Below are 71,288 nucleotides of genomic sequence, written 5' to 3' on the forward strand. Positions count from 1 at the left end.
ACAAAATTTTTCTGCAAGAACTAAATTTTTTTTTCAGAATATTTGATGCCATTGTAGATAATATCATGCAACTTTTATACTATCATCCATCCTCCCCCTTGAGTTCTTGGATACATATCTAGTCCTCTAATCATTCTAAATTAATGCTATTTCGGGCATTCGTGACGTCAAAATGGTGTTGTCACATGTTCTCGTCATTATCTAATGTTTTATCGTATTGACATACATGACGCCCACTTTGGCTCCTGGCAATTTGCAGATCAGAAAAATACTAACAGAGTAATGCTGTCCTGCATTGAAAATTATCAGATAAGAAACAACAGAATTGTTCTTCACAGTTTATTTTTTGTCTCCGAAGTTTGAAAATAAGGGGATGTGATTCACATCTCAAAGGAAAAAGCCCTGACTTCCTTCTCTTTTGCGGGGGAGCCCACAAATGTCCTTACTCACCGGGAAGCTGGGATGTGTGTAGCAATACCTCCAGCTGCCACCACTTGCAGACAAGGCTGGCAGAAGCTCTTAGATGTTGCCACTCTGAGAAGCAGACAATAAAGGCCAGAATAACAAAGCAAGAGTGACAAGGATAATAAACCAAGATCAAGAGGGTTTGGGTCCACCTTGAGCTGTTTACACAGGTTGAAAGAGAGGCATTTCTTTGGAACCCTGCTTCCTCTTCCAGTAACTGACAAGAAAGAGAGCACTTCCAAAATATTTGGCACTCCTGGGCTTAGGTAAGTAAGTTGCAGTGTTTAACTTTTCTCCGGGTCACTGTGGGCTTATAGTATAGGTGCAGGATTGGAAAAAGAACAGGAGACAAAGGGATGACAAAGAGTGAAAAAGGGTCTAGTGTATAAACAACCACACTTAGTCAAACCTGTCTCCAAAGTGTGCAGGAGATGAGAAAGCAAACAATGAACCAAGATTACGAGGGAAATGATGAAACGAGTCTATTTTAAGAAAAGACTAACCATTCCTCCATATGTAGAATGAACATAGTTAGGAACAAAATCTCACCATGAAAAAATACCAATAAAACAGAAGTTCAGATCTCCTTACCAGATCCCTGCTTTCCTGGGTTTTAACCGGGATTTTCCTTTTTCCTCGGTCTTTACATAGGGATTCAGCATGGACCCACATGGCAATAGGAAATACACCAGTTCATAGACCCTGATTCATAGAGAAGAATGTTTAATACACATAAATGCTCCTCACCCAAAGAAAAGAGAAATGGCATTGATGTCAGAGCCACAGGTGCTGATGGGTTTTGATTTACTTGAGCAGATTGGATGAAAAGGAAAGAAAGGAGGACTGGGTACCGGATATTAGTGCCTATCACAGTGAAAACAACCTCCTCATGGACATAGGTGCTGATGTAAGACATTTAGAGGACCAGGAAGTTTTCATATAGTTAATGGTTTGGGATATTGCTGTTGGAGACAGCTGGCTTAAGCATGTGCCCTCTATGGGCAGTGGCTCCAGCAAGTACTATATCTCTCTGTCTCTCTCTGTCTCTGTCTCTCTCTGTCTCTGTCTCACACACACACACACACACACACACACACACACACGTACACACCAAACTTTAACACCAAACACCCCTGATAAGATGTGGTGGCCTTGGAACAATGATGGATTACAGGCAGCTACAAAGCAATTATAGCCCATTAATATCGACACATCGTATTTGGAAATGACAATAAAGAGTAAGAAAATCAGCTGAGTCATGCAACCAATACAAGAGATGATGTTCTTTGATACAAAGCTTATCAACATTTTGGCGGTGAAAACAAATCTGTGAAGAGGTTGAAGAGGAAATACAGCATGGGGGTGTGAAGATGAGAATTTAGGCTGATTAGGGTGGTTAGGGCCAGGCCCCCCACCATGGTGACAGCTTGTTAACCCAGCAAAGGGAAACTCGGGCCCTGAGAAGTAACTTCCACCAGGCATTCCCATCTGGGGAGATACAGGCAAAGAAAACGCAGCTCCCTTTCCCCCTATAACAGACGGGATGATTGTCTTGAGTTCCCACCCCAGTGACAGGTGGATGAATTAGGGTGCTAGGACTGTCATAACAAACACTGCAGACTGGGGGGTTGAACAACGGAAATTTATTTTCTCACAGTTTTGGAGGCTAGAAATCAAAAATCACGGTGACGGCAGGATTGGTTCTTTCTGAGGGCCATGAGAGATGGATGTTGGCTTTCCCTGGCTTGTAGATGGCTGTCTTCTCCCTGTGTCTTCATGTCGCCTTACCTCTGTATGTGTCTGTGTCCAAATTTCCTCTTTGTACAAGAACACCCGTCACACTGGATTGGGGCCCACCCCAGTGACCTCATTTTAACTCCATTACCTCTTTAAAGACCCTTTGCCCAAATAACATTACATTCTGAGGCACTGGGTGTTGGGACTTCAACATACAAATTTGAGGGGGGCACACAATTCACTTATAACAGTGGAGAGAAAACCCAAAAGTTGTCCAGCCTTTTCTCTGTTTCCGATTCCCTCCCCCGCATTTGCCTTCAGGATAAATGGCTTCTGAACGTTTCAGGAGTTGGGGCCTTATACTTTTATAGCAACGAAGAGAGATGGGACCTTGGCTTTGACTTCTCTTCCTACGTCCACTCCTCTGCCATTTTCCCCCCATTTATTTATGAAGAAACCAGGCCATTTATCCTGTATAAGTTCTCAGATTCTGAATCTAGCTAATTGTCCGTGCTGTCATTTAACATGTTCCTACGTACTCTATTTCCTTAAAAGTGGTAGTTAAATCCAGAGGCTTGATCACACTCAGGCTTGATTTTTTGGTAAGAATTCATAGGTGGTGGTACATACTTCCTTTTATACCACATCAGCAAGACATCACGCCTAGTTCTGTCTCTTTTTGTGATGTTATATTGGTCAGTGCATCCAGGTCTCAGGAGACTGTTGTATTTACCAGCAGTCTTTGACAATCACTGCCTAGAACAGTTCTATAGAAATATAATGTCGGGCGCCTGGGTGGCTCCATCGGTTAGGCATCCGACTTCAGCTCAGGTCATGATCTCACAGTCTGTGACTTCGAGCCCCGTGACAGGCTCTGTGCTGACAGCTCAGAGCCCGGAGCCTGCTTCGGATTCTGTGCCTCCCTTTCCCTCTGCTCATGCTCTGTCTCTGTCTCAAAAATAAATAAAAACATTAAAAAAAAAAGAAATATAATGCAAGCTACAGGTATAATTTAAAATATTCAAGGAGGGGCACCTGGGTGACTCAGTCAGTTAAGTGTCCAACTATGGCTCAGGTTTATGATTTCATGGTTCATGAGTTTGAGCCCCGCATCAGACTCTGCACTGACAGTACGAAGCCTGGTTGGGATTCTCTCTCTCTCCCTCTCTCGCTGCCTCTCCCCCACTCCATCTCAAAATAAATAAAACTTAAAAAAGTAACAAAATATTCAAGGAACCACATTAGAAAAGTAATCAGAACTTAATGAAATTAATTTTTGTAATACATTTTATTTAACTCGTTACATCCAAAATATTACCATTTCAATATGTAACCAATATAAAAAATTGATGAGATATTTTACAACCTTCTTTTTTTGTACTCAAGTCTTTGCAATCCAGTGTGTATTTTATGCCTCAACGCAATTCAGACAAATCATATTTCAAGTGCTCAATAGCCACTTGTGGTGTAACGACAAATACTGTTTAAGATTTCTTTGTAATTTTCTTTGTCTTTAGCAGATGTCCCTCTGAAGGGTGTATAGTGAGACAATGATTAATTCTAGGAAAAACAAAAAGTTATGCAGGAAAGAAAATGTAATCATAGAATGCTGTGTTACTACAAACAATACTTTCAAGGCCGTAAAAATGGAAGCACTGAATATTGTTTTATCCAGAAAATTGCAACAGGAGGATGAGCGAAGAAAACTAAATCCCCATCTTTCACAGAGCAAATCAATAATGTCTAAAATGGAAGTAACCAGTGTTTTTTTTAACAGTTTGAATTTGTTTCTGCCAGGAAACAGTTTTCTTTCTCTCCAGTCGAGTTTACATTTCCATAGTATAAATTTTTCATGGTGAATTGTGCACTTTATTCTTTTGAAGTTTTTATATAAATTCCAGTTAGTTAACATACAGGGCAATATTAGTTTCAGGTGTAGAATTTAGTGATGCAACACTTCCATACACACCTGGTGCTCATCTCAGCAAGTGCCCTCCTTAATCCCCATCGCCTATTTTACCCCCTCCCCAACCTCCCCTCTGGTGACTGTCAGTTTGTTTTCTATAGTTAAGAGTCTGTACCTTGGTTTCTCTCTCTCTCTCTCTCTCTCTTTTTTCCCCTCTGTTTATTTGTTTTGTTTCTTAAATTCCACGTATGAGTGAAATCATATGCTATTTGTCTTTCTTTGACTTATTTCACTTAGCATAATACTCTTTAGCTCCATCCATGTCATTGCAAAAGGCAATATTTCATTCTTTTTTATGGCTGAGTAATATTCCACATCTTTCTTATCCATTCACCAATTGCTGGACACTTGGGCTGTTTCCATAGTTTGGCTACTGTAGATAATGCTGCTATAAACATCAGGGTGCATGTATCCCTTTGAGTTAGTGTTTTTTTTAAATTTGTAATGTTTATTTATTATTATTGAGAGACAGAGCATGAGCATGGGAGGGGGAGACACAGAATCCAAAGCAGGCTCCAGGCTCTGAGCTGTCAGCACAGAGCCCCATGCGGGGCTCAAACTCACAAATCTCGAGATCATGACCTGAGCCGAAGTTGAACGCTTAACTGACTGAGCCACCCAGGTGCCCCTGAATTAGTGTTTTTGTATTCTTTAGGTAAATACCTAGCAGTGTGATTGCTGGATTATAGGGTAGTTCTATTTTTAACTTTTTGAGGAGCCTCCCTACTGTTTCCCAGAATGGTTGCACCAGGGTGCATTCACACCAACAGTGCAAGAGGGTTCCTTTCCACACAAGATATGAATTTCACACTTACTTCTCTCCTCCCCTCCCTGCACCCCACCCCTTCTGAGTCCAGCTTCTCTGTGGGGAGGAACTAGGGGGAAATTGAAAAGTGTTTTTTTTACTTAAGTGAGGTTGTGATTTAAATGCTCTTTAAATCCCTCTTCCCTAAAAACCCCAGCTTGGACCATGTCTTATGTTAGAGGCAGGCCCTCCATTGAGGGATCCTTCACCACACACGTGAGAGTTTTCTGCCCAGGGAGAGGAGGCCGAGGGCAGGGATGGTGATCAGCAAGGCTTCCTGAGGAGGGGATTTTGAAGTGAGCCTTGAAGGAGGAGGAGACAGTTAGCAGGTGAGCCATGCAGGGGCAAGGATACTGCAGACAGAGGGGCAGCACGGATGAAGACAAGATGCCTGGCCTGGGCTCTGCAGTGAAAGGAGGGCCTGTGGTTACTCCTCAGAGAAGCCACGCAGTTGCTCTGACTTTTCTGGCAGCCGAAAGCCTAGGGCCATTTCCTAATCTATTTAATAATAGGCAAATACTCTGGCATCTGCTCAGTTCGTGGTCTTGGAACAAATGGACCCAATTAAAAGGTCATCATAGGGGAATTGAGGGGAAGAGGAAAAAGCCATTGATCAAATTAACGCCCAGCTGCCTGGGGCTGGTTTGTGACTTGCTGCAACAGAATCCTTCCCATCCTGCCCTCTCCTCCCCCAGACACCGCCCTAGCCCCAGGGACCTTCCTGCCACCTCTACCCCCATCCTCTGCTCTACTCAGTGACCTGTGGGTGTGTGCCACCTGGCTAGACCTCCTCTGGATTGCAGTTTCACTGCCTGTCAAACCTGGCAGGAAAAAACTATCAGGAATCCTATTGGCTCTTCCTTCAAAATACACCTGGCATTGGTCCATTTCTCGCCACCTCCATTGCTACCACCAGATCCCAATCCCTATGCTCTCTCTCCTGGCTTCCTGCATTAGCTCCTTCCTGTTCTCGCTGTTCCTATCCTTGCCCCCACTACGGTTTATTCACAACACAGCAGCCAGATCCCTCTAAAATATGTCAGATGGTGTCTCTGTTGTGGCTTCCCACCTTATTCCATGTCCTACCAGATTCCCCCCATCTCTGGCCCCAACTCCTCCTGTCTCCACCCCAGCCACGGACTCCTTACACGGGCAGTGGGACCATGTGTTTACGGTCCCCTCTATCTGGAAACCTCTCCCCCCAGAGAGTCCCTTAGCTAACTCCCACCCCTCCTTCAAGCTTGCTCAAATGCCCTCTCTTGGGCCCCTCTTGAGTCTTCACCTGACCACTCTATTTAAAATCACACCCCTCCCACCCCTTCCCCCTCTACCAGCCTGCCCTCTCAATCCCTCTTCCTGCTCTGCTGTTTTCCCCACAGCACCCATCACCTTCTAACACACCATGGAATTTACATTTCATTATGTCTGTTACTTTTTGTCTCTCATCACCCCCTAGATGTAAAACAAGGGAAGGGTCTTTGCTTTTTATTCACTGATGATTTCCAAGTACGTACAACAACAGTACCTGGAATATAGTAGGTTCTTGGTAAATATTTGTTGAATAAATGGATGAATGAATCAATAATAATGTTCTTGCCTCAAAGAACCATTGTGAAACTTACATGAAATAATTAATTTGACTTGTTTTGCAAAGGAAAGGAATTACCTATAATGAGTACCCACTAGTACTAGATATTTTGCAAAACAGTTTACACAATTTATCTCACTTATACCTCACTGTGGACCTCAGTCATTCATTTATTTTATTCATTATTTCAGGTAAATGTTGTGTACCTACTATGTGCCAGGTACTATTCTCAGCATGGGAGATAAATTAGTGACCAAAATAGACAAAGACCTCTGTCTTTTCCTACTAGGATGAAAGCTCCCAGAGGACCAGCTGAGCTGGGTTATACCTCCCAGGGGGATGGAGTCTAGTCTTAGAGGTTACCATGCGAGGAGGCAAGGATTTCTAGGGGCATCCAGAGGTCAGAGTCTCTGGTGGAGTGGAGGCATTGGAATGGGGCAGGGCAGGGGGCTGGGGGCACCAGCTTGGAGAAGGGCCAACTCAGAGTCTTGGTCATACCCTTCCAATGGCTGCCCTGGGCGGAGGGCAAATATGCTGTGTGCCCCCTAGGCCAAGCTGGGAGACAGGGCTCCTGTGAGGAGGACTCTCCCAAAGGGGAAGGGGATGCCTAGGAAAGAGTGAACTCCCCGTCCCTGGAGGTGGGAGAGAGAGTGCAAATGATGTCAGGGTGTTAGGGAGGTGCAGAGGGGACTCTTGGAGGGGCAGGTGCAGATCTTTTCAGAGGCTCCGCCCTTAGAGGGGGGAGAAGATTCTGGCTTCCCTTCACAAGAGCTCCCAGACTGGAAGGAGGGGCTGGTCCTCAGGGCCTGGAGTCCAGCCCCAGATCTGCATGCCCCTTAAGAGAGCCTCTAGCCCCTCTCCCAAACACTCAGTTGTATCCTCAGACCCAGAGCTTGGGGGTCTTCCTGACAGCCAGTGAAGGTGGGGAACCCCACCTGGGGCCTTGAAGGTAAGCAGGAGGTCAAAGGGACACTCAAGGTCAGAGGACATCATGGCACTACCCTCAGGTGCCCCCCCCACACCTCCTGGTAGAACCAGAGCGGGCCAAGTCAGCATCCCTGAAGATGGAGCAGCTGTGTCTGCCCCTCAGTCTTGCCTTTACAAAAGCCAACAGCTGGACACAGTGAGCTTCCTCAGAGGGAATAAAACACCCACGGTTCGGCACTTTGTCCTGGTGCCAGGGTGCACCATGATGGGTCAGCTAGGGGCTGCAGGGCTGTAGATGGGACAGTCCCTGAGAGCCTATGGGAGTGGATAGGCTGGAATGGAGAGCTGAAATGTCACCTGCTCTCACTCTTTCACCCAGGAACCTCTGATCAGTGCTGGTCAGCCTGCACCACCAGAAACACACCTGTAGCCAACAAGGATGGGCTTATTATTTGCTGCAGCAAAGGCTTCACACTGGGGGATCCCTGGGGTGTCTCCAAAGGGGGCAGTTAAAGAAGAGTGCTCATGGGATTGTGGGGGGCTGGCATTCAAAGGATAGTTCTGTGGCAGAGATTGAATTTGCAGAGCAGGGAGTTACTGGAACAGTCAGCAATCCTGTGCTGAGAATACAGGAGTCCTCGTGGAGTGTTACTATTAGATCAATTTGTCTGTGGTTTTCTCTTGGAACCTGTGAGTCTCAGTCCATAGGTGTTTATAAGTGTGAGCTTAGATAGGATGAGATAAACATCATGGATTGCACAAGCACTATGACCTGTTTTGCAAGTCAGGGTGTTTTGTAAACTGTGTTCCCTGTTTAAATTCTCAGTCCTACCCCCCACCTTGCACTCTCCAACATCCTGGCTGCCAGCAGGATCATTTTCTTCTCCTCACTCCACAGGTGAAGGTCCCGACCTCAGCCCGCATTCCTGCCTCTGCAGCCAGCTCTGGCCACCAGGGGGCAGCAGAGCAGCATCCACAAACTGGGGACCTACAGAATCCTAAGCACAGCGGCGGCGGGGAAGGGAGGTGAGCCAGCGCTCAAGAATGAAGGAATGAGTCTGTTGCTCTGTCCTGCCCCATTTGCTTCTCTCTGTTACCAGGAATTCTGGGAACAGGGAGCAAAAGGAGGAGGAAAATGGGGAGTATGGAGGGAGGAGAGCTGAGGAAAGAAAGAAGAATGGGGAATGAGGGAAGTGAAGGGGTTCAGAGAGCTGGCAGCTGGATCCTCTCCCCACTCCCCACCTCTTCCGGCCATCCCCAAGCCTGTATACGTCCATTAGTTTGACCTCCTGGTAGCCCCTCCTCCTCCACTCTGCTTCCTCCGGAGTGGCCACCAACCCAAAGCCCTTCTGTCTCCAGGTATCTTCTTGGTGTCTATGGGTACTGCCCTTCCCACCTCAGCCCTACCTCAAACACAGATGCGACAACTCAACACAGGCATAAACACACACACATACACATTAGCACAGGCCGTGTGGTGACCCATGCAATAGGCTTTGACTTTCCTCCCCCACATTTTGCAATTGCTTTGGTCACAAAGGCTGGTCCAACAGTTAATCCCACAATGAGGTGGGACTTTTCATGTGGCTGCTGATTTGGAATTTGGCTCTAGGACATAAATCTAAGGATACAGAGGGGTAAAATGCCTGACTTTCGAAAGAAACCTGAAAACAATTGGGGTCAGACACCTTCTCAGAGTTTATTAACCCAACCCTCTACCCACCCCCCCCACCCCCCCAATGCTGATTCTATAAGCTGAACACTGGGCTCCATGAACTTGAAAACATTTCTGCTGTTGTGAGTTCTCAACCAAGCCAGGTGAGGGGTGCCTTAGGAAAGTCACTCAAGGAAACTAGGGTGTATGAGTTACAGTCTCGGCAGGAAAGATGGGGCACACTCAGAGTGGGCGAACGAAGAGACTCTTTTACAAAGGTGTGTGGGCTGGTGTTTGGAGGGCTCCATGCACAGGGGCACTGATGGCCAGAGAAGCCAGGACGGCAAGAAAGAACTGTGGCAGTCCTGGGGAGGATATACTGGTCCCTTTCCTCCCCACCTTGCCCAAAACCTGGAGGAGAGAGGGACCCAAAGGAGGGGTGAGGAGGGTCCTCCCACCACTGGGGAAGAAGAGGAGTGAGCATTAATTTAAGTAGGGATTAGAGCCTTAAGCTGGAATGAACTTTGTTACTCAAAAGTGACTCAAAGTTTTGGAGTTTGCCAAAAATGCAGTTTATGGATGGGAAAGGGAAATTAGACATCATTGAGTAGGCAGTACTGATAGGAGGAAAATAAAATAGTTGTGTGTTTGTGCCTCACTGTTCAGTACTCTGGAAAAAGAAATATTATCAGTTCCATTTTACAGATGAAGAAATTGAATTTGTGGTCACAGAGCTGGTGAAGGCCGAGCTGGGCCAGAACCCTCCTCCGGCCTCAACTTCCCTGTGTCCCCCAATCTTCTTTCCTCAGAGCTGCAACTTGGTAACCCTGAGTTCAGGGCAAGCTAAAGCCACATTTGGTAAAAATAGGACTGAATAGGGAGCTCCAAGGTGCACCCCCTCTCACCCATGTCACCCAGGCCTCTTTCCAGCATGTCCACCTGTGACCTTCCAAGGTGAGCTCTCAGATGGGGCAGACCAGTGCTAATGAGGGCAGCAGAGGCAGCAGAAGCAGACAGAAAGCCTTGGCCTCACATCTAGTCTCCATGCTGACTGCCGTGTGACCTAGTGAAAGGCATAGCTCTCTCTTGGTCTCTCATCTCTATAAGCAGCCAAACAACCCCTGGGGTCCCTGCCGGGAGGGGAAACTGATTCCAACTGGTCATGTCTTCCAGGGGACTCAACATGCTGTTTCACAACAGCCTTCAGGAGTTAACAGCCCCAGGAAGCCATGTCAATGCAGGGAGGTGAGGAACAGGAGGCAGAGGCCCAGAAGGTAGGAGCAGGGAAGGTATTTTTGGGCAGACGGATCCCCTGGTCACTGCTAGACAATGGTCCGGGGCAGCCATTGTGCTGAGAGTGGAAAATCCTTTTCTGGTTCCATCTCCAAGATCTGAAAATAGTCCAGGGTAAGCCCTTGGGGACTGAGTTTGGGGCCCATGAGTGACTGGCCCAGCCTGGCCCATTGTTCCTGGCTGGGACAGGACTGAGTCTGGACACCTGGCTGAGCTGGAGCCAAGACAGAGGCAAGCTCAGGAAGCCTGTACTGGAGAAGAGTGGCTGGGTGGAGCCAAGCCCCACGGCAGATGGGGAAACTGAGGCCCAGAGAGGAGAAGGGATGTGTACCAAGTCACATGGCACATAGGGCAGAGGAGGATGAGAAGTTGGCTTCTGGAGCTCGTTTCCCCCCCTCTCCACATCCCACCAGCACACACCCCTTGGAAAGGCAAACACATCTGTCACCCTACTGCTTAGTTACTCCTGGTCAGACTCCACCGTCCACCTCACAGGAGGCAGGGACATCAGACATTGGACCAGCTCCACTCCAAGCCACTGCAGGGTGCCAAGGGAGGCGCTGTACCTCTCTAGTCATTTGATGCCAGGGGAGACTTGCTGCCCCAACTCTAGTCCTCAGAACAGAGAGCCCAGGGGCCTTGGGGGAATGCCTGGGGGAGCAGCTGTTCATTGTGCCTTTGCTGAGGATCTAGGTAGCTGATGCCCTTAGACAGAGAGAACTGGAACATGGGAGGTAAGGGCTTCAGAGAATGACCCAGAGAGGGCAGGCAGGTGCCTCCGGTCACACAGCAAAAGTTGCCTATTCATTGCCTGTTCTGGCCTAGCTCCCAGTCAGTCCTGCCACCTTGGGTCTCCAGGCTCTTGGTTGAACCAAGAAGCTGCAGCACCCCATGACAGTCACCACCAGTTAGGCAGAAACAGCTAAGCCTGGTGCCATGGGTGAGCTGGAGCTCTCTAGTCCATAGAGGCTGGCTCTAGAAGCTTTACAGCAAGGGCATCCTGCCCCGTCCCTCCCCCTCCCCCTTTTCCCTGCTGCCCTCTCCCAGCCTGGCAGAGGGATAAGGTTCTGTAAACACACACAGGCCCATGGGCCTGAAGGCCAACGAGCTCCAAGCAGGGCAGAGGGGGGTCCCACACCTTATCCCAGGATAGACCTGCTTTCCTCTTCCCACATCCTGGTGAAGCCTGGGCCATAGGAGGCCCACTGTTGCTCACTGGCTGGACATTCCTTTCCTTCAAATAATTTATCCTGGTATGGTTATATATTAAATTAGGTCAACTCCATGAGGGCAGGGTCCAGCCGGTTTGCCTCTGTATCACCTTGGCACAGTGCCTGGTGTGTAAATGCTCACCGTGTGCCAGGTACTGTTCTAAGTGTTCATGTGTATTGACCCAGTGCCCCACGTGGCAGGTAGTATCTCTTTTCAGAAATGAGAAAACTGAGGCCCTGCAAGATTAAGTACTTTGAGCAAAGCGCCACAGTTGGAGGAAGAGGAGACAACACTCAAACAGAGGTGGCATGGGCATTGAATCTGTGCTCTTAACCCCTTCCTTGCTATATTGTCTCTCTCCCTTGAATCACATGAAGGGTTACTTACAGACCCTCCCACTCTACACGGGTTACAAATGGTATGGGATACTGGAAAAGGAACGAATCTGGGCATCTGAGGGACCTGGACTCGATCTTGACTCATTTACTTGCTGCCTATATAACCCACAGCAAGGCCTCCCTTCTCGGAGCCTGTCCCCTTACCTGCTAAATGGGGATAAATAATGTCTATTTCACACACTTGTGGCAAGGAATAAATAATAGATATGAGAGGGTCTGGCACAGTGCCTGGGACATGGGTTAGTACAGGAGTTCCCATCCTCATGTGCTGGAACAGAGCAGCCCAAACCTGCCGTGACAAGAGTGGTGGCAGAGGGGTAGCTCTGGTGGCCTAACTTCTCCTGGGCCCTGAGACACCAGCCACCCAGGGCAGAGACCCGCTGTGTGCCAGGGCCCCTGCCCTAGATGCACTGAGCTCGTTGAGAATAGTTGCTGCAGGCAGGACAGCAGGCCTTTGCTCTTCCCCCCACCTATTGCTATTGCCCCCCACTCCTGTCCTATGTCCCTGGCCTCAGTGCCACAGCTCCATCCACCAGTTCCGTCCACCAGGGTGGGAAGGGCTGGGGGACTGTGGGTGATGGCAGGAATCCCACAAAGGCACCGACCTGTACTAAAGGGAACAGACCAGCAGGGACAGCCTGAGCCCCTGGCACACATCCAGGCGCCACACTGACCTGCTGAGTGACCTTGGGCAAGGCCCCGCCCCTCTCAACTCTACAGCTGGGCTGGATAATCCCTGGGGTCCCTGTCAGGTGGCTGTGCCCTTTCACAGTGGCCTTCAAGAGTCAACAGCCCCAGGAAGTGATGTCAGGGTGAGGAGGTGGGGTGGTTGGGAGGTGGCAGGGAGGCCCAGAGAGTAAGAGGAGATATTTTGAGAGTGGGCAGGTCCCCCCACGTCACTACTGGACAATGGTCTGGGGCTGGGAGTGGAAAATCCTGTTCTTACGTGGGCTGAAAATAGCACAAGGCGGGAGGGTCAGGAACCTCACCCACTAGGTGAAGGCCTAGCAGCAGGGCCAGACGTCCACGTTGAGGGGTCAGGCAATATGACTGGGGTCCAGGGGCAAGACCCTGGCCTGTCCCCGGTTCCCTTAGGGTCTCCGTTCCCCACCCCACCAGTGTCTGCCACTGGATCAGAAGGTGAACATGGCCCTCCTTTCCCCTAGGTCCTATGTCCTTGGAAATGTACAGGCAGCTGATTCAAGGAAGGCTTCCTGGTGCTATGCCGTAGTGTTGGTTCCATGTGCTGCAGGGCCCTGGGTTCTCAGGGTCTCCAGGAAAGCTGCTGGTAGGGTAGGTAGGCAGGACACAAAAGGAATGGGGACTAAGGGAACTTGGGCTGTGGTGGCCACTGCCCTACCCCCAACCACAAATGCACACTCAGGAGCCCCCAAATCGTGATGTATAACCTCCTGCCTCTGGTCTAAGCAGGGCTGAGAGAATCAGAGCCCAGCATTTACACCTCTGGGTGTAATCTTACCTGGGTAGGGGCTTCCTATAAACTAGAATGGGGTTCAGCTTCAGCAGCAGCTGGTAGGAAGGAGATAGGCTTGGGACTGCAGGAAAGGTTGGCTCAAGGTCAGTCTATAAGAAGTAGTCACAAAAAAGCTCATAGGGACTCTGGTTATATGAACAGAAATATAGAACCTAGAATGTGGGAGGTGAGCATTTCACATTACTTTGAACAGGACACCCACGTTGCACCATGCAAAGTAATTGGTTGGGTCATGACTTGTGATGGGTCCCTGTTGCATGAAGGAGCTGTGTGGAACTAGATTCTAAATAGAGCAACCCCTGGGAGTGCCTCGTTCTGACAGAGTGGAAAGGGTGAAGAGGTCACAGGAGACAGGAAGACATGGAGTGAAGGGAAGAATCTTCTCTCAGGCAGAGTGGGCCTATAGGGAAAGGGGGTCTCCCCGAGGGAGAGGGAGTAGGTCTTTATGTTTGAGATTAAGAATGAGACCTGTCAGGGGCTCCTGGGTGGCTCAGTCGGTTGAGTGTCTGACTTGGGCTCAGGCCATGATCTGGTGGTTCGTGAGTTCGAGCTCCACATTGGGCTCGTTGCTGTCAGCACGGAGCCTACTTTGGATCCTCTGTCCCTCTCTCTCTGCCCTTCCCCTGCTTGTGCTCTCTCAAAAATAAATAAAACATTAAAAAAAAATGAGACCTGTTAGCTTTGCCCCAAGGCTGAGCTGGTCCCTGTCCAGCTCAGCTCCACAAACCTCCACAGTGGTCCTGGCTGGACCTAGAATCTGTCACAGGTGAGAAAGATCTACCTCACCCTGAGCCAGTCTGAGCACCATTATGCCATATAGTGGGATTTTCCCAGGAGGCAGAGGATGGGACAGGAAGAGAAGGGAATCTCTCCCATACTCAGCCCCAGTGCAAAGGAGACCTCGGGTAAAGGTAAGGAAGGAGCCCTGACTTGTTAGCCTGGTGACCCACTCCCAGCCTCATTCCTGCCTTGAGACTGAGCACCGGCTGCCCAGCCTGCTTCCATTTCCTGCATACCCTGCTTTCCTGCCCCCATGTCTTTGCCCAGGATGTACCCTGCACCTGGATGTTCTTCTCCGATAAACTGCTTTTCTCAGAAGCTACGGTTCAGGAGTGTGTCCCAGGAAGCCTCTCTCACATGCTGGTCCACACCTCCAATCACTCAGCATTATCCAGTGGTGCGATGGAGCATGTTGGACCTGCTTGCAAGAGCCAATTGTTAAATTTTCAGGAATTTTGCAAGGAGGCTGACATCACATTACTGGTCTGAAATTGGCCAAGGCAAGAGTATCTGCACCATGGCAATTAGCAATGCTACAGATAAGGGGTTCCCCTCACCCCCTGGAAAGCCAGTTAGATGGTTTCACATTTACCAGCACATGACTGTTCATAGCCATTAATCCCTAAACTGGGGGATCCCAAGGACAGGACCCCATCTGACTCCTATCTGCACTCAACAGAGCCAGCCACCAAAGCCACTTGGCTCTAAAGTGAGGGATGACCTGGGGTCTGGAAAGAGGATCCCTGATGTGAGACTACCACTGAGGGAGCTAGTGGGAAGGCAGGTGGCAGAAGAGTAGAGGTTGGAGAAAGAACTCCGGTGTGGATGGTAAGAGCTTCTTAGACTGTATCCTCATCCTCAAACCACACAATAGGGCACAACACGGCAGGCAACAACACCTTCGGTAGAAGTTGCAGCCTCAAACTGGCTCCCAGGCCCAGGAAGCCTCCAGATGAGTTTATGACATCAGCTCCCAGATGTTACAGTCACCTCTAGGGATGGGGATGCTCCTCAGAGGTGTGTCCACTGTGGCATCTAGACCTGCCCTTGACCGCTCCGTGGGAAGCTCCGGCTCAGCTCTGGCTCCTTACCAGGGTCCTCTGATCACCCTGAAACTCCACCCCTCCCAGGTAGCTGAGGCCCAGACTATGTGACCTTGGTAAGTCACTTTCTTCTCTGTGTCTGTTTCTCCATTTGACTCGATCAGGCTGGACTCCAGCCTAGATACCTTGCTGGGCACAGACAGCTAATTATGTGGGAGTCAGGCCAGGGGCAGCATCGGCCACTTACCCTTGCCTTTCACGAAGCCTTATTCCCCAACTCACACATACAAATGGTGACTGGGGTTGTAGGGACTGTTAAGATCTCTGGACTACAGAGAACATTCTGCCAAATGACAGAGCGTTGAGGTCACGGCTCCCTTGACCATCAGGCATGAGTCACTAATGGGGCATATCTAGGGAGACTATCCCAATGGAAGAAATCCTAGTCCCCACAGCCTCCCCACTCCCCCCACCCCCAATATTAACTTGCACAGGCGCCAGGGGTTCAGGTCCTACAGCCGGATGTCCTTAGTGTTCTCACCACCAGCTGCCATGGACTCTGTCCGCCTAGAGTCCTCACTGCTGCTCGACACATCTTTTGTCCTCTTGATGTCAGTCCTGTCCAACCTGTGCAGGCCCCGTCTGCGGCGAGCTGGGGTAGTAGGAGTGGGGTCTGTGGGTGGCTTGGCATCTCGGGCAAAGCGCACAAGCCTCTGCCCAGCCAGGAAGTAGAGCACGGGGTCAAGGCAACTGTTGGCACTGGCCAGCGGCCGGGTGATCTTGTAAGCCATGTTGATGGCATTGAGGGTGTGGCAGCTGAGGTCCAGGGAGCGGAAGGAGTAGTAGAGGGTGCGGGTGACATGGAAAGGCAGGAAGCAGAGGGCGAAGACAGCCAGCACCACGGCAATGGTGCGCACCGACTTGCGCTTGGCCCGCGGCAGGCCTCCCGAGGTCCCGTAGGCTGGCTTCAACAGCCGCCGAGCCATAAGCACGTAACAGACCAAGATGATGGCAAAGGGCACTGCGAAGAGCAGGCCCAGCATGACAGAGCTGTAGGCCACGAACTGGCTGAAGAGCTCGGGTGCTGAGGTGTCGTGGCAGGTAATGCGGCCGCCACGCGCGCTGGTGGTGACGAAGTAGAGCACGGGTGACTGGCAAGCCAGCACCAGCACCCACACGGCAGCTGCCACCCGGCGGGCATAGCGGGCCCGGCCCCAGCGCAGCGAGCGCAGCGGGCGCAGGACCCCCAGGCATCGGTGCACGCTGATGCACGTGAGGAAGAGGATGCTGCAGTAAAGGTTGGTGTAGAAGAGGAAGCGCACCAGCTTGCAGAGCACTATGCTGAAGGGCCAGTGGTCCCCGCGGGCATAGTAATAGACCAGCAGCGGCAGGGAGGCTGCGTACAGCGCATCGGACACGGCCAGGTGGAACATGTACGTGGTGGACGCGTTCCAGGTCTTGAGGCGGCACAGGAAGATGTAGAGCGCCACGGCGTTGAGACACAGCCCGAGCACACACACCACACCGTAGGACACAGGCAGCAGCACGTACTTGAAGTCCTCATTGAAGCGGCACTTGTAGCCCAGCTCGTCCCCACCCCAGGTGTCATTGACGGTGCTGTTCCAGCGGCCCGGGCCTGTGGCCATTGCCCTGAAGGGAAGGGGTGGTGGGGAGAACAGCCACGAGGGTCACAACCAGGGCTCAGTGGGGAGGCCTGACACACCCACCTGACCGGGGCCATGAGGGACCCCAAGCACCCATAGATTCCCTTGGTTAAGGTCTGCCCCACCACAGTCAAGGCCTTTGTGGCCACCTGACCTGGCTTCCTCCCTGGACCCAGAGGGCCCAGAACCTCGGAACCCCGGAACTTCGAGGATGCATGAGGTCTAGGAGTATCGTGGCCACACACCTTTAAAACTTCACAACAGGGGTAGGCACACTACATCCTGAGGGCCAGATGCAGTCCACCAGTCTGTTTCTGTAAAAAAAAAAAAAAAAAAAAAAAAAAAAGCTTGATTGGAACACAATCATACCCGTCTTATTTATTTATAGAGTTGAATAGTTGCAACAAAGACCGTATATTCCCCAAAGCCTAAAATAGTTACCCCTGGCTTTGTTTTTTGTTTTTTGTGGGGTTTTTTTGTTTTTTTTTTTTATTTTTTTTTAATGTTTATTTCTGAGACAGAGAAAGACAGAACATGAGTGGGGGAGGGGAGAGAGAGAGAGGGAGACACAGAATCAGAAGCAGGCTCCAGGCTCTGAGCTGTCAGCACAGAGCCCGACGCGGGGCTTGAATTCATGGACCGTGAGATCATGACCTGAGCCGAAGTCGGTCGCTCAACCGACTGAGCCACCCAGGTGTCCCTGTTTTTTGTTTTTGTGTGATTGTTTGTTTAAGACTGGCAAACCTGCTCTAGAACCTCAGGAGCACAGAGTTCTAGATCGAGGATCCTGAGCTCTAGCATCTGAGGATCTGGGGGTCCTAGAGCAGTGTCATCTCAGATTCACAGAAAGGGGGCTATCGGGCTGGCTGGCTCCACCTCACACCCAGCGCTCACTGGCCGGTGGGCAGCCTCTACCTTGCTGGAAGTATTAGAAAGCTCTTTCCTTTAGCTCATCTTTCTGCCCTCTGAGAGGCTCTCTGGCCCCATGTCTGGTATTTTGGTATTTGAGGGAGTATTTCCAAGGGTCTCCCCCTTTAGTCATTCATTAACCTCCCAGCAAATAGTTTTTAGGTACTCCTATATTCTGGCACTTTCGGCACTTGTAAACAGCAGCCCTGCTCCCCGGCCCATGAGGTTACCAGATGGGACAGTGACCCTTCTGAAGATGCCAGGGAAGTCTGGGGCAGAGGTGAGAATGGGAGCAGAGAGGGACTTCTTTTGTGGGGAAAATTCAGCTTCCCTCATACCCACCCAGCTTCTCTTACACACCACCACTATCTTGATGGTCTCTTGCCTTATTCCTAGTGGGCATATGTACCCATGGGGCCTGACTGCCCACAGAGTAAGTACCTGGAGCACAGATTGTCCATCTTCGTCATCTCCTTGTCCCCACCAATGTGACCAGTAAGAGCTCTCTCTCAGCGGGGAGCAGGGGACAGAGAGCCCAGGCTGGAGGCAAAGATGTGGCCAAAGTTCCCAGCGTCAGGCTGGAAATCATAGCAGGTAGGCAGGTTTGGGACAAACATGAAGAATAACTTTCTAACAGTGGGAAGGGGCCGGGGAGCTGCTATTTTTTCAAACCTCACTACCATGGATGCTTTAAAGTGTTACTTCATTTCATCTTTACACCATGTTTCTGGGAACCAGGTTATCATGCCCAGTTTTCCAATAAAGAGGCTGAGATCATTCAAGTAATTTGGCTAAGGTCATATGGTTAGGGATGGCTACAACTCATCCGGGTGCATCCCACAGTGGAAGGGGCTGTAGGAAGGAGGTAGTGAACTCGTTCTGGGGGCATGCCAGCGTCTCTTCTAGCAGAGTCTGCAGAAAGGCTTGTGTCCTGTGTGTGGGTGTGTCTGGGAGGACAGAGGGGGCAGATGACATGCGAGTCCTCCCCATCCTAGGTATCTGGGGTGGTACAATTCCCTTCATCTTGGAACCGAGGTCCTGAGAGGCTGGGGCTTGGAGATTCTAGAGGGCCAGTGACATCCACTCCCTTAGACCATGAGCTTCCTGCCCAGCCTGGCTTCCCAGTAGTAGTTCAGGGCCCCTGAGGTTGACATTAGGGGGCTGAGAGACACATAGGTCTCTCAGTTTCCCTTCTCTCCCCAAACCCTATCCCCGCACCCCAGAATCTTCCCTGTCTCCTGGTGTCAGCAGAAGTGCAACCAAGAGCATGCACCTGCCTCTCACAGACACAGGTTCCTCCCCAAGGAACCAGGGCTGGTCCAGGGTGAGCAGGCAGGGAGGCTGTGTGGTGCCAAGTTGAGCAGGGGCAGCTCCCCCTGCCATGGGGAACTCTGGCAGGGCCAAGCTCCTAGGACCCCTCTTGCCCCGAGCCAGGACTGAGGACCTGACACTCAAGCGTCTCCTGCATCCCACCCCTTCTCCATGCAGCCTCGCGTTGCCTCCACCCTTGCTGCCAGAGCCACTGCATCCGCCTCCCAGCCTCTAGCCTCAGTTCCCCCAATCCAGGGGGCCTTCTTGAAGACAAAGTCATTCCCTTGTTCGAAACCCTCTGCGACTCCTGCCTATTCTCAGGAGAAAACCCCACTCCTCCTCAGTCTGGTATGGGATGGTTTCATAACCCGGCCTCTGTCAGCCTCACCAGCCCCATCCTCCGTGACCTGCAGTTTCCTGAATGCACCCACCACTCTCCCTCCCAGCCCTAGTTCATGGTGCTCCTTCAACCTGGAATCCATTCACACCCCTTGTCTCCACCTGTTGGAATTACAACTTTTTATACTTCAGTGCAACAAACTCCAGCGATTAAGAACCTGGCCTCTGGAGCCAGACCACCTTTGTTTCCTCATCTGTAAAATGAGGCGATTAATAGAACCTACATCATACAACTGCTGTGACGATTGAGTAATTTGTGTGAAATGTTTGGAGCAGTGCCTGGCACATAGTAGGCATGTTGTGGTGGTATAAGGCTCAGCCCAGATGTGGCCTTTTCCTGAAATCTGCAGAGAGCTCTCCACCAGTGGAGGAGCGACAGAAGGTCTTCACTGGAGGCTGTGCAGCAGGTGAGTGTGGTGGGCCAGGGGACTGGTACTAAAGGCTAAGCCAGGGCCAGGCCTGGGGACCTTGTGAGGGGAGAGATGTGGAGGGGTTAGGGAAGAAGGCCAGAGAGTCTGGCCCAGAGGGAGTTTGGGTTGAAGAGGGGCAGGGTGTCTGGCTCAGGGGTTGGGGGAGGAGCAGGTATGGGGAGAGGGGCACTCGTTGTCAGACATGGTAAATGTGGGGTGCCCTGAGGGGTGTCATGGGACGTGGGGAAGGGCAAAGCCCAGGACCACCAGATCCAGCACTTTGGGAGGTGGGCTGGGAGTTCCTGGCTCCCAGCAGCTACAGGAGGAGCATGGAGGCCTGAGTGAGACTGAGGAGCTGTGGAGAGGCCACATTCCCTCCCCCGTGGGGACACTGGGTTGGGGTGTCCAGCTCTGCCACAAAACCCCAGGTGACATCAGGCATTTCCTGCCCTTCTGAGGCTCAGACCTCTCGTGGACTGAATCCCCCAGCCTTAGAGAACTGGAGTCCTAAATCCCCATGAGATGCTCTGCCCACTGAAGACAGGAGAAGCACACACACCCAGTCCCCCTCCACACTGCTGCTCTGCTCCTGCCCCAGTGCCTAGGCCTGGCGGGTCTCTCCTCTGGGTCATGATGGCCCTCCCCCACCCTCCACCCCTCCAGCCATAGTCCACATCTCTACACAGAGTTTCTTTCTAATCATCAAGGGTGGAATCTCTGATGCTGGGGGGGGGGGGGGGGCGGGAGACTTCCCTAACTTTCTCCTGAAGCGAGGAAGCTGTCCTTTCCACCTGTTTTAAGACATCCTGGCCTCCACCCTCCCAGGCCAGCTGGGGACTCCATTGTCACGGCCCCCTTCCAGACTGACCCTGCCTGCCCTCTCCCTGGCAGGAGAGGCTGGCCCATCAACCTGTGAGTACATCTTTCCTGCACCCCCCTCCGGCCCCTGCTTATGAAGACAGCTGACTCCTTAACCCTCTCTCTCAGCCCTCTCCTCTACCTCTCCTTACCTCCCATACCCTTGGGGTCTCTCCCCAGGATCTCTCACCCTAGAGACCAGCTCCCATCTTTGTCCAGCACCACTTGCCAGCCCCTCTGTGCCCGGTTCTGGCTGGCTCTGCCCCTTTTAAGTGCCCTGCCAGCCTTCCCTGCCTTTGCTCATGCTATTCTTTCTGCCTGGACAGCCCTTCCAAAACCCATTCACACTGTACTCCATCATGGCCATCCCTCAAGGCTCTTCTCAAGGGTCACCTCATCTCTGAAGCTCTCGCACTCTACCACCCCAGACACTCCTCACACCCTGTTGGGAATTTGTGTTTCCACCTTCTAGAAACCCCAAAACATTCTAGGTGCTTCTAGAAGTCTTGGTCCATCTGATTCTTTTCTCTGTCCCTATCATCCAGCAAGAGGCCTGCTCCAAAGCAGGTATGACATGAGTGGAAGAATGAATGAATGAATGAATGAATGAATGAAACAATCAAGCACAAGAGGATATGGGAGTCCAGAGGAGGCTGAGCCTCATGGCAGTTGCTCTCCTTTCCCTTATTCCTCTGAGGGCCTCCCAGAGTTGTCCTGACACTTAAAGATTTCTCAGCTGCTGACCCCAGGTGGCCTCCTGGGGAGCACTCCTGGGGACCAGCACACCTGGGCCTGCTCCTGCCCTAGACAGGCCTCTGGACTTCCTCTCTTTCAAGAGCCCTGCCCTTCTCTGGACAGGCCAGGGAAATGCCAGGAGAGGGGAACTGGACCTAGGCATTCTGGAGGTGGGTCAGCTGTCTGAATCAAGCACATTCTTTTATCTTGCTCATCTCTGGCTCAGGTCACGGGTCAGTCTGAGTCAGGAGCTTCTGGTCCTGGTGCCCCCTACCCACAACACCTCACTTTGTAGGGGCCAAACCTGGGCTGAACAGCATCCATGCAGCAGCCCCCACCCTCACTCCTCAGGAGATACTGCCATAGAGGTTAAGCTATTTGTTCAAGATCACACTGCCAGGAGTTGGAAAAAATGGGTTTGACACCAGGACTCCCCGGCTCTGAAGCCTGAATTCATCAGAGCCTGGGATGAGTGAGCAGGGTGGGGATCCCCTGGATAGAACCCTGGTCCAGCATATACACATGCACAAGTGAGCCTCCCAGCCAGTGGACCCTGCCCTCCCATGTCCATACCTGACCAGCCCCTGCTCTCACAGTCAGGATGTTCAGAGCCTGTTTCTCATTCATGAATGCATAGGCCTGGACCAGGATGCAGGGAATTCTTCAGGAAACAGGAAAAACAGGTCCTCCGGCCTGGGGATAAACCCAGCTTCCAGCACTTCTCAGGGCGGGCAGTGCTGCGGGCTCTGTGGGAGGTGGAGACAGCATGGGCTCTTGGGTTCCAGGTCATAGGAAGTCAGCCAGGCAGAGCCCTCCCAGGCCTGCCTCCTATGCTTCAACCTTGGTCCAAAAGAGGCAAGCACTGGTGTGTTTGCCTGCCCCAGGAGGGGTGCCCTCTGCCCACCCACACGCCCTGGCTGTCTACCCTCGGCTCACATGTTCCAGGGATGGTTGTTCCCAGCTTCCTTCCCCAGGCACCCCCTTTCACAAGAGTGTGGCTCTGCTAGGAAAGGTCTCCCTCACATCCTGCAGAGCTGAGCTGAGCTGAGCCTCCAATGCCCCTCCCTCTGTCCTGGTCTATGCTTCAGTCCCTAGAGTAGGAAACAGTCAACACCCTCCTTACTCCGTATCCACTCAATAGTACTTCCGCCCATACGGTTTTTTGTTCAAGCTATGTCTCTACCTGGAACACACCCCCTCCCCTGTCCCATCTCTAATCATTCCTCCATAGATGCTGTAAACACACATGAACACACACAGGCATGGACATACACAAATATCCAGATACATGGAGACATACACAGTCACATTCAGATGTATACACAGCATGTGCGCGCGCACACACACACACACACACACACACTGTTCTAGACAGGGACTAGAACAGCCTTTAGAAATCACCTGCACTAAACTCCCATTTGACAGAGGAGAAAACAGAGTCCCTGTCACAAGGCCTCACCATAAGTCAGGGACAGAGCCAAGATTGGAATGCAGGCCTTCTGAATTCTGGCCCTGGCTTTTGTCTTGTCTGGCAGGCCCTCACACACACACCAGGCACAAGGTTTCACTGAGGGGATGGTTACATGGTGGAGGGACCCCTCTGTATGTGCAAGTCCAAGCATCCTCCAGAACCAGACTTACCAGAGGGGAAAAAGAACATTCCCTTCCTCTTTCCATCTGCTTCATTTCCCTGCACTGGGGTGGGGGTCGGGGGGGTCTGAGACAGTTGAAGCCAGGTCTCCAGGCTGGAAGCAATGTACAAGCATGGAGAGAAGTGGGAAGAGGAGAGGGGGAGGATGGCTGCAAAAATGGGAAGGAGGTGTGGCACTGGGGAATGCCCCTAGGCCACTATTTTCCCAGCACACCTTGCCCCAGGAGTCTCAGGTTCACGTGGGGCAGTGGGCTGGTAGCCATTTGCCAACCTGCTCCAGAGTCCAGTGACAAAAGAGGTTAACTTTTCACCCCACTCCACCCCGTCTTCTCCTTAGGATATGCCTTCACTCAAGAGACTAAGGAGGAGCACAGCACTTTCTCAAAGCCATTCTTCTATTTCTGAGATGGATCTCTACCACCCATCCTTCCACACTTTAAAATTCCCTTCTTAAAGGGAATTTAAAAATGCACACTTTAAAAATATCCTTGAGAATATATCTCTTTCCCACCCATGTGTAACCCAATGCTCATCAATGAACCTGTCAGTTGAACCAGTGCAGTGGCTCAGACATGCCACTCTTCCCCACCCCATAGCCTTAGTCTTGTGTTTCTCCTCCACACCATTGCACAGCCTGCTCACTTATCTCCTTGCCTCCACCCCTCCCCTCCTATCCATCTTCCATTCTGCAATCACAGGTTTTCCTACAACACAAATCTGGCTAGACACTGTTAAGCTCAAAACCCTTCCACGGCTCCCTATTGCCCTCAGGCTAACATCCAAGCTCTTGAGCCTGGCATTCAAGGCCCTGGCTGACCTGGCCCCTGACGCCCCTCTAGACAACTCTCCCTCTCTGCCTCCAGCCTCATCTTCCTGTCCCAAGCACAGCAAAAGCAGTCCCATGATCATATCTTCACTCAGGGACACCCTCCCTTATCTTCAACATATATATTATAACAAAAGTTGAGTGCCTGCTCTGTGTCAGGCTCCATATTAGTTGGCTTTATAGACCTCTTCTCATTTAAGCCTGAGAAGCTCAGAGAAGCTAAATAATCTCTCCAGGGTCCCAAAGCTAGCAACTTGCAGAGCAGTCTTGATCTGTCTGACTGCAGGAGCCGTGCCCCTGATCACTCTCCGCTACCCTCCTCAGCCTAGGTCCTCTGCTCCCGAAAGCTTCCTGACCAGCCCTCTTTGAGCCCCATGGCTCTGCCTGTCTGGTCAGTTCTCTGCCAGAGGGAACACCCTAGTGGCAGGGCTAGAATCTACTCTTCCTGGTATTTCCTCATTGTGAAGCAGACATGATGATTATTGTATTCATTTTACAATTAAAACAACAACAACAAACTAAGGCCAGAAACGGTAGCCCCAGATCTCACCCACGGTCACCAGTGAGTTAGGGGCAGACCACTTGCCCCCTCTGCCTGGCTTCGCCCCTACCCCAAGGGCTGGGTCTTTCTCCTTGTAGCCCCAGGCTGGTTAACTCAAAGCCATGAGGAGGGGGTGAGGCAGTTCCCAGGCTGACTGCAGAATTTCCAGGGTGGTTGGACAACATTCCAGCTTCTCCACTAGGGCAGCTCCAGAATGAATGTACTGCCCATTCACCTGCCTACCTGGCTGGCCCTGTCCAGCCTAGCAGGGGAGTATGACGCATCACCACTCTGGAAACCCTTGAAGCCTGCCTCTGCTGGGGGTGGGGTGCTGTGAGGGGAAACAGAGGACTTGGACCCAGAACGCCATCGAGGGACAGGGGAGGGCACTGGGCAGGTGGGAAATCCCAGTTCTGCCATTTCCATCTGTGGTACTTGGACAAGTCTCAGCTCTATAACCCAAATCTTAATTTCTTTACAATCTAAGAAGGGTATGCACTGCATAAGGTTGTTGAGATAGTTAAAGGAGATGATTTATTCATTTTATGAAATAACTTAAAAAGATATGATTTTAGCAGGTGGTGAAGATAGGGAGGATGGGAGTATTTCAGGAAGACAAGAGGGGCAGGAAAGCCACAGGAATTATGAGCAAAGTAGCAAGGTCACAGCCAGACTGACTATAGGTCAAGTTTCCCACCCTGAAGGCCATCCTCAGGAGGAAGGGCAGTACGAGGACTGCCCCCCACCCCCCGAAGGAACTAGACCCAACTATACTCCTTAGTTCATTCACCCTTTACAAAGGTTTGCCATAACTATGCCTGTCCCCATTCAGGGCACTTGGGGACTCCAAGTTGAGTTGTACCCTTCTGTGATCTCAAGGAGCTCACTGTCAAGGTGGTGGGTGTGGGGGAGGATAGGGGAAGACCCAGAAAAGGCAATGATAATTCAGGGTGATCAGGGCTGAAGGAAGCAGAGGCACCAGGGTTGGGTTGAAGCAGCCAAGAGGGTCCCTAACAGGAACTGGGGGTAGGGTGGTCAGGGAAGGCTTCCTGGAGGAGAGGACACCTGACCTTCATTTTGGAAGATGGACAAGAGTCAGGTGCGTGGAAACAGAAGAGGAGTAGAGTGAGCAAAAACCAGGGCAAACGATCACATAGTATGTCTCAGGAACTGACAGTCATCCCCGTGGCTTGAGGGGAGTAGAGAAGGCAAGGATGGATAGGAGGACAGGAAAGATCCTGGAAGTTATCTTTCACCCCCTCCCAAATGTCCTCCACAGGCTTGAAGGCCAACAGGCTCCCAGCCTTGCCTGATACGCTTTCTGCACCACCAGCACCGGGGCTGGTCTGAGGAAATAGCTGAGGGGGTAACCTCAGATAGTATCAGTAGGTGCTGTGGCAGTGGGAAGCCTCTGCAGCCTCCTCCAGAAGGCCCTTGGGTTCACCAGTCCTCTTGGAGACTCTCACCCTGTAGGGAGCCCCTAGAATCCTGGCTGTGGGGGCCACACACTAAGAGAACATCTGAATGCATGCACGAGTCTCAGATCAACCAGGCTGGCCTCCCACTTACAGACCAGGAAACTGAGACTCCTTAAGAGGAAGGGCCTTACTCAAGGTCTGATGTTCTAATTACATTCAGTGTAGGGTTGAGCACCTTCACCCCCACCCCAGAACAGGACTGCAAACTACCTGTCCCTCCTCTGACCCAGCAGGGTCCAGCCCAGCACAGTGCTATAGACACGCTGCTTAATGGAACCAGTTGAGAACCACAGTGCCCTGGAGTCCACCCTGACCTATCACATCCAAATGTCTCCAGCCAGACCAAGAAGAAAGAACCCTGGGTTCAGGCTCCAACTTCAAACCACCCATGTTGTGCAACCTTGGTCAAGTTAACTCCCCTCTCTGAGCCTCGAGTTCTTCACTGATCAGATGGGGAGAATCACCACACCAGACAGCTCCTGAGGAAGGAGTAAGACAAGGGGACAGGTAGTACTCCATGTGGCTAGCAAATCATGCTCTGTTCTGATGTGGGGGGCTGCATCTACCTGTCCTGGCTGAGAGACACAGAAACCCTTCTCAGGCAGAGGGGCAGAAGTCATGGGCAGAGTAAGCAGGGAAGGCTCTTGGAAGGGGCTATGGTCAGGTCAGGAGAGAAGTAGGAAGAGTCCAGCATGGAAGGAAAAAGGAAGAACGGAGAAGCCAAGGTAGAAAATAGGACAAAAGTGTAGAACAAGTAGGTCTATGATTCTGAGATTTTCTCACTCCGGGTGCTTCCAGAATTCTGAGTTCATTGGTTCTGACGGTCCAATTTAAGAGCCTCTGGTTCTGAGAGTAAATGACAAGTGTTTCTTCAATTCTGTCACTTGCTGCTTTTCATAGCCTTTGGTTGTGAGCTTCTCAGAACCACAGGAGTCTGCACTCTCAGAGTAACATAATCGAAGATCACTGTCCCAGGAGCCATAAAGTCTCAGCAAACACTTGCCAGTACCCCCATGTGCTCAACCTCAGAGGAACACTGCAAACCCAGACTCAGATCAGGCTTGGTCAGGAGCTCCAGTCTGGATGGGGAGAAAGACACAGACATGGAAGAAGTCCACTTGAGTGATTAAGCCATGACCAAGGGAAGCCCAGGAACCACAGAGCCCAGAGGAACCCCTAACCAGCCTGGGGAGATAGTCAGGGAAAGCTGCTCAGAGGAGAGGTCATTTGAGCTGGGACTTAATGAAAGATTAGGAATTTGTCAGGTGGACATCAAAGGTAGGAGGTCACTGAAGGCAGAAGAAAGAGCATGTGCAAAGACACAGTGGTGTGATAGTGTGCCCAGGAGGTCATGTGAGGCTGGAATGGAGGGGTGGGTGGCACAGAATGTGTATGGACCTGAGGCACTCACATGAAAAGGCTTGAATGCCAGGCTGAGGTGCTTGGCTTCTAACCTGAGGACAATGGGGTGCCATGGCAGGCCTTAAGCAGGGAAGGACATACTCAGAGTTGACCTTGACAAAGATGATGCCACAGAAAGTAGATAGGACAGGGGAGTCTAAAGGAAGGAAGACCAAGGAGGAGACTACACATAAAATGGTCCAGTGAGAGGCACTGATACCTTGGCCCTGGATTTTCTGTGAGTTGGGGAACATCCTTGCTGGCCCACAGCTCCACCACAGCAAGATTCCTCCTCCCACATCTGGGACCGAGGAAGCTGGGCACTCACCAGGAAGCCAGAGTAACACCAGGAGCCTCCCCTGAGGGGGTGGGAAAAGAGAGGGTCATGTGGGCCCCAAGAAGCTTGAAGGAGGCCTTCCTCCCATGTTTTAGGGCCCAAGCCCTAGACAGGGTGCCAGGGTGGAGGGCTAAGGAGGGAGCAGCTGCCCAGGAGGGCCCAGGCTACCCACACTCCCATCAGGGACTCTAGCCACTCACCCTGGACCAGAAATACTCAGGCCTAGGAGATTCTATAACAGGGAAGTGGAGGAACTCCTCTGCTCAAGAATCAACTGTAGCTCTCCAGGGAGTAAGGCCCTCCTCTTTGACTATATACCCATTTCCGCAAGGTCATTCATTTTTCAAACACTCACTGGCACCTGCTCTGTGCCCAACCTGTGCTGGATGATACAGACAGAGAGAGAAAGCAGGCTGGCCTAGTCCTTCACCTGACCTCTAGGATGAGCACAGAGGTCAGAGAGGATTTCACCAGGGGTGCCTCCACCTTTTTTCACCAGATCAGCTAGGCTTCTCTGGTCCTGTGAGCAATGTGGCTAATCAGGCCACAAGCAAAACCTAAAGTCATGTTTTCAAGGCAATATTCAAACTTCCTTCACCCTGAAAGCCAGAGAATGGAGCTCTGAATCTCAGATGGAACTTCTGTCTTAAATGGAGAGAGGTAAGTTGGGTCAGGTAGCCCTAGCTTTCACCTCAGCTCTGTGATCTTGGGAAGGAAACTCCCTGAGCCTCTACTTCCTCATCTGCAAAATGGGGATAACAATTCCTCCCTCATAGGATTGATAAAGGATAAAATGAGAGACTTTTATAAATTATTACTAGTAAGCTGTCTTTGCAGAGGGGACACAGGGAGAGGAAGGCAGTCAGTGGTTAAAATTCCAATATCTAGCACAATCCCTTGTTACTGCACCCTTGTTCTGATATCTTCAAAATGCATTTCTTTAAAAGTCTCTGAGTATCACACTTCTCCCTGTGCATTGCACTCCACAGCTTACAAAGCCCTTTCCTGACCACTGTCTTAAGAATTAAGGCGTCACAGCAGGGCACCTGGGGGGCTCAGTCGGTTGAGCATTGGACTTTGGCTCAGATCATGATCTCACAGTTCCTGGGTTCAAGTCCCACATCAGGCTTGCTGCTGTCAGTGCAGAGCCTACTTCGGATCCTCTGTCCCTGCCTCTCTCTGCCCTCTCCCACTCAATCACACTGTCCCTCAAAAATAAACATTAAAAAAAATTGTCATAGCAACCTTGCATTTGAAGAGGCAAGGATCATCAGATCCAATTTACAGATAGCCAACTGACAATCTAGAGGGGGAGAGTGGCCTCTCTAAAGGCCATAGCCAGGAAAGAAGCCAAATCAAAGCACTCACCCATGAGACCTTGGTGATTTCTCATACTTTTAGCTGGTCCTTGGAGGATCCAGAAGCCTCAGGGCCTGTGCATCCTGGGCAAGAAGAAAATAGGAATGGAGGGGTCATAGCCTCAGTCTGCAACACAAGCTTGGCAGCCATTTATGAAGGTCAGCCACTGTGATCCTCCAACTCCTCTGGCTAGACCCCAGGGCAGCCCAAGGCAGAAAAAAGAGGAGATTGAGAATTCTTCCATGCCAGGGCAGCCCAAGGCAGAAAAAAGAGGAAATTGAGAATTCTTCCATGCCAGGGCCTCTCAGGCACATACTCTCAACACAGGACCTTAGTGGTGCTGGCCTTTTAGAGGCTGGCAGGGCAAGAACTGCCCCCCCAAGGTCACCCGGCAAGTTGGGGGAAGAGCTGGGATGAGATCAATTGCAGGTCTCCTGGCTCCCCCTGGGGGAGGGAGAGTCCTAGGTATCCCCAAATTCCTCAGCAGGAACATCTAAGGTCTGAGGGACCAGACCCTTGGCCAAGGGATCAAGGGCTCAGAGTATAAGTAATGCCTGGATGGTTCTAGTGTCAATATCTGATCTCCTTGTATAGCACTACTCAATCCATTCTCCACCCTGCAGCCAGAGAGATCTTTCTGAAATGCTGCTTTGACCATGAATCCTCCTTGTTCACAAACCTTCCATGGCTCCCTATCATCTACAGAGTGAAATCAAAGTTTTCGGCTTGTACACTCTGGGTCCTGTAATGCCTCTAGGACACACTGTTCTGACAACCTGTGCCACCGGTCTTGATCACCGGATTCTAGTTTCCTCTTCTTTGTGATGACATGGAGCTCCACTGTAGACATGCCTTCACTGGGGAAGCTGGGGGGTAGGGAACAGGGGATAGAGGCTGCTGGTGCTCTCTCAGTTCAGCTCAGCCCTGTGCAGGGTGCTGGCAAAAGAGAAATGAGTGACAGCCAGTTTCTGTCCTCCAGGGGGCCCCAGACCTCTGGTGAGGGAAGGAGGGGGACAGAGACCATAACCATCCAAGGTGGAACCAGGGCTGTAAGTCCTGGGACTTTCAAGAGCCAGAAGATGCTCCAATCCAACTGTGGGATCAAGGAAGGCTTCCCCAAAGAGGGAGCATCTGAGCTGGGCCCCAAGGCTAGGTAATTCTCCAACTGAGGAAGATGAGGGCAGGAGGGCATTTCAGGCAGTGAGTATATAGAATATGCCGCAGTCCAAAAGCAAGAAACTGTCTCGTGTCTGTAGCAGAACTACATGCAATCACTAGAGGGTAAAGGGTCAGGCAGGAGAGGGGCTGGAGAGGTTGGCAAGAAGCAGTTCTTGGAGGCCTTGAGTCCCAGGCTAAGGGGTTCAGGCTGGGTCTTGTTAGCCCAGGGAGGAGAATAGTTGAGATTTGGGTTTCAGGCAGTTCCCTCCAGGGATTGACCCCACCCCCATCCCCAAGCAGTGAGTCTACCCAGGAGAACACTGGTGCTGAACATGACCCACACATTAGGAACTCGACGGCCCTCAAGTTCCATATTCTTGTTTTTCCCCTTTTACAGATGAAGCCACTAAGGCTCAGAGAAGGTCACATAGTGGCCAGGGCAGGATTGGAATATAGGTCTGAGTCTCCAGAGAGCTTTTGTGGGCCCTGTCTGCTTAAAGAATCTCCTTCCCAACCACTACCACACACACAGATAACTGAGACTTTACCACGGCCCCACCCTAGCCCTCAAAAGCTCCGCATTATCACAGCCTAGCTCCCCAAACAAACCACGCACCTCAGGCTGCAGGCCCAGGGAAGCTGAGGATGCCAGGCTGAAAGAAACAGCTGCCACCAGCCCCAAAGACCCCAAATGGGCAGTTTTAATCCGCAGCTGGGCCTGGCCCTTGGGTCTGGCTCCTGGGGCGGGGGGGGGGGGGGGGGGGGGAAGTAGGGCAACCTGCCACCGACAGCCGCCAGTTGGGGAGCTGAGGGAGGGCACTGCCTTTCTCCAAACTGACCCTTCCTACGGCACCGCCTGCCAGATTAAAAGCCTCCTGACAGAGGCTTAACTGTCCTTCCAGCCCACTGTCCCAGCCCCCACCCCCACTCCCACCCCCCGTTTTACCAGGTCCGGGCGGGGTGGAGTGCCCCGGGTTTGAGGAGGCTCGGCGGGGCTCCAGGGGCTCGCGGGTCTCTGGCCGAGGTCCCCCGCCTCGGGGCGCTCACTCACACCAGAGCACACACACAAACAAGTCCCACAGGTTCAACTACTCGACCCGCTGGGGCGCACGCACGCACCCACTGACACTGACTTTCCCAAAGAGGCCGACACACACTCACCGGGGTATCGGATCGCGCTCGCGGAGATCGACGCTACGGCGGAGACAAAGTTCGACCACGAACTCACCGGCACACTCCCACTGCTCGGAGCCGTGCCCCACTCGGACCGCCACGCGCCCACGGCTCTGCCTGCCCAGCGCCGCGTGGGCAGCCACCGCATCCGCGCCTGCCGACCTGTCTCCTCCTCCGATCCCTCCGGGCAGCCCGCCCCTCACCTCCGCGGGGCGCTCTGCCGCCAGCAGCGCCGAGGCCGCCGCTCCGGTGCCCGCGCCCGCGTCCCGCCGCCGCCGCCGCCGCCGCCGGCACCCACGTGCCCCGAGCCCCGCCCGCCGCGCCCAGCTCCCTGCTCCGGCCGGGTCAGGCGGGGGCGGGGCGGACTCTGGACAGACCCTGGCACCGCCCCCTCCCTCCCGAATGGACACCTCGCCGCCACCCGCGCTGGGGCGCTAGGCTGGGGGGGACACGGGCAGCGCGGGAAGGGGCCTGCGGCGACTGGCCTACCGCCTGGAGGAACCCGCCTTCCTCACACGACGTGAGAGCAGGGTTTCAGAGACACTAAATGTGCAAAGTTTGTCGATACCTGTGTGGCTTCCGTCGCTGCCCACCACGGGACCTGTCCGCGAACCTGCGCCCTCTCCTGCCAGGAACCTGCTCAGAGCACCACGCCGAGAACTTGCCTCCCTTTGCTTTGGACCCAGAGGCTGGGGAGGGTGTGCCCGTCGCCCAAAGAGGAGATACAGACATTCAGGGTCCTGTGTCTCTCCTGCTCCTGAGGAGAAGGTGGCTGGGGAGGAGGAGGTGGGGAGAGCCTCGCCTCACCTATGCTCCCGTTACTGGGCAGGATAGTCATTAGAAATTTCCTGAACACCTGGTTGGTTTTGATCCCTCAACTTGAGCTGCTTCCTTTGAGCTGCCTTCTCAGATTACACACAGCACTCCCTTCTCTGCTTTCAACCCCACTCTGATGGCCTTCTCTGGTCAGAGACCCTGTCTGTACCTTTTCTAGACTGTGAGCAGCAGGAGGTGGATGACCAGGTCTGCCTTCTTCCTACACCCCATGCCAGAGTTCCCAGGAGTTGCCCAATACTTGTTGAATGCCGAATGGATGAATGAATGAATGCCTCCCTCTCTTTCATTCTGGTCTAGGTGTCAGGAATATAGGTTCTGACCCAGCTTCAGCACTGACTCTGGGAGACCTTGACCCACAGTTCCAGTCCCTCTCCTGGCTTCCTTTTTTGTGACATAGAGGCAATCAATCACACTTACTCTCCCACCAACCGGTGTTCATCCATGGGGGGCTTTGGACGGTGGGTGTCTGGAGAGTGCACAGGAGGCCTCTTTCTGTGGTCAAGGAGATTGCCCAGGGCCCTGGAGCCTTGGGTTCTCCTGGGCTTCCCACCTGCTGACTGAGTCCTGGTTGCTGGCCCCAGGAGGGGCCCAGGAATGATACTGGTTACAGCCTTGCCAGGAGCAGGAGCAGAGCAGACACACAGCCCTGTGTGACTGAGCTGCCTCTGTAGTCCCCCAGGGACCTCTGCCTGGAAGGCACAAAGGCCTCTTGTCCAGCTTCCTCCACCTATTATGCAAGCTGGTCCATGCAGCTTATAGGCAGCTAGGAATCTCACGGCTCCTACTTATGGAGCCCAGGCCTTGGGGTCCCTGTGTTGGGAAGTCCCCCTGGTCACTGGAGGCCCCAACCAGCACCTCTTTTCTCCTCTCTCTCTCAAGCCTTCAGACCTCTACTGTGACTACTACTAAGTTCAAGGGAAAAAAATTCCTTTGACCGCAAGATGAGGACTCATGGCTCTGCCTCAGTCTCTAGCTGCCTGGAGAGTGGGCAGCCCAGAGTCCTGCTGCTGCTCTGGTCCAACTCCCTTACTGTACAGTCGAAGTAACTGCATTCCTGAGACACCCAGTGTCTGAGCTAACACAATGAGTGACTTAGTGAGACCTGAGAAACAGGAAAAGGACATGTCCTTGAACCCTATTGCCTTGGGGTCTTGCCTCACCTCTTTTATGAACTTCAGTTTCCTCTTTTGCAAAATGGTAAAGGTTCTTTTTTTAGGGTTTTGCCCGTTGTCCCGAACTGCCCGAGTTTGAAGGGTTAGTATTTCCTGTAATGAGGGGCTGGACATCTGGTTCTCTTGACATCTTCCCTTGGCTCTCTCATCACTGGGCTTGAGAGATCAAGTCCTGTAATTTCCAAATCCCCCCCCTACTTGAGGTGGCCTGAGGAGCCCCCATCCACTGCGACCTAAGGGCCTTTATTTTTATCATTGTACTTATTTACATTTCCTGGCAATAGTTTGTCAAGAAAATGTAGATGTTTCCATGCCTAAAAGATATTAGACCCATTGACTCAGCCAGGAAATTGAGGTTCAACAAGTCCCACAACAAGTCCCACACAGGGCCCCCATCTGGAAGTATGGAGGGGCATCAGACGAGCCCTAGAACCAAGGAACCCCGGGCAGGCTGGTGGTGAAGACTCAGGCATGTAATGGTCCCCAAGAGGAGGGTAATGGAGCCACAGGAGGGAGACAGTTGCAGCGTCCTATTAGCAGCAGGAGGTCAGATGGGAAAGGGCACCCTCCCCGTGCATTAGGAGGCTTCCTGTCTCTCCAACCCTGAGGAGGCACTTGGCTCTCTCAAGCCTTCTCATCTTCCCTCTCTCGACTTCTCTCATCTCCCCCGAGAAAACTTCCTGCTCTGAGAATCTGTGCTGGGAGTGAAACCTCCTTGCTCAGCTGGGATATTTCCAAGTATCCCTCCATCATGGGCTAAGGTGGGGTGCGTGTCACCCCTCGCAGCCATCACCTGCCTCACACCTTCTGTGGCTCCACCAGCCTCAAGGGAAAGCCCACCTCTGCAGCCTGCCAAGCCAGGCCTTCCCACCTCTCCGCCTCACCTCCTGCCTCTGATCTGCCACGCCGCAGTGCTGGGCCCTCACTCGCCTCCTGAGGGCTGCTTGCTGCTCCCTCTGCCTGCAATGCCCCTTCACGCTTCTCTGCCCTTGACCCTTTCTCTTGGCTCTTCCCGTTGCTTCTCTAAGGCCCAGCCCAGGAGCCCCATCAGGTACCTCCCTCTTGTCACACCACTTACCACACTGTTATCTCCCCCTCTAGTGGGCATCTCTTTGAAGGCAGAGCCAGGGTCCATCCTGTTCACAGTTAAATGCCCAACACCTAGCACCGTCCCTGTCACCTGGTCAGCCTTCATGAATATTTGTTACGTGAGCAAGTAAGAACTCGATTTAGTAGTGACCACCTTTGAGCTAGTCATCATGTTAAAGTACCTCATTTAGTCTTCACCAGAACCCTGTGAGGTAGATGTTATCATGACCATTTTACAAATAGGGAAACTGAGGCTCAGAAAGGGGAAGTGAAGGTCCAAAGTCACAGTGGCCCACAGCGTGCGTCCCCTGGCCCTAGAACTCCCGACCTGCTGGGAAGGAAGGCCCTGCTGAATTCCCTTCCCGGAGTGCTGGCTGGAGTAATGACTGAGCCACAGCATTGGGACCCACACTGGAGGCTCAGGTTACATAGGGCTGGGCTGGCTCCCGCATCCTGGTCTTGCCTGATCTCCGCACTGCTGCATCGGCCTGGACCATGCTCCCTCCCTTGCCCGCCTGAAGGCCGCAGGGAACTGTGCTCCTCAGGTTTCCAGGCAGGGTCCCGGTCCCTGATGCCAAATGCAAAGTAGAAACTCTGGTTCTTGGCATGCCAGGATGCAGGCACCCAGGGGAGGCAGCCCAGGAGGCAGGAAGCCTGGTCCAGGCCTGGGCAAGCTACCCCTCCACCTCCCCACAAGCAGGACCAGCTACATAATTTGTGGGACCCAAGGCAAAATGAAAATGGTCACCTTGTTCGAAAACTAGTGAGAATTTCAAGATGGGACAGCAAAGCAGTGAATCAAGTACAGGGCCCTTCAAAGCGTGGGGCCCTGGGTCACCCTCTTATAATGCCTCAGGCCTTGGTTTTCTCATTTGCCAAACGGGAGAATGACAACCACCTGGCCAGGCAGTAGAGAGGATGAGGTTGGAGATGTAAGTAGGAGGTTCAGAGAAGAGCGTGGATGTTGGGCAGGGGTCCCCATGTTGCTTAGGTCTCAGGACTGGGTAGCAGACCAATTCTTGCCAGGAGTTTGATTCCTCACACAGCGTCTTTTTTCATGAACCCAAAAGTAAGCCTCAGAGAAGCAAAACAACTTGCTCAGAGATTCAGTGGGGGGAGCCAAGATTAGAGCCCTGGCTATCTCTCTGCAAAACTGGTGCTTTTTGTGACACAGGAGAGAAAGAGAGGGAAAGAGAGAAGGGCAGGAGGGAGGTGGGGGGTGAGGGCTGCTCAGGACAAAGAGGGCCACTGTGCAGACACAAAGGCCTGACCACAGAGGCCCCTGTGTGGGCTGGGCTAAATGGGTGGATAGAAAAGCCCCATGGTGATGAGGGAGGTGCCAGGAGCTGCCTTTCTGCCCCTCCCTGCTTGTGATGGGAATGGGGAGGGGGGCGGTGGCATGCAGGAGCCAGGAAATGTATCAAAGAGGAGAAACAGACTCAGGGCCGAGCCCTTTACCCCAGCCCCGGGCCTCCAGAGCCAGAACCGCACAACCTACCTTTCCCCGATTCCTCCTGGACAGACTACAGGAATCCCCCAGTTTAAGGAATCTAGCTTAAGGAATCCCCCGTCATGCCACCGGCACCCCATTTCCCCCCATTTCAGTGAGAGTGGGGCTCAGGCTGCTAACCATCTGACAGTCCCACACTCACAACCCTGCTCAGTAATTTCTGGCTAATCTTCATCACCCACAGGCGAATGAAACATAAACCCCTCATATCATTCAAGGCCCCCTGTGACCTGTCCCAGTGACCTTTTCATACTCTCCAATCCCTACTCCCCATTAGCCCTCCACACCCCAGTCATGAGGGAAGTCCCCGATTTCTCCAAACCATTCGGTCCTTTCACACACACCCCTGCATTTCTTCACGCTTTTCCTTCTTCCTGAAGTGTTTTTTTCCCCTGCCCTTTGCTGGCTGAACACTTTCCCCCTCATGAACCAGCTCAAATGCCCCGTCCACCAGGCAGCTTTCCTCAACCCCCACAGTGGGACTTAACCTTCACTCTGCCACAAATTTTGGATGTACCCATTCTCTTGCAGGGCTTATCCCCCCTCTTGCTTTAGCCATAGTTTAGATCCACAAAACCTACCTGGAGGAGGAGGCATTTGAGCTGGGCCTTAAAGTCAGGTAGACATCATTAGCAGATGGCTGTGATAGGCAAGGAACCAGAGCTCGGGAACCAGGGGTACCAGCCCTCTCTCAAACATTTTATCTGAATCAATCTATTTGGTTCCTGAGTTCAGATAACAAAGGATCCATACTTCAGAATCGTGGGAGTTGAGTGTCCAGGAGTTGAGGAGGAGGGGTTGACAAGGAGCAGATAGACTGCAAGGGCCAAATCAGGACAGGTTTTACAGGTCATGATGCAGAATTTTTAAATTTTATTTAAAAAAAAATTTTAATGCTATTTATTTATTTATTTATTTATTTATTTATTTAGAGGGAGAGAGACAGAGAGACAGAACACAAGCTGGGGAGGGGCAGAGAGAGGGAGACACAGAATCTGAAGTGGGCTCCAGGCTCTGAGCTGTCAGCACAGAGCCCAACGTGGGGCTCGAACTCATGAATTGCAAGATTATGATCTGGGCTGAGGTTGGACGCTCACCCGACGGAGCCACCCAGGCGCCCCTAGAATTTTTTAAAATGAGCTTGAATTGGGGCTCCTCGGTGGCTCCGTCGGTTAAGCATCTGACTCTCGATCTCAGTCAGTCAAGCATCTGATCTCCCTGTCGTGGGATCAAGCCCTGTGTCTGGCTCTGTGCTGGGTGGAACTTGCTTGGGATTCTCTCTCTCTCTCTGCTCTTACCCTGCGCTCTGTCTCTCAAATAAATCAATAAACTTTTAAAAAATGCACCTGAATTTATTTCTCAGTTTATGTAGTTTACTAAGTAATTCATTTCTTTTATTTTTTATTTTTTAATTTACATCCAAGTTAGTTAGCATATGGTGCAATAATGATTTCAGGAGTAGATTCCAGTGATTCACCCCCTATCCCTGTATATAACACCCAGTGTTCATCCCAACAAGTGTCCTCCCTAATGCCCCTTACCCATTTAGCCCATCCCCCCACTAAAACCCCTCCAGCGATCCTCAGTTTGTTCTCCGCATTTAAGAGTCTCATATGTTTTGTCCCCCTCTCTGTTTTTATATTATTTTTGTTTCCCTTCCCTTATATTCATCTGTTTTTTATCTTAAATTCCTCATATGAGTAAAGTCATATGATATTTGTCTTTCTCTGACTGGCTAATTTTACTTAGCACAATACAATCTCGTTCCATCCATGTAGTTGCAAATGGTATGATTTCATTCTTTTTTATTGCCGAATAATACTCCATTGTGTGTGTGTGTGTGTGTGTGTGTGCGCGCGCGTGTATACACCACATCTTCTTTATTCGTCCATCAGTGGACATTTGGGCTCTTTCCATACTTTGGCTATTGTTGATAATGCTGCTATAAACATTGGGGTGCATGGGCCCCTTCGAAACAGCACACCTGTATCCCTTGGATAAATACCTACTAGTGCAATTGCTGGGTCATAGGGTAGATCTATTTTTAATTTTTTGAGGAACCACCATACTGTTTTTCAGAGTGGCTGCACCAGTTCACATTCCCACCAACAGTGCAAAAGACATCCTCTGTCTCTGCATCCTCGCCAACATCTGTTGTTGCCTGAGTTGTTTGTTTTAGCCATTCTGACTGGTGTGAGGTGGTATCTCATTATGGTTTTAATTTGTATTCCCCTGATGATGAGTGATGTGGAGCATTTTTTCACGTGTCTGTTAGCCATCTGGATGTCTTCTTTGGAGAAGTGTCTAGTCATGTCTTTTGCCCATTTCTTCACTGGTTATTTGTTTTTTGGGTGTTGAGTTTGAGAAGTTCTTTATAGATTTTGGATACTAACCCTTTATCTGATATGTCGTTTGCAAATATCTTCTCCCATTCTGTCGGTTGCCTTTTAGTTTTGCTGATTGTTTCCTTCACTGTGCAGAAGATTTTTATTTTGGTGAGGTCTCAATAGTTCATTTTTACTTTTGTTTCCCTTGCCTCTGGAGACATGTTGAGTAAGAAGTTGCTGTGGCCAAGGTCAAAGAGGTTTTTGCCTGCTTTCTCCTTGGGGATTTTGATGGCTTCCTGTCTTACATTTAGGTCCTTCATCCATTTTGAGTTTATTTTTGTGTATGGTGTAAGAAAGAGGTTCAGGTTCATTTTTCTATGTGTTGCTGTCCAGTTTTCCCAGCACCATTTGCTGAAGAGATTGTATTTATTCCATTGGATATTCTTTCCTTCTTTGTTAAAGATGAGTTGGCCACTAAGTAATTCATTTCTGCCTTTATTATTTTCTTTCTCTTAATGCCCTTGGGGTAGCTTTTGTGTTCTGTTTTTACGGTTTTATTAAAGCTAATACTTATTTTGTGTATTGTCGTTCTTTTTATTTTATTCATTTTTCTTTTATAGAGAGAGTGAGCATAGCAGGAGAGGGGGAAGAGGGAGAGAGAGAGAGAGAGAGAAGGAGGGAGAATCTTAAGTAGGCTCCATGCTCAGCATAGAGCCTGACAAGGGTCTCAATCCCACGACCCTGGGATCATGACCTGAGCCAAAATCAAGAGTTGTTCACTCAACCAACTGAGCCATCCAGGCGCCCTGTCATTCTTTTTAAATAACATAATCGTTTATGGCTATGATTTCTCACTGACTTCTGCTTTGGCTACTTTACATGTTTTTGTAGGTAAAGTTTTCTTTATCACCATTTTTAAATAGTTGTTGACTACATTTTTAATTTCTCTTTGACCCAATCAAAAGTCTTTTTTAGAGGAGTATTTAGGTTTCGTTGTTATTTCTTGTAATTATTTAAACTTGTGTTATGAATTCCTAGTTTTATTTGCAGATATATAGGGGACATTGGCTTAATTAAAGTGTGTTAACTTGTGTATATTTTATTTATTAGAATTTCATTTTATGTGTTCTATGGCTTATTTATATATTTATTTTAAAGTTTATTTATTTATTTTGAGGAGGAGGCAAATAAAGAGGGAGAGAGAGAGAGTCCCAACTAGGCTCCACGCTCAGCTGGGACCCTGAGGCAGGTCTCGATCCCATGAACAGTGAGATTATGACCTGAGCTGAAATCAAGAGTTGGGACACTTAACTGACTGAACCACCCAGGAGCCCCCACACATACATTTTCAAATAAAGTATATCTACATTTATTTTTATTCTATATAAACTATTAGACTGATAGTGATGTGTCTCTTACTCTTTTCTGTGTTTTACTCTTTCCTTCTATTTGTAGTTTATCTGTTTTGATGCTGTATTATTCAATACACCATATAAAAGTCTCCCTGGACTGGGGGCACCTTGGTGGCTCAGTCAGTTGAATGATCAGCTCGATTTCATCTCAGGTCATGATCCCAGGATCATGAAAAATAAATAGATAAGTAGATATATGTCTTCCTGGGGCACCTGGCTGGCTCAGTTGGTGGAGTGCACAACTCTTTTTTTTCTTTTTTAATGTTCATTTATTTTTGAGAGAGAGAGACAGAGATGGAGCATGAGCAGGGGAGAGGCAGAGAGAGAGGGAGACACAGAATCCGAAGCAGGCTCCAGGCTCTGAGCTGTCAGCACAACGACCGATGCAGGGCTTGAACCCACGGACCTCGAGATCATGACCTGAGCTGAAGTCAGACATATAACCAACTGAGCCACCCAGGCACCTCAAGTAGAGTGCACAACTCTTGATCTCGGGGTTGTACATTCGAGTCCCACATTGGGTGTAGAGATTACTTTAAAAATAAAAAATCTTGGGGCGCCTGGGTGGCTCAGTCGGTTAGGCATCCAACTTCGGCTCAGGTCATGATCTCGCAGTCCGTGAGTTCAAGCCCCGCGTCAGGCTCTGTGCTGACTGCTCAGAGCCTGGAGCCTGCTTCCGATTCTGTGTCTCCCTCTCTCTCTGCCCCTCCCCCGTTCATGCTCTGTCTCTCTCTGTCTCAAAAATAAATAAACGTTAAAAAAAATTAAAAAATAATAATAATAAAAAATTAAAAATCTTAAAAAAAAGGTCTACCTTGTTATGGATTATATACCTGTTTTATAAATAAAAGCATCTCTCCTCCCATTTAATGCTTTTAGTCACAATTTTTTAAAATTTCTTATATCACTATTACCATCCCCTACTTTGCACTTACCTAATGTACCTTTGTCTGGGTTTTTATATAAATTTTCTTTGTCATTTATCTTCTTAATTTTAAATCTGAATGAGTAATACATTTACATGCTTCAAAAATTGAAAGTATGGGAGGGGTGCCTGGGTGACTCAGTCTGTTAGGCATCTGACTGATGCTTGATTTCGGCTCAGGTCATGATCTCACAGTTTGTGGGTTCAAGCCCCACGTGGGGCTCTGCACTGACAATGTGGAGCCTACTTGGGATTCTCTGTCTCCCTCTCTCTCTGCCCCTCCCCTGTGCATTGTTTCTCTCTCTCTCTCTCTCTCTCTCTCTCTCTCTCTTTCTCTCTCTCTCTCGAAATAAATAAATAAACTTAAAAAAATATATGTGTATATACAGGAAAAAAAACATGCAGAGAAAAGTCTCCCTCCACCCGCCACCATCCATCTACCTAATTCCCACCCCCACTTCACCCCTAAGCTGGGAAGGTGGTTTGATTAGTTTCTTGTCTATCCTTGACTTTCTTTGTGCAAATACAAATATTTCTACTTATTTTCCTTCTAAATAAAAATGTAGTAGACAATACACATGACGTTGCATTTTACCACTTAATTGTATTTTGGGGGTTTTTCCAGATTAGCACATTGGAAGCTTCCTCATTCTTTGTAAGGGCTGCAAAATATCCCATTGTATAGATGTACCATAATGTATTTAACCAATCCTCTACTGGTGGACATTTGGGTTGTTTCCAATTTTTTACTAGTACAAACAATGCTGTAAAGAATATCCATGTCCTGTACATACTTTTTCATGTAGGAAATTTCACAGAAATATTATTACCAGATCAAAAAGACTGTGCGTTTGTAAATTTGATTATTACTGCCAACTTGTCCACCTTTGGACTTGTACCAATGTAGCTTCCCATCAGCACCATATGAGAGAATCTGTTTCCCACCTCCCAGAGCCTCACCAACACTGTGATATCAAACTTTTGGAATTTTGCCAGTGTGATAGGTGAAAAAAGTCCATCTCAGTGTGGTTTAAATTTGCATTTCTCTTACTTTGAGCAACTTTTCATAACAAGAGAACCATTTAAGATTTATTTGCATTTCTTTTTCTAGCATATCCTTTAGCAATTTTTTGTTAAGCCGTTGGGCTTACTGATTCCCATTAGCTTTTTATATTTTGGGAAGAGTATCTATCCCTTTGTCTGGAGAGAGAAAGCAGGAGTTGCGAGGGGGGCAGAGAGCGAGTGGGGAGAGAGAGAATTCCAAGCAGGCTCTGCACAGACAGTTCAGGCTCGATGTGGGGCTTGAACTTATGAACCGTGAGATCATAACCTGAGCTGAAGCCAGACACTTAACCAAAGTCAGACACTTAACTGATGTTGGACACTTAACTGACTGAGCCACCCAGGCTCCCCTCTCTTTTTTTAAATTTTTTTTTTAACGTTTATTTTTTACTTTTGAGACAGAGACAGAGCATGAACGGGGGAGGGTCAGAGAGAGGGAGACACAGAATCGGAAGCAGGCTCCAGGCTCTGAGCCATCAGCCCAGAGCCCGACGCGGGGCTCGAACTCACGGACAGTGAGATCGTGACCTGGGCTGAAGTAGGACGCTTAACCGACTGAGCCACCCAGGCACCCCTCCCCTCTCTTTTTTTAAATTGTAAGACGCTTTTGTTTTTCTGTGGTTGAACTTACCAGTTTCTTCTCTTATAGTTTCTGGATTTCGAGCCGTAATTAGAAAGCCTGTTCCTACTCTTTCTGGGCTTTGCTTCAAATGATTTTATTTTTAAATTATTTAAATTATTAAATTTATGAAATAAATTATAATTAAGTAAGTAATTAAATTCATTAAATAATGAGTGTTTTAATTATTTAATTATAATTTAAATCATCTCATTTTTAACATGTATATCTTTAATACATTTGGACATTCTGTGTTATTGTATTTCTTATAAGTAGCATAGAGTCTAGTTGAATTTTGTTTAAAAAAAATTTTTTTAATGTTTATTTTTGAGAGAGAGAGAACGAGGGAGAGCAAGAGCGGGGGAGGGGCAGAGAGAGAGGGAGACACAGAATCTGAAGCAAATGCCAGTCTCCCAGCTGTCAGCACAGAGCCCAAAGTAGGGCTTGAATTCAAGAACTATGAGATTATGACTTGGGCCAAAGTTGGACGCCCAACTGATTGAGCCACCCAGACGTCCCAAATTTTGTTTTAAACAAGAGAATGTGAAAAACTTTGCCTTCAGTAGTGTAGTTTAATTTATCTATATATATATTTCATAACTGATGTCTCATTTTACTTGATTTTTATGTTTCCATATTGCTTTTTTGTTCTGTTATACCTTCTAGGTTTTTCTGGTTTTTTATCTTTTATAATGCTGTAGAAAGTAGAACTCTAATTTGTAATCTATAAACCTTTAGATCAGTCAAGCACATATATTTAAATTCATATGTATCCAATTAGCGAAGTCAATAAAATGTCTGTTATTGAGTATGTGCTAGCCTTGGTGCTGGCTGCTTTCCACGAGTCTGTACTATTGTCTATATTTTACAGATGGGGAAACAAAGCCCATAATGTCTAAGTAGCTTGCCCAAGGTCACTCAATAATTTTTGACGATGTCCTCTGGATGATGAGAAATTTAGCAGACTTCAGCCAATCAGAGCCATCCCTGGAGCTGCAGAGGAGGAACTCTTAGTTAAATAACATTGCTGACAGTGAAGAAGGAGTGAATTCTTCAAAGTAAAACCCCCACAAGGATTTAAAATCCCCATAATGGGGGTGCCTGGGTGGCTCAGTCAGTTAAGTGTTTGGGCTCAAGTTGTGATCTCATCATTAGTCAAAGGGAGCCTCTGTGCCATCAGCACAGAGATTCTCTCTCTCCCTCTCTACCCCTCCCTACCCTCCGTGCATGTGCATTCTCTCTCTGTCTCAAAATAAATAAACATTTAAAAAGACATCATGGGGCGCCTGGGTGGCTCAGTCGGTTAAGTGGCCGACTTCGGCTCGGGTCATGATCTCGCGGTCCGTGAGTTCGAGCCCCGCGTCGGGCTCTGTGCTGACAGCTTAGAGCCTGGAGCCTGTTTGGGATTCTGTGTCTCCCTCTCTCTGACCCTCCCCTGTTCATGCTCTGTCTCTCTCTGTTTCAAAAGTGAATAAACGTTAAAAAAATTATTTAAAAAAAATAATAAAATAAAAAATAAAAAGACATCATAAAAAAAAAAATGGGCACCTGGGTGGCTCAGTTGGCTAAGCATCTGACTCTTGATTTCGGCTCTCAGTTCATGATTTCACGGTTCTTGAGTTCAAGCCCCGGGCTGGCAGTGCAGAATCTGCTTGGGATTCTCTCCCTCTCTTTCTCCGTCTCTCTCTCTCCCTCTTTCTCTCTCAAACTAAACTAAACTAAAATTTAAAAACTATAAAATAAAATATTTTAATAAAATAAAATAAACTATAAAATGAAATACCCACAATAGCTTTCACAAGGGCCTCTCAATCCTTCAACATTAAAGTCTTGAATTTCCCCCAATTTGACAGGTGAAGAATCATGTCTTGTTATAGTTTTGGTTTGCATTTCTCTTATGAGTGAAAGAAACACCTTTTCCTATGCTCGAGAGCTGTTTGCATCGCCATTGCTATGAACTGCCCATTCATATCCTTTGCCCCCTTGGGAGACGTCCAGCAAATACCCACTATACCAAAGCCTCCTGGAGTATGTGTTTGTTTTGCGAATACCAAACGGATGACTTTGGGAATTTTATTCTGTTTCTTACGGAAAATCATTTTAGACATAATAAACTCTTCATCCGAATCTTCAGGACAATTTTCATCCCCCTTGTGGGTAGGATCTTCTCACAGGCTCCATGTTGATTACTTTTGTTCACTCCCTCGACCAGGCAGAAATAAAGCCAGGCCAGACACCGCCTCTTTACCCTCTCAGCTTTATGAGGCATTGCTTAATAATGGTGGAAGACTCCATTCCACCATTAGGTAGAAAGTGTAGACACAGAAGAAGAAAAGCTGATGGGATAGCTTCAGGAAATGTCATCACCGTCATCATGAATATTAGCCGGCACTTAAACAGCAATACAAAATATACATATATAGTTTTCTATAGATATTCACATACAGAAAATATACACTATATAGTATACATGTAAATTTACATATATGTATGTATGTGTGCACTAAATTTACACACACATGTAAATTTAGTTGTCACAACAATGCTCTAAGATTGGTACTATTACTATCCCCCTTTTATAGATGATAAAGGTGAGACACAGAGGGGTTAGGTTACTTGCCTAAGCTCACACAGCTAATAACTGGTGGAGTCAGGACCCTAACCAGGTCTTCTTGCCCCAGAATCAATGCCCTCAACCAGACTGGCTTGGAAAATGTCCTGCCTGACCAGAGATCCATCTAGTCAGTAGGTCCCTGACAGAAGAGTAGACAGTAGGGATTAGTTCATCTTATTGACTTTGGAAGTCATTGGTGCTTCATTCATTCATTCATTTAATCCTGTGACTCATTCATTCAGCAAATATTTACTGAGTGCCTACTATGTGCCAAGTTCTGAACTGGGTGCCAGACACACCAAGACAAGTTTGATATGGTCCTTGTCTTTAAGGAACTTGCATTTAAAGAAGAGGGACATGGTCTGTTTCAGAGGGAGGAGCAGGTCGTATGTCATCCAAGAATGTGTTTCTCAATTTGTCCCCACTTGCCATTTAGTCAGTGTGATTTCTCCCTGTACTTTGCCTTGTGATCTCTTATCTTTAATGTGTGTGGTAATCATTACAAGTTTTGTATTTTTGCTTATTTTCCTGATCATCTTCTTTTTTTTAAGTTTATTTATTTGTTTATTTACTTTGAGAAAGAGAGCGAGAGAGAGGGAGAGAGAGAGAATACCAAGCAGGCTCAACCAGGCTCTGTGCTGTCAGTCTGGAGCCCAATGTGGGGCTAGATCCCATAAACTGTGAGATCATGACCTGAGCCGAAACCAAGAGTCAGGTGTTTAACTGACTGAGCCACCAGGCACCCCTTATCTTCCTGATCATTTTCACAGGGAGTAGAGAGTGGGCTGATCAGTCATATTTGCTATCACTTTTTTTCATCCCAGAAATGTTGCCTTATCCCTGCCTGTGAGTGATGGGGAGCCAGAAAACATTCTGAGTAGGGCAGGTGAGCACTTTAGAATGAGCATTCTGGCTGTAGTATGGAAAATAAATTGAATGAGGGATATGAAGTAGACAGTGCAATGAGGAGGCTGCTGGATAGTTCAGTGGGAGATGAGATCTGAGTAAAGGCTGTGACTGGGAGAGAGGAGGAAGTTATGGATCCAAGGAATACTAAGAGTATGGGATTAAAGGGACCTACTAATTCATTCAACACTTTTTTAAAAGTGTTTATTTATTTTGAGAGGGGGGGAAAGTGCAAATGGGGGAGGGGCAGAGAGAGAGGGAGACACAGAATCTGAAGCAGGCTCCAGGCTCCAAACTGTCAGCACAGAGCCTGACACGGGGCTTGAATTTACAGAATGCGAGATCATGACCTGAGCCAAAGTCAGAAGCTTAAGCAACTGAGCCACCCCGGTGCCCCTTAACACTGTTTAATGAGCACCTATTAGGTGCCAGGCACTGTGCCAGGTGCCAGGAATATGGCAGGAAACATTAAGTCTAGAAGGGAAACACGGACAATTGGAGATTTTCAATAAAAGGTGATAAATGATGTTACAGGAGAAGTACAGGGCACTACAGGAAAACAGAAGGGAAACATGGAGGGGTGTGAGGGAGGAGTCCATGCTGATACCTAGATTTCTGCCTTGGCTGCAGTGATAATGTTGGTGCCACATTCTGAGCCAGGGAATCCAGAAGGGCAGAGCTCCATGGATATCTCTCTGTGTCTCCCAAGCCCAACAAAGGGAGGAGAAGGGGAGGTGGTGAGCAAGTGACTTCTGAATAAAAAAATACATGAATGTGGACATGTGGATCCTCCCCAGCCCCCAGTCTGACCCTGAAAGAGGAAGATGGGGAGGGAAAGAAACCTGAAGTTTCAGGAAGCCCCAGCGGTTACTCAATGCCCACAAACCGCTAGCCTCTCCTCAGTTACCCAATGGGCCACATGAGGCAGTCATGACTCTCCTAATGCCCAGTGACCAGAGCTGGGCTTCCATGATGCAGTATATCTGGGGCTTGGGCAGCAGGCAGACTCAGCATAAACCTGGCCATTCCGAGGCCACCAGCCTGGGCCCCACAGGTTGTTGGAGGCCTTCCTGGAACTGGAGGGAAGAAAGAACCAGCCCTGCAAAGCCCTTGGGTACGTGCCCGCAGAGTTAGGGGCCCTTCCTCTGCTTCCTGCATCCCCTATGTGCCCCTTCTGCCTTAACATTGAGCCCCCGGCTATCTGTCCTCCAAGGACAGGAACTGGATGATCACCTTCTGTGTCCCCAGCACCTCGCTCAGGTAACCGTTTTCCCCAGCACATGATAAAAATATTTCTCAAGTTAGTTCAGAGAGAGCTGTACCTTGACCCCCAGGGGCTAGTCTTTCTCACCCTCAGAGAAATCCTACCAACAGCCATACTAATACCAGCTCTGTTCTTAGCATGTGGTAGTGGAGCCCGTGATTATAACCCTGGGAGGGGCACCTGGGTCACACAGTTGGTCAGGCGTCCCATTTTGGCTCAGGTCATAACCTCAGGGTTCATGAGTTCGAGCTGCACTTCAAGCTCTCTGCTGTCAGTGCTGAGCCTGCTTCACATCCTCTGTCTCCCTCTCTCTCTGCCCCTCCCACACGTTCTCTCTCTCTCTCTCTCAAAAATAAAAAAAATAGGGGCGCCTGGGTGGCTCAGTCGGTTGAGCGTCCGACTTCGGCTCAGGTCATGATCTCACAGTCCGTGGGTTTGAGCCCCGCGTCGGGCTCTGTGCTGACAGCTCAGAGCCTGGAGCCTGTTTCAGATTCTGTGTCTCCCTCTCTCTCTGCCCCTCCCCCACTTGCACTCTGTGTCTCTCTGTCTCAAAAATAAATAAACATTAAAAAAAAAAAATAGGGGCACCTGGGTGGCACAGTCGGTTAAGCATCTGCCTTCAGCTCAGGTCACGATCTCACAGTTTGTGAGTTCAAGCCCCGCATCGGGCTCTGTGCTGACAGCTCAGAGCCTGGAGCCTGCTTCGGATTCTGTGACTCCCTCTCTCTCTGCCCCTTCCCTGCTCGCATTCTGTCTTTCAAAAATAAACCTTTAAAAAAAATTTTTTTTTAATTTTTTTTTTTAATTTTTTTTTCAACGTTTTTTATTTATTTTTGGGACAGAGAGAGACAGAGCATGAACGGGGGAGGGGCAGAGAGAGAGGGAGACACAGAATCGGAAACAGGCTCCAGGCTCCGAGCCATCAGCCCAGAGCCTGACGCGGGGCTCGAACTCACGGACCGCAAGATCGTGACCTGGCTGAAGTCGGACGCTTAACCGACTGCGCCACCCAGGCGCCCCTAAAAAAATTTTTTTAATAAAAGAGCACCTCTCTCATGTACTAGCCATGTGACCTGGTGCTTAGTTTTTCTGAGCCCCAGTTTTCTTGTAGGTAAGATGGGGTAACCACACTGACCTGGTGGGCTTGCTGTGTGGATTAAATGAATGTATGTAAAGGATCAGCCCAGTGCAGCACTAGAGAGGTGCTCGGTAAATCTGTGTTCCCGCACGGCCATGTCTGGAAACCATGTGAGCCACACACGTTGAGCCTGGCTCCTCAGGACCCTGGAAGCCTGTGTTCCTTGCCAAGCAGATGGTGACTGCAGTGCCCGTGGGAAAGGAGAGACCTGCCCCACCTGGCAAATGCCCAACAACTTCTGGTTGCATGCATCTTGTGGTACCCCCCACCCGCTCTCTGGTCTTCTCTACCTGAGAGTGAGCTAGGGTTCTCCTTTCTGTTCCAGAGACATTTAATTGTAGGGCTCTTCAAGCTACACGTCACATGTTTACTAAAGTCTCCCAAGTGCCTGCTGGGAACAGGGCCCTGTATGGGCAGTTCCAGGGGGCCAGAAGAACCACCAAGAGTGGGGACAGGGAGGTGGGGTGTCCCACAGCCGGCCCAGAGCAGAGCAGGAAGTGGCCAGACAAGAATTGCAGGCACTGTTTCCATGGCATCCCAGCTAAATTCATTCTCAAGCATTAAAGTTTGTGATTTTTTCCCCGACTATCATTACAGAACAGTTGAAAAATACAGAGAAATATAAAGCACAAAATAAAAAATGCTGACAGTCCTGATCCACACATAACTGATGTTAAGATTTTGGTGTGGAGGCACCTGGGTGGCTCAGTCAGGTAAGCGTCCAACTCTTGGTTTGGGCTCAAGTCATGATCTCACAGTTCATGGGATTGAGCCCCTCATCTGGCTCCTCACTGAGGAGCATAGAGCCTGCTTTGAATTCTCTCTCCCTCTTTCTCTCTCTCTGCCCCTCCCCGACTCGTGCGTGAACACATGCACACTCTCTCTCCAAAAATAATAAAAAAACAGATTTTGGTGTGTTTTGGGGATGAAAAAGTATAGTATAGGAATATACTCAATAACACTGTAATAATGTATGGTGACAGATGGTAACTATACTTAACCGTGAGCACTGCATAATGTACAGAACTGTTAAATCACTATGTTGTACACCTGAAATTAATATAACATCATAGGTCAACTGTATTTCAATAATAAAAAAAGATTCTGCTGTGTTTTCTACTAGAGTTTTCTATGCATTTTCACCTGTCATAATGTATATATAGTTGTATACTCTGCTTTTTTCATTCACCATAACAACATAAACACTTTCCCAGGTTTTACAACCTAGCCAGTTAAATCCTGCCCTGTTGATTTCAGCCCATCATTCTAACAAACCCTTTACTTTGTGTTGGGATTTAGCTGCCTCTCCCCAGGATAGAATGGCATTGGGTGCCAGCCTAGAGGGAAAGGGGGAGGGATGGGGAGGCGAGGAAGAGAGGTGGAAGACAAGGAGGAGAGAAAAGAGAAGGAGGAGACAAAAACAATTCTCTCTGCTCCTCTCTCAGGCTAAATCTGTTTCTTAGTATTGAAAAACTGCAGGGCCGTCCCCTGACCCCCAGAGTCACCTGAGCTCACCTGACATCCTTCTGGATCTGCCCTCTGCTTATTCCACACACCCAACCCTAAAAAGAAGGGAACTCACTTCCTGGTAGGAAAAAAAGCCTTCTTCCCTGACGTCCAGCCCTGCAGACCCTGGGCAACAAAGACCCTGTTCCAGCCATCCCACCTACACTTGAGTTCTCTGCCTGCTAGCTGCATGACCTAGTTTCTAGGCCTCTGTAGTCCAGCCACTTTCTTCTGATCTAGAACATACCCCAGCATGTCAAAGAGGCCTCGGAGCTCCAGGTGGGTCTGGCTGAGTATGGAGTAGAGTAGGGCAATCACCTTCTATATTCCAGCCCCTATGCCTCTGTTAGTGCACCCTATGTTTACATTTGTTTATTTGGTAGTCTTTGCCTTGGTTCATGGAGAGCTTGTGGTCAATTCAAACTCTGAGCTCCTTTTTGCATCATTGTTCTCCTATATTCTGTGCTTTGGGCAATCATTTGAAGAAAACTAATGTAAGACTTGGTATTTTGCCTTCTTTATATATTTGCATTGTGAATTTTAGCTGTCTCTCGGCTTCTTGTTGTAGGTGAGTTTGATACGTGTATGCTGGTGTTTATGCAACTTATTGATAAGATGATAACCTGAACCAGGCCCAAGATGGAAATATCCTTCCCACAGGCCCTGGTCCATAACCAGAGCCTCTGTATGAGTTTGATCAGTATCCTAAAAACTTGTGAAGAAATCCAAGTCACGCATAGGTATACACCCAAAAGAATTGAAAATAAGTACTAAAAAAGAAAGAAATATTTACAGCTGAATGCTCATAGCAGTATCATTCACAATAGCCAAAAGGTGGAAACAACTCAAATGTCCATCAGTGGATGAATGGATCAACAGAATGTGGTATATACACACAATGGAATATTACTCAGCTGTAAAAAGGAGTGAAGTTCTGACACATGCTACAACACAGATGAACCTTGAAAACATTATTCTACATGAAATGAGCCAGGCACAAAAGGTCACATAGTATAGATTCCATTTATATGAAATAACCAGAACAGATATAGGGGCTGAGGAGAGAGGGGAATGGGGTAATGACAACATTTTGGAACTAGGTGGGGAGGGTGGTTGCCTAACACTGTGAATGTATAAATGTCATTGAATTGTGCACTTTATTTATTTACTTATTTATTTATTAGTGTTTATTTATTTTTGAGAGACAGAAAGAGACAGAGTGTGAGCGGGGGAGGGGCAGAGAGACAGGGATACACAGAATCTGAAGCAGGATCCAGGCTCTGAGCTGTCAGCACAGAGCCTGATCTGGGGCTCCAACTCACTAGCTGTGAGAGCATGACCTGAGCCAAAGTCGGCAGCCCAACCGACTGAGCCACCCAGGCCCCCCTGAATTGTGCACTTTAAAATGGTTTAAGGGTAGGGGTGCCTGGATGGCTCAGTCGGTTAGGCGTCCGACTCCGGCTCAGGTCATGATCTTGTGGTCCGTGAGTTCGAGCCCCGCCTCGGGCTCTGTGCTGACAGCTCAGAGCCTGGAGCCTGTTTCGGATTCTGTGTCTCCCTCTCTCTCTCTGCCCCTTCCCTACTTGCACTCTGTCTCTCTCTCTCTCTCAAAAATAAATAAACATTAAAAAAAAGTTTTTAAAGGACATTAGGTAAAAACTATGGAAATCCGAATAAAATACAGACTTTAGTTAGTTAATAGTAATATATCAATATTGGTTCATTAGTTGCGACGAATAGAGATGGTCCCCAACTTATGATGGTTCGATTTAAGATTTTTCGACTTGAGGATGGTGAGAAAGTGACATGTATTCAGTAGTAACCGTGCTTCAGATTTTGAGGTTTGATCTTCTCCTGGCTCTCTTGCGATGATGGGCGTGGTGGCCAGCTGTAGCTCCCAGTCAGCCAGGTGATCCCGGGAGTAAGCAACTGATATGCTTACAGCCATTCTGTACCTACACAAGCTTTCTGCTTGTCATTTCCAGTACAGTATTCAGTAAATTCCATGAGACATTTCACACTTTACTGTTACAAAATAGTCTTTGTGTTAGGTGATTTTGCCCAACCGTAGGCTAATGTAAGTGTCCTGAGCGGGTCTGAGGTAGGCTAAACTAAGCTATGATGTTCAGTTAGGTTAGGTATATTAAATACATTTTCAATTTAACGATGGATTTCTTGGGACGTAACCCCATTGTAAGCAGAGAAAGATCTGTATGTTACAATAGAGGAAGCGATTAAGATCCTTACAAGGACCGGAACAAGGCTGTTCAGATGGAGGCGACAATGGGGAAAGGAACAGAGTGGAGCATGACCTACTAACAGTTTGTGGGTATCACTACTAAACAGTTGTAGCAGGTGTCACGTGTTCTCCAGGTGCTGATTGACCCAGGGAGAAAAATAAGGTCTTGCCTGATTATGAACCTGCTTTCCAAGGCCTCGACTGTCTCTTCCTGACTTGGGAGCATGCTTGTAGACACCAACACCTTTAAAACTCCAGGCTAAGAGAGCCACGGTCTCTCTCTTCAATAGCCTAGGACCCTACAGAAGTTCTGCTTTCCAGGCCCTGGACACATCTCCTCCAGGGGACTTACACCAGGAAGAACTTTAGATGAGACATCTCACTATCTTTCCATGGGGTGTAGCCTTGAGGCCTGATGGTTATGTTCTAAGTCAACAGTAGACCAATATCTTAATCCAACATAATATTCACAGATACTCCTGCCCATTAACCAGGTGTCATTTTCTTCTCTACGGAGCAAACAAACCTTCATTTGGTACATGAAGATATCATGGATGACTTAAACCAAGGCCTTTCTCAAATATAAATGCAGGACAGGGAAGTATAGAGGTGAAGAGGAATGGTTTGGAATACATAACCCTAGATTCAAATCCTGATTCCATCACTTATGAATTTACTTAAACTCTATGACCCTATTTTCTACAACTGTAAAGTAAGGATAATAATAATGTCTATTTTAGGGGCGCCTGGGTGACTCAGTTGGTTAAGCATCCAACTCTTGATTTCAGCTCAGGTCATGATCTCATGATTCATGGGTCCCAGCCCTGCGTCGGGCTCTGTGCTGACAGTGTGGAGCCTGAATAGGATTCTCTCTATCCCTTTCTCTCTGCCCTTCACCATGCCCCTCTCTCTCTCTCTCTCTCTCAAAATAAATAAATAAACATTAAAAAGTAATGTCCATTTTATAAGACTGTTGGAGAATGAGATGAGATAATTCATGTAATGTGCTTAACATAGTACCTAGCATAAGGTCTCAGGTTCCTGACACAGTTCTTGGATAAAGCTGATGAAAAGTCCACAAGTTCCAGGGAATTTGCATCTACCACCAAGGAGGCCACAAGTCCATTAGTGATACAGAAGCCAGGGGGCTGGCTGGACCCTGGAGCCAGTAGGAAGGAATAGCAAAGGATTTATCCACAACCAAACTTAACTCTGAGGGTCCCTGTTGAGGAGACTGTTCCAGAGTGGCTCTCAAGGTCTTGTGCATGTCTATACCCAATAGTATTTTATATTCTCCAGGTTCATGATCAGATGAATCATCATTAAAACTGCCCCATGTCCACCCCAGTGAGGGCTTGCCCTGTGTCAGTCATACACCTAGAGAAGCTAGGGAAGTCTAAGAGATCCAAGACGTGGGTTGATGTGGCCTGAGCTCCCAGAGCATGCCTGGTGTGTGAGACATTAGCCCTTTAGTTGAAGGACTGTGAGGAGACCCAGGCAGTATACTCAGGGGCACCCACAATGATGGGACAGCCAGAAGTCTCAGGGCATATCAGCCCCCAATTTTACCCTGGTGCCCAGCACTGTGCCTGGCACATAGTAGGTGCTTATAGTAGGCCTGGATTATGGCCATTGAATACCTTGAGGGGGACTGAAGGGCTTCAAGGGTGACGTGTGGAAGGACGTGGGAGCTCAAGTCGCAGAGGAGGAAAGCTGTGTGTGTACACAGGGCCCCGCTATCCCAGGAGTGCTGGGGAGCCACATGACTCAGGGTAGGGCAGGGCTGCAGGCTGCAGGAAGGGTGCGGCACGCGAGGAAAGGGCAAATGAACCTCAGGAAGAGCTCATCCCTGACTTCAGTCCTTCCATAGTTTACTGCCTCTGGGCAAAGGCCTCTGCAGAAGCACAGACAAGCAATAACTTTGTCAGCATTTGCATCAGAAGAGTAGCAAAGATCAAAATGGGATAAAGTGCCCAAAATAAGTAACATCTCAGAGATGACTTAATAAGGGCAGCTCAGTGTAACTGGGTTAAAATCCCAGTTTAGCCTAACCTCTTAAACTCCTAGCACCTCAACTCCCTGATCCTTAGTACCTTTAATCCGGGTGCAGGAGACGGTGTCTGTGGTGGGCCTGGCTCATTCACCTAGTCTGGAGCTTGGTGACGCTCAGGCAGACATCACCTATCACTGTCCCAGACCAAGGCAGTGAAGGCGCCTGGGCAAACAGACGCTAAAAGCCACAGGGGCCTCCGTGTAGGGTCAGAAAGCCAGTCACCTTTCCTGATACTGTTGAGTGACTGTGCTCACCTACTGAAATTGCTTCAGCAACATCCAGGGCCCAACAGGAGATAACAGTGCTGTGTGACAGTCCTCCCAGCCAGCCCTCAGCTTTCTAGCAATCCATATCCTGTGCGGCTTCTCGGCCCAGTCCTGGAAGGTATGGGAGAAGAGGAAGGCCCTGCTTCTGCCTTCTGGAAATGCAGAATCTCGTAGGACCAGCCACGCTCTGAGCCACGGCACACGGTGTCAGGCCTTCCCCGGTCACAGGTCCACAGCACGAGCTGGAGCTTCCCGGTTCAACCTATTTGCGTGGTGACCGCTCAGCCTCGCTAGTACTCATCCTCCTCCTTGCCAGCCGCAGCCCTCTCCCTGCATTCGCTGCTCACACCAGCCCTCCCCTGTGCTCCCCCCTCCATCTGGAAGGCCCTTCTTCCAACTGCAATGGGGAAGGTTCCTGGGAGGCGCTCCCTCTCATTTCTTCCACTAATACTGATTGAAGCCTGCTCTCGGGTAGGGCCTCAGTGAAGCAGAACGCGGGCCCCACCTGCGTGAAGCCTCATCGGTTCCTGTGAAAGGGCAATAATCTGTTCTGTCATTGTTGGTGTTTCTGTCCCCACAGGACTGTGAGCTGCATGGAGGCAGGGGCTGTCTCTGTCCCTCTGGACTCAGTGGAGACAGTCCTGATGCTAAAGAATGGCCAAGGGAGGGTTCCTGGGGTGGGTAGAATTTGTATAGGAGGAAAGGAGGCAGGAATAGAGCAAGGGTGTGGAGGCAGGCATGAGTCTGGCTGTGCAGGAGACGGTGGGGAGACCTGCCTGCCTTACTGGGGGTGGGGAGTGAGGTGAACTGGTGTGCAGGGCAGAAGGAGTTCGGGTGCTGCCTCCTGGGGACTTGGGGCCTCTCTCCACAGCTTTCAATGCCCACAACTCCTGGTTCTCCCTCCCTCACCCCCCCTCCTTTCCAACAAGGCACCCAGAAGTCTATGGATAACGGACTCCAGGAGCAGCAAGGTAGGTGGCCAAAACTCTGGTCATCTGAGCGTCTAGGACCTTCCTCTGTTCAAGTCCTGGTTCCAATGATCTTTTCCACCTGGAGTCGCCAGATAAAACAGAAGACACTCACTTAAATTTGAATATCAGAAAAACAATGAATAATTCTTTCACATAAATAATATTTGAGACACGCTTATCCTAAAAAATTATTCATTGCTTTTCTGACATTCAAAATTTTATTTGCTAAACCTGGCAACCTTTTGCCAACCCCCTATTTCAAAATCTGCCACTCACCTTATAATGAGGTTCCAGGAAACCATCACAGAGGTCTTGGATCTCTTGCAACATACTCAACAAAACAGGAATTTAAACTTGTAAAGAACATGGAAGATTTTTTTTTAAGTTTACCTATTTATTTTGAGAGAGAGAGAGAGAGAATGAATCCTAAGCAGGCTCCACACTGTCAGCACAGAGCCCGAAGTGGGGCTCGAACCCATGAACTATGAGATCATGACCTGAGCCAAAACCAAGAGTCAGATACGTAGCCAACTGAGCCACTCAAGCACCCCAGAACATGGAAGATGATTTAGCTCCATTCTTCCCCCTTTATGTGGACTAGGAGACTGAAGCCCAGAGGGGACAGGCACTGACAAACCCTTGGGCTCCTCACACCCCCTTGGCTAGAACTTGGGTCTCCTAGAGAGAAGAAGGACCCCGGAGGCCAGGCCCTTTCCAGGTAAGGCAAGGTGGGAGTCCCCCACCCCCACCCCCAGGCAGTTTCCCGGATCCTGACACCCCATGAGTCACCTCCACCTGTCAAGACAGATCTGGAGTGGTGCCAAGGCCCTGGGGCACAGCTCCTGCTGGGTTCTGTGCCCAGAGGAGTCAAGTTGGGAGGAAAAGGGGGTCTCATGTGCAGTCTGTGTAGGAGTGGGTGGGTGGGGCTGGACTTTGTGGGAGAGGCTGGTCTTCCAGAAAGCTCACCTCTTCAGGCCCTTCTAATAGCCAGGCCAACAAGGGCTCTCGGGGATGACTCACCTCAACTCCCAGGGAGGCAGAAAGTGGGGGCAGAGTCTTGACCAAAATCACCCAGCCAGCTGGGTCGACAATCAGGTTCTTTTTCTCAAATGAATACTCCATGCTCCCTGCTGAATCTGCCCTCCCCCACCCTGTTCTGTGTTTCTTCATCCCACTTTGCCCTTCTTGACATTATAATATGTATTCATTTGTTCATTGTCAGTCTGTAGTTAAAACATAAATCCTCCTTAATGTCTCAAGATCCCAGAGCAGTGCCTGGCACTGAGTAGGTGCTGATTAAGCATTTGTTACCCCTGTTAGATCTCACCTCGTGTGGAGCTCGTTCCATGATGCCATAGTTCTCCCATCCTCAGACATGCATTGCAGGTTCTGCCAGGAACATGGCTCTATGCTGGGCTGTGCGTCTCCAGGTCTGGGTCTGTGGCTCCCTCCCCCTCCTTGCAGCCCATGCTTGGTCCTGGGACTGAGAAAGTAATAACACAGGGCTGGGATGCACTGACAGTGGGTTTGGGGGTGCTGCTTGGTAAGGAGCTGGGCTCTCATCTGTCTGTCCCCTCATACCCTTCCTTTTTAAAAAAACTTTTTTTAGCATTTATTTATTTTTTGAGAGAGAAAAACAGCACACAGCAGGGGAGGGGCAGAGAGAGGGGGGGACACAGAATCCAAAGCAGGCTCCAGGCTCTGAACTCTCAGCACGGAGCCTGACGCGAAACTCGAACTCGTGAGCTGTGAGATCATGACCTGAGCTGAAGCCGGATGCTTAACCAACTGAGCCACCCAGGTGCTCCACCCAGCACACCCTTCTAGAGCGGACAAGCCCAAAACACCTGGGCATGGCCAGGAAGCTCAATCCCAGAGTCCCACCAGTGGACCACTACCAGTCAGTGTGGTCCAGAGGACAGCCCTGAGCCAGGAGCTGCTGACCTGTTTGCCTCACTTGGGATACCCGGCTCATCCCCACCGCTCACTAGGTCTCATTCTGCCTGTATCTATAATGGCAGTTTCAGGCTGGCTGATCTGTAAGCCTTGCCTACCCTGGGGAGTTCCTTATCCTTACCCTTATCCAAGTCCCTTATCCTTGCCTACTCCTACCCTACCCTGGGGGAGTCCCTTATCCTTAGGTCCCAGACCCTCCCCTCCATCCTGGTCAGATCCTTTGCTGAGGATCTGTCCTTCCCTGGGATCCACATCCAAGTCCTCTCTGTCCTAAAGACCATAGGTGGTTGGGGCTCCTAGGACTATCCCGGGGCCACTTGGGACACTCCCAAGTCATTCAGAGTCTGTTACTCAGAGAGGATCTGTCCAGACTTGCCCAGCCCCAAGCTGTCTGACCAGTCTAAATATTCCCATTTCTGGTCAGACCACCTCTCTGAGGTGTCCAAAGGAGAGCTCTGCATCTTTCCCCAGACCTACTTCCCTCTGAAGCTCAACAAGGACACCTCCAGCCAGCTGGTCACTGGGGCCAAGAACTCCGAGAATCACGGAGCCTGCTCTCCCTCCCTCCTTGCCCTCATCCAAGCCATCACTCAGTCCTGGCCATCCCTCTGTAGGTGCTGATTAAGCATTTGTTGCCCCTGTTAGATCTCACCTCTAGGTCTGGGGACCTAGGTCTGGGGAAAGTAGGTCTGGGGAAAGATGCAGAGCTCTCCAGTCCCTCTGGGGACTGTCCACTTCTCGACTTCTTCAGCCTCATCTATCTATGTTCATACTTCATCTTCTCTCACCTGGCCTTGAAATCTCCTCAACTCTACTCCCTCTGCCTTCAATCCACACCCCATGCAGCAGCCAGGGAGGAAATACTACTGACAGCAAATCCAACCTCATCACTCTCCTGCTCAAAACCCTCCCATGGCTTCCCACTGCCCTCAGCATAAAGTCTGCTCCTTGGCCGGGCATTCAAGCCTCTTCATGATCTGTCCGTCTCACCAGCTCATCTCACACTGCTGTTCCACTGACTACTTACTGAGCATTCAGCTCCCAGCTTTGGCTCAAGACTTTCCTTCCACCTGGAAGGATTCCCTCCTTCCTAAATCTTAAGATTCCTCCAACTTCAATCATCTGGGGAGTCCACAGTGGGTATCAACTTGGTATTCAGGGAGGGTAGATAAACAAGGCTTTTCTCAGGGTGCATGTGTGTGTGTTTAGAGTCAGTCAACGTTTATCTATTTATTCATGTACACATAGCCTTGTTTCAGAAAGGATTTGAGGTGGGCCGTTAAATATTTATCGAGTGCCAGCCCCATGCAGCAAAGTCCCACATGCACAGGGAATCATCCATGCTCCCACTCATAGACCCGATCAGGGAACCACAAGGACCAGAGCACGGGGGTCCAGGGGGAGAGATTTCAGGAAGAAATGGAGAGCTAGGGAGGTGGGAGAGTGGTTGGAATGAGCAAACAGTGGGAAGGGCATGAGAGGAGGCAGGAACAGAGGGAACAGAAGGAACAAAGCCTGCAGGTAGGGGAAGGGAGGAGAACCACAGCTTCCCTCTGTGACCCCTGCTTGCGTTTCCTTTCCCTCTTGCTGAGGTCAGCTTCAAGACCTATTTCCCTTTCCTCTTGCAACACAACTGGTTGAGGGACAGAGTGGGGATGGAGGCAGTGGGGGTGAAGACTATGGGAGCCACTGAGGCTCCAGTTCCACATGGGAAGGAGCTTGCGCCCAGCCAGCTGACAGCCCTGTGGGCACAGCACACTCCTGAGTCCCCTGTGCTCTTCCCATCCTCCATTCATCTCCTCTGTCCCGACCAGTCTGTGAAGATGTATCACCACATCCTTGGCAGCAGGGAGGAAACCAAGGACCAAAATGTTGGTAGCGGAGCAAGGACTCTAACCCTTTGTCATCAGAAGCTAAGACCCTTTCTCTACCAACTATTCCAGGTGCCATCTGCTCCTGGATCCTAGACAGCTGGGCATGGCAAGGGGGCTTAAGAAGTATGTGTTGGGTTGGCACCAGAGAGGGACCCTGAGAAGGGTCCCCTCTCTGCACTCTCGAGGCAGGGAGGTACCAAGGCCCAGGACTGACCTTCACGGGCTTTTCTAGATGCTGGGCCCATCTACATCTCCCCCCAGCCCTAGGGCACAGGGCACAGAGCCCAGCTGGGCACCAGGAGGCCTGGGCTTCAGCCCCAGCTTTGCCATCACTTGCTGTGTGACTCAGGTCCAGGCCTCAGTCCCTTGACCTTTCCCTTCTGCAGGCAAGGGGCTGAGCTACAGGGTCTCCAAGTCCCGAGTTCCCTGATCTCTGTGACTTCTGGCTGCCACAGGATTTGGTTTGTCTGTCTGGACAGGGTTGTCCAACTGAGAGCGGGACCAGTTCCTCTCCCATCCTGCCTGTCAGTACTGAGTAGGGCTCTCCAGGCAGTAGGGATGGTGCCCAGGGGGTAAGGTATCTAATTATATCTGTCATAGTCAAAGCTGGGGCTGGCCTGGCCCACTCCCCGACGGACCCCAACTGACCCCAAGGCTGAGCAGGGAACTGACTCAGGTTGAGTTGAGGCAGCTGTCAAGACAGCCCTAAAATTAGCTCCAACAGGGACAGGGAAGGGCACTGGCCCAGGCCTCAGGCTTCAACAGCCCCGAGGGACTCAGCCCTCACCTCACTAAGGAGGGAGAGGTCAGCCAGAGTTCTGGCAGTGACCCTACCATGATGCTGGGTGGGGAGAGTCACAAACAAGTGTGGACACATTTCAGGAGGGGGACTGAAGAGCAGGCATCCTCTGCCAGTTGCTTGGGCCCTGATGCACTTCCCAGCCCCCAGCCTGTCAGAGCCCTGGGAAGGACCAGGGAGGGACCTTGCTATTTATATTCTTCTAGAACAGGGTTGGGGGGGGGGGGTGCCAACCTATCCTCCCAAGGCCGAGTTGAATAACCTCACACATTAGCACCAGCTCCCAAACACAGAGGAGGAGCCAGGAGGTATATCAGCCTGCTGATAGGGCATAGGTTGGAAGCACCAGAGACAGGCCCAATGCCAGCCTCCTCTGGCTCAGGGATAATTGCGCACTTCCCTTCTCCCCACCCAGGTCCCCTGAGGATCTTATTAAAATGCAGATTCTGATTCAGAAGGTCTGGGGTGGGGTATGAGATTCTTCAAGATTCTAATGAGGTCCCAGCCTAGTCTGCAGACCATACTTTGATCACGAATCTTGCTTCCCAGCCAGACTGACCGGACACCAAGGCCAGGTTTCCTGTCTTCTGTTCCCCAGGTATTCCTTACCTTCACCCCAGTAATCTGGCACAGGCACATAGGCACATGATACATACAGCGGGTGGCTGTTTTTTTCACTGCGGGTTCCTGCACAAGCATGTAGGTGTGCATGGCAATCCTTGTGCCTCGGTATATACTGCACATGGCTGGTTACATGTGTAGAGAGTGTACAAAGATGTGTGTATATAATAATAATGAAAAGCAGCTAAAATTTTAAAAACAGCTGACCTTTATCGAACACTATGCCTAGGTAAGGTTCTAACAACGCTACATACAATATCTTATTTAATTCTTACAACGATTTTGATGAGATGAGAACATCGAGGCTCACAGAGGTTAAGTGACTTGCTCAAGGTCACATAGCTGACAAGCAGCAGTCAGGGTTGCCAGTCAGGACGGGGCTTTACACACGCTCACGTGCCTATCAGCACACTCACCTTGAGTTTGGGAGCATGTGTGCAATTGGTGGGCAGGGGTGTGTGCAGAAGTAAAGCGGCAGCAAGGATGAGTAGGTGAGGTAGGAGTCGTGCACAATTTGGACCATGTGCAAAAACAGGTGGGGAGAAGGAAGGAAACGCAGGTGTGAGTCAGACCAGCCTGGGCTTGAGTCTTTATGCTGCCGCTGCCACCGCCAGGTTAAGCTTCGACTTCCTCCTCTGTGAAATGAGTATATAATAATCGCCTTATGAGGCTGCTGCTCTGAGAGAGAAATGTGATAACAAATACAAAGTGGCAAGCCAGGGGAAAGCTGACACACAGTAGGTGCTTGGGATATATGAGCTGGCCCTTCCTTCCCCTCGTGGCTGGAATGCTTGGCCGTTTGGGGAGTGACTTCTGAACTGGCTGGTTGCAGCCAGCTTACTGGATTAAGAGGAGGCATCCTGGGGAAGGCCAAGGACAAGGGGGGGGCAAGGCCAATAGGGCTGTGTTGGGGATACAGCTGAGAGACCACCCCAGGGAGATATGAACATGCAGACAGAGTTCAGAGCCTGGCCAACTGCCCCCTGTGTTGGCAGAGACAGGAGAGGCTGTGAGGCCGGAGAGCCCCCAACTCAGGAGAAGCCCTTTCACAGGAAAACAAACACCTTGTCCCTTGACTCAGCCCTCAGCTATGTTGGACACAGACCATGCCCTCTGGGGGCCAAACATCCTCTGGGCTGGGTCAGAGGGCCTTTGGAAGTCCCTGGTGACTCATTTTCCCTTCCTCCACCCATGACCCTAACGTTGCTCCTGGAGCTGGGATGTCTCAGCAAGTTTGTGGCTCAAGTCACTTGTGGGATAATGAGCTGCCTCCTGTAGGACTGTAAAAAGTGGGAAGTTGGGAGACATTAGTCTCTCCTGGGGCCCAGAGTGGAGGGGCACTCATATGGATCCTCTGGACCTCCCAGAAGCAGGTGTGGGGGAATGGAGCCCAAGGACACATTGCTTATGAGAACTGGCTAAAAGTGGCTCCAGATGGCTCACTGCATTCACCTCCTTCGTCCTCCATGTGAGGATCCCAAGGCCAAGAGATGGCCATCACCAGGCCAGGGTCACCAGGAGAAGGGACACAAAGCTCACCCCAGCTACCCACCCACGATGCTGAGGGCAGAGATTCCAGAGAGGCTGTGGAAGACTCTGGCGCCCCCATGTGGTGTGAGGGAAGAAAGACAGGGCTTGGCCGAGATTGGAAAAACGGGCTCCTCGTGGAGGTGCTCTTCCTGGGTGATGGGGTGAGAGCTGCCTCCAGTTACACAACCCCTGCCCCTGCTGGTCGCTCCAATCTAATATCTACCTCCTCCACCAGACTAGGAGCCCTCCAAGTGTGGGGTGGTGTCTGATTCATCCAATCCCTAGGGTATGCTGGGAGGGCATTGTGAGGAAGTTGTTTGGACTGAATTGAATTCAGTATAAATGGAAGGAAACTGTGGAATGTGAACAAAGATTTATACACAAGAATGTTCATCAAATCCATGTCTGTAAAAGCAACACTGTGTTGACAGTTGTTGAAGTGGGTGATGGGTCCCGGGGTTTATTATATTCAATTCATTTTTGTGCAAGTTTGAAGTGTTGTGAAACAAAGGGATTAATGGAAAACTTAAAGGTCCAACAATAGGAATCTAAATAAATTATGATGCGGCTGTGCAAAGGAATAATGTCTGAAGAGGTTAAAGATGCTGCCATGGAGTTATTTTGTTTTGAATTGTAACAGATTTATTGATACATAAGTCATGTAACATACAATTTACCCACTTGAAGCATATAATTCAATGGTTTTTAGTACATTCAAAAGTTTTGCAACTATCACCATAATCAGTTTTGGAAAATTTTTATCGCCCCACAGTAAATTCCTATACCCGTTAGCAGTCACTGCTCGTGTGCTGACAACCCCCGACCCAACCCACAGATACACTTTCTGACTCTAAAGATTTGCCTTTCTGGACAATTCATTAAAATGGGATAATATAGTATGTGGTCATCTGTGTCTGACTTTTTACACATCGTATAATGTTTTCAAGATTTATCCATGGGGCACCTGGGTGGCTCGGTCGGTTAAGCTTCAGACTCTTGATTTTAGCACAGGTCATGATCTCACGGTACATGAGGTGGGCTCTGTGTGGACAGTGCCAAGCTGACTTGGGATTCTCGCTCTCTCTCTTTCTCTGCCCCTCCCCTGCTTGTGGTCTCTCTTTCTCTCTCAAAATAGATGGATAAATATTTTTTTTAAAGACAAGCTGCTATTTAAATTTTTTAATGTTTGTTTATTTTTGAGAGAGAGACAGAATGAGAGCGAGGGAGGGGCAGAGAGAGAAAGAGACACAGAATCCGAAGCAGGCTCCAGGCTCCAGGATCCAAGCTGTCAGCACAGAGCCCGACATGGGGCTCAAACTCACAAACCATGAGATCGTGACCTGAGCTGAAGTCGGCAGCTTAATCAACTGAGCCACCCAGGTGCCCCAACAAGCTGCTATTTGAGGGGGGAAAAAAAGGGTTTATCCATGTTGTAGCATTTATCAGTACTTCATTCCTTTTAATGGCTGAATACTATTCCATTGTATGGATATACCACATTTTATTTATTCACTCATTAGTTGGTAGACATTTGAGTTGTTTCCATTTTTGAGCTGTTATGAATAATCCTATTAACATTCATGTACAAATTTTTGCATGGATTTATGTTTTCATTTCTATTGACTGTATACCTGTGAGTGAAATTGCTGGATCATCTGATAACTCTATGCTTAACTATTTGAGGAGCTATGAGACTGTTTTCTGAGGGGACTGCACCACTCCACATTCCCACGGGCACTGTGTGAGGGTTCAGATTGCTCCACATCCTTGTGACATTTCTTATCTTTTTATATTCCAACCACCCTAATAGGTATGACCCATGTAATTTTTAATGACATGGGGAATGTCCTTGGTATAATGTTAGCTTTGTTTTGGTTTTGTTTTGTTTTGTTTCTGAAAAGCAGACTTTGGAACTGCTTATGCAGTGTGATCTCAACCCCGTAAAATATATATGTACACAGCAATCAGACCAAAAATAATCTACCAAAATGTTAATATGGTTATCTGTGGACCATTTAGGGTGATTTTTATTCTTCAAGTTTTGATAATGTGAGCATGTATTGATAAGAAAAAAATATGCTATTATACAATAAGGCAAAAGAAAATCAATAAATCTTAGAGATATAATGCAGGTAAATTAAAATAAAACATTCAAAATGTACGGGGCACCTGGGTGGCTCAGTCGGTTAAGCATCCGACTTCAGCTCAGGTCACGATCTCGCGGTCCGTGAGTTCAAGCCCCGCGTCGGGCTCTGGGCTGATGGCTCAGAGCCTGGAGCCTGCTTCCGATTCTGTGTCTCCCTCTCTCTCTCCCCTCCCCCACTCATGCTCTGTCTCTCTCTGTCTCAAAAATAAATAAACATTAAAAAAACCAAACAAACATTTAAAAAAAAAACCAAAATGTATTGAATGAAGCTGATCACATGACCAGTGTACATAATCTTGGGTACCTAGAGGGAGGGTCTGAGTGGGGATGGAGAGAGGGAAGAGTCAAGCTACTGATTCCAGGGTATGAGGGTGTCCAGAAAAGGAACATCACTCTCAGTAGGAGTCAGGGAGAGCTTCGTGGAAGAGACAACCCTGAGGCTGGCTGGACTGTGAAGCAAGAAGCAGATCTAGATTCACAGAGATGGGGGGATGGGGTGCAGATGTCAGCTATGTCAGCACAGACCTGACCTCTGCATATAGAGCACTGAGGTTGCAGAAAGGGCTCCAGAGACAGTGGCCTGTGCAAGCCTGGCTTTGCCCTAACTTGGGGTGACTGACCTTGCCCAGTGTGCTTAGGATGAGTTTCCTAAACTGAAATGGCCATAATAACCTCCTTTAAGGGTTATTGTGAGCACCGAGTGAGATAAGAGTGTGGGGTAGCCTCTAGCACAGGCCTGGCCAACAACAGGTGAATGATTTGTTGCAAGGAGAGAGGGAGGGGCAGGACTGATTTTAAGGACTAGAGGATGATGAGTGATGGAGGGAGGCTTGAGGGGAGGGACCTGACGCCAGGTAAAAGCTTCTGGGATCCTGAGTCCCCTGCCTGGGGGTGAGGTGTTGGAGGGAGGGGCACCAACCCCTTTCACAATAGAGGAGTTATCCCAGTAAAGACACAAATAGCCTCCTGGGAGGGAGGCCAAATAGCCATGGTGGCGACTTTTACCAGCTAAGCCCAAAGAGGGCAGAACGGGCTTAAGGTCACATAGGGAAATCCTGGCCTCCTGGCTGAGGGCAGGGCTCTTCTGCAGGAAGTGATCCCGGGAGCGGGGGGCTGCAGCGGGAATCAGGGATTTGCATCTGAGCTTTGTGCATCCTTCCCACCCACCTCTCTGGCAAGTGGCTGCAAGTGGCTTCTCCCCTGTGGTCCTGGAGTGGGAATAAAGACAGAGGGAACTTTTATTTTCTTCTTTTACTCCTCTATTTCTTCAAGCTCTCCACACACTGTTGTGTGCGACCTTTGTCACTGTAGTCAGTGGGTTTTTTTTTCTTTTTTTGAGAGAAAGAGAGAGAGAAGCAGAGAGAGAGAGAAAGAATCCCCAAGCAGGCTCCACACTCAGGCTCCACACTCAGCACAGAGACTGACACTGGGCACTGAACCAACTGAGCAATTGAGGTGCCCCAACTGTTTCTACTTTTTATTTATTATTATTTTAATGTTTATTATTTTGAGAGAGAGAGAGAGAGAGAGAGAGAGAGAGATGCAAGCAGGGGAAGAGCAGGGAGAGAGGGAGACACAGGCTCTGAGCTGTCAGCACAGAGCCCGATGTGGGGCTCAAACTCATGGACCTGAGATCATGACCTGAGATGAAGTCAGAAGCTTAACCGACTTAGCCACCCAAGCCCAAGCGCCCCAACTGTTGCTACTTTTTAAAGAACATTTCCAGGACAGTTTGCTTAGACTTTGAGAAAAGTCAATGTTACAAAATTCTGCAACTTAGTGTCAAATGTTTGGGTGGGGGGAAGTATCCACAGAAATCAAGCAAATGTGGCAAACTGCTAACAATTGATGCACTGTCAGCAAAGGGTATGTGGGTGTTCATCATATTCCTTTTTCAACTTTTCCATATACTTGAAATTTTTAAGAAAAGGTTTGGGGAAAACATGCAAAATATAAAATCATATATGCAATGTGAACCAAAACTTGGAAAGAAAGAGCACCAAACAAAGAAACAAAAATCTTTGTGACCTTGATTTAGGCAAATAGTTCATAGATACAATAACAGAAACATGATTCAGAATTGAAACATATAAATAAATTTAACTTCATCAAAATTAAGAACATCTGCTCTTTGAAAAGTCACTGTTAGGAAAATGAAAAAGCAACCCATTAACTGCTAGCAACTATTGCAAATCACACACCCAAGAAAGGAGTCGTATCCAGCATGGCTATAACACACACACACACACACACACACACACACAAAGCCTATTAAAAAAAACTCTCATAACTCAGTAATAAGGAAACAAACCACGTAATAAAAAATATGCAAAAGGGGCACCCGGGTGGCTCAGTCGGTTAAGAGTCCAACTTCAGCTCAGGTCATAATCTCGCAGTCCGTGAGTTCTAGCCCCGCGTTGGGCTCTGTACTGACAGCTCGGAGCCTGGAACCTGCTTCAGATTCTGTGTCTCCTCTCCCCCCAACCCCCACCCCACTCACGCTCTGTCTCTCTCACTCTCAAAAATGAATAAATATTTTAAAAAAATTTTTTTAACGTGCAAAAGATTTGAACAAATACTTCACCGAGAAGGTGTACGGATGGCAAAGAAGCACACAGAAAGATGCTCAAAAGGTAAAAACTAGTAGAGTAGAAGTACAGAAACAAATATGAACCTACTACCATAGTTGGAGATGTTAACACCCTCTGACAGAAATGAACAGTTCCAGCAGGCAGAAAATCAGTAAGGACATAGTGGAACTCAAGAACACCATCGATAGGGGCGCCCAGGGGGCTCAGTCAGTTGAGCATCCAACTCTTGATTTTGGCTCCAGTCATGATCTCAGCTCCGCACTGCGCATGGAGCCTGCTTGGGATTCTCTTCTCTCTCCTTCTGCCCCTCTCCCCAGCTTGTGCGCACACACACTCTCTCTCTAAAATAAAAAATTAAAATTAAAAAAAGGAGCACCATCAATCAACTGGATGTATGCAACAGCAGAATACACATTCTTTCCAAGCTCACATGGAACATTCACCAAGATGTCCCACCACATTGTGGGCCATAAAATGTACCTTCACAAATTTAGAATAGAAGTTCCACAATGGAATTAAACTAGACATCAGAAACAGAAAAATAATTGGAAAATTCTGAAGTACGTGGAGATTAAATAACACACTTCCAGATAACACATAGGTCAAAGAAGAAATCTCAAGAGAAATTTTAAAATATTTTTAATTAAATAAAAATGAAAATACAACTTATCAAAATTTGTGGGACTCAGCGAAAGCAGTGCTTAGAGGGAAATTTATAGCATTGAATGCATACATCAGAAAGGAAGTGAGATCTAAAATCTGTAATCTAGGTTTCAGTTTAGGAAACTAGAGAAAGAAGAGCAAATTACACCCAAAGGAAGTGGCAAAAAAAGAAATTATAAAAATTAGAGCAAAAATCAATTAAAAGGTAAACAGAGAATCAATAGTGAAAAATCAATGAAACTAAAACCTGGTTTGTTGAAAAGATCAATACAATGGTACGACTTAGCTAAGCTAACCAAGAAGAAAAGAAAAAGGAGAAAAATTACTAATATCAGAAATGAAAGGGAGGAATTCACTATAGATTCTAAGGACTTAAAAGAATAATAAAAGAATACTGTAAACAACTATGCCCACAAATTTGATAACCTAACTGAAATGGAACAATTCCTTGAAAGACACAATCTGCAGAAACTCACACAAGAACAAATAGACAATCTGAATAGGCCTATATCTATTCAAGAAATTGAATCAACAATTAATAACCTTTCCAAACAGAAAACACCAGGCCCAGATGGGTTCACTGGTGAATTCTACCAAACATTTAGGGAAAAAATTATACCAATTCTCTATAAGGTCTTTCAGAAGATAAAAGCAGAGGGAATACTTCCTAACTCATTCTGTGAGGCCAGCATTACCCTAATACCAAAATCAGACAAGAAAAGAAAATTGTAGACCAATACTTCTCATGAACATAGATGCAAGATTCTCAAACACATCATTAGTTATTAGGGAAATGCAAGTTAAAACCACAATGAGATGCCACTATACGTGTGTTAGAATGGCTAAATTTTTTTTTTAAGTTTACTTATTTATTTTGAGCAACAGAGAGAAAGAGCACAAGGGCAGGAGGGTCAGAGAGAAAGTGAGACAGAATCCCAAGCAGGCTCTGCACCATCCGCACAGAGTCCGATACTGGGCTTGAACTCACGAACGGTGAGATCATGACCTGAGCCAAGATTAAGAGTCCGATGCTTACTGGACTGTGCCACCCAGGCACCCCAGATGGCTAAAATTTTAAAAAGTGATCACACCAAGTGTTGGTGAACATATGGAGGAACTAGAACTCTCAGACACTGTTGGTGGGAATGTAATAAGGTAAAACCATTTTGGAAAACAGCTTGGCAATTTTTTTAATGTTTATTTATTTTTTTTTTTTTAATTTTTTTTTTCAACGTTTTTTATTTATTTTTGGGACAGAGAGAGACAGAGCATGAACGGGGGAGGGGCAGAGAGAGAGGAAGACACAGAATCGGAAACAGGCTCCAGGCTCCGAGCCATCAGCCCAGAGCCTGACGCGGGGCTCGAACTCACGGACCGCGAGATCGTGACCTGGCTGAAGTCGGACGCTTAACCGACTGCGCCACCCAGGCGCCCCAATGTTTATTTATTTTTGAGAGAGAGAGAGACAGAGACAGAGTACAAGTGGGGGAGGGGCAGGGAGAGAGGGAAACAGAACCCGAAGCAGGCTCCAGGCTCTGAGCTGTCAGCACAGAGACTGACATGGGGCTCAAACCTCAAGATCATGACCTGAGCTGAAGTAGGATGTTTAACTGACTGAGCCACCCAAGCATCCCCCAGTTTAGCAATTTCTTAAAAAGTAACCATATAACCGCATAGCCCAGCCATTCCACTTCTAGGCATTTATTCAAGAGAAATGAAAGCATATGTCCAAATAAGGACTTGTACGCAAATATTCAAAGCAGCTTTATTCGTAATATCCTCAGACTAGAAGCAAGCCAATGTCCATCAATGGGTAAATAGAGAAACAAAGTGTGGTAGCTACAAACAATGGAATACTACTCAGCAATAAAAAAGAATGAGCTGGTGGACAACTTCTGGGCGATGGTGTGAGGAGTCCTGCAGACCCTCTTTCCAGTGGAACAACCGTGTGTGTGTGTGTGTGTGTGTGTGTGTGCGTGTATTTCTAGAAATTGTCTTAAGACATACATCAAATGAAGGAAAGTTCACTAAGGAAAATCTAGTAAATCCTTGTAAGAACAGTAAGAGTTTGTAGCATTAGAGCTGTGATTCACTCTCTCCCTGCCTGCACCACCTCGACATGCTGGAAGCTCCCCTGTAGACAGGTGAACCTAAGAACGCTGGGTTCCCTCTCCTCCCAGCTCCCAGTCAAAGCTTCTGTTACCTTCCCGGGACCTGAAGGCTGAAGGCACTTCTCATCCTCTCAGCTCTGTGCTACCTGTACAATTGGAGCCATCTGCAAAATGATGCGTCTGAATGCTTCCTTCCCACCACACACTGAAGTTAATTCAAAATACATCAAATACTGTGGCACCTGGGTGGCTCAGTCGATTAAGCATCTGACCTCGGCTCAGGTCATGATATCACAGTTCCTGAGTTCAAGCCCAGCATCAGGCTCTGTGCTGACAGCTCAGAGCCTGGAGCCCGCTTCGGCTTCTGTGTCTCACCCTCTCTCTACCCCTCCCCTGCTCGCACTCTCTGTCTCTCTCTCTCTCTCAAAAATAAACATTTTAAAAATAATAGTAATAATAACAAAATATATCAAATAATGAAATGGAAGAGCTAAAAGCACAATCAACAGCAACAAGAATATACAAATTGAATTTCATCACAGTGAAAAAGGTTCGTGCTTCGGAGAATACCATCAAGGAAATGCAAAGACAACCCACAGAATGGGGGGAGATATTTGCAAGTCTTATATGGGATAAGGGACTTGGATCTAGGGTATATAAAAAAAGATTACAATTCAATAATTAAAAAAAAAAAAAGCAGGGGGTGCAGGTCAGGTCAGAGAGGCCAAGCTATCCTGTACCCTTTGCGTGAGCAGCTGCAGTGGCAGGTGCCAGCAGGTCCAGCCCATTGCTTTACTTTTTTGCTGCTGCCCAAACATAGTCATTATGTCCAAAAGAAAGTCTCCAGAGAATACAGAGGGCAAGGATGGATCCAAACCAATCGAACAGGAGACCACCAGACAGTCTGCCAGATTGTCAGCGAAACCCGCTCCACCAAAAGCTGAACCTGAACCAAGAAAAACATCTGCTAACAAAGAACCTGGCACAAAGACTAACAAAGGTACTAAAAGGAAAGAGGGAGAGCAAGAAGCTGTAAAGGAAGATACCGCACCATTCCAAACTGCTGAAACTAAAGCTGAAAAGGTGCAGAAAGCTGAACCTGTAGATCACAGGGTAGGCTGAATCGTGAAAAATTGGGAGTTGGTTTTATACACCTCTTGGGACAACTTTTTTTTATATAAGAAAAAAAAATTTAATGTTTATTTATTTTTGAGAGAGTGAGAAAGACAGAGCACGCGTGGGGGAGGGGCAGAGAGCGAGGGAGACCCAGGATCAGAAGCAGGCTCTAGGCTCTGAGCTGTCGGCACAGAGCCCAACACAGGGCTCAAACACACAGACCATGAGATCATGGCCTGAAGCCGAAGTTGTATGCTTAACGACTGAGCCACCCAGGCGGCCCCTTTTTGTATAATTTTTTAATGTTTATTTATTTATTTATTTTGAGAGGGAAAGAGAATATGCAAACGAGGGAGGGGCAGAGAGAGAGGGAGAGAGAGAGTCCCAAGCAGGCTCCA

The 71,288-nt window shown here is 48.9% G+C and overlaps 2 protein-coding genes across 8 annotated transcripts in view; one reads left to right on the plus strand and one right to left on the minus strand.

Annotated features, from left to right (window-relative positions):
• Window positions 1-2,093: 2,093 nt before the first annotated feature.
• Window positions 2,094-31,890, minus strand: P2RY2 (purinergic receptor P2Y2). Of its 7 annotated transcripts, none has more exons than XM_058687849.1 (4): window positions 31,562-31,866; window positions 22,223-22,395; window positions 17,273-17,341; window positions 2,094-17,013 (listed from the first exon to the last, which is right to left on the minus strand). In XM_058687849.1, the coding sequence occupies exon 4, from the start codon at window positions 17,007-17,009 to the stop codon at window positions 15,876-15,878; it is 1,134 nt and encodes a 377-aa protein (XP_058543832.1). In that variant the 5' UTR covers window positions 17,010-17,013; window positions 17,273-17,341; window positions 22,223-22,395; window positions 31,562-31,866; the 3' UTR covers window positions 2,094-15,875. The 7 variants fall into 7 exon arrangements, with proteins under 7 accessions (XP_058543832.1, XP_058543835.1, XP_058543834.1 ...); XM_058687852.1 differs by having other exon boundaries at window positions 17,182-17,341; XM_058687851.1 differs by lacking the exon at window positions 22,223-22,395 and adding an exon at window positions 29,252-29,325.
• Window positions 31,891-70,593: 38,703 nt separating this feature from the next.
• LOC131486572 (high mobility group nucleosome-binding domain-containing protein 3-like) overlaps window positions 70,594-71,288 on the plus strand; it is an 8,099-nt gene continuing 7,404 nt past the window's right edge. Inside the window, exon 1 of the mRNA XM_058686486.1 lies at window positions 70,594-70,887. Coding sequence (XP_058542469.1) covers window positions 70,600-70,887 — 288 coding nt within the window. The 5' untranslated portion in view covers window positions 70,594-70,599. The remainder of the gene's footprint in view (window positions 70,888-71,288) is intronic.

Source organism: Neofelis nebulosa, chromosome 10 (genome assembly GCF_028018385.1).
Source record: "Neofelis nebulosa isolate mNeoNeb1 chromosome 10, mNeoNeb1.pri, whole genome shotgun sequence".
Taxonomy (NCBI): domain Eukaryota; kingdom Metazoa; phylum Chordata; class Mammalia; order Carnivora; family Felidae; genus Neofelis; species Neofelis nebulosa.

What these genes read in the sequence shown, in the direction of transcription:
- P2RY2 (XM_058687855.1), bottom strand. Translation starts at nt 17,009, where the DNA reads ATGGCCACAGGCCCGGGCCGCTGGAACAGCACCGTCAATGACACCTGG.